The 67,002-nt window shown below is 39.0% G+C and overlaps 5 protein-coding genes across 7 annotated transcripts; 3 read left to right on the top strand and 2 right to left on the bottom strand.

Annotated features, from left to right (window-relative positions):
- The first annotated feature begins 14,976 nt into the window (after positions 1 to 14,976).
- LOC129102572 (ubiquitin-conjugating enzyme E2 G1-like) lies at positions 14,977 to 19,082 on the top strand. The gene is made up of 6 exons (XM_054612786.1): positions 14,977 to 15,189; positions 15,636 to 15,738; positions 15,829 to 15,926; positions 16,976 to 17,154; positions 17,506 to 17,615; positions 17,790 to 19,082. The coding sequence occupies exons 1-5, from the start codon at positions 15,147 to 15,149 to the stop codon at positions 17,590 to 17,592; spliced, it is 510 nt and encodes a 169-aa protein (XP_054468761.1). The 5' UTR covers positions 14,977 to 15,146; the 3' UTR covers positions 17,593 to 17,615; positions 17,790 to 19,082.
- A 129-nt stretch (positions 19,083 to 19,211) lies between these two features.
- Positions 19,212 to 22,595, bottom strand: arpc3 (actin related protein 2/3 complex, subunit 3). The gene is made up of 7 exons (XM_054612785.1): positions 22,485 to 22,595; positions 22,006 to 22,105; positions 21,362 to 21,438; positions 20,864 to 20,932; positions 20,462 to 20,588; positions 19,825 to 19,919; positions 19,212 to 19,474 (listed from the first exon to the last, which is right to left on the bottom strand). The coding sequence occupies exons 1-7, from the start codon at positions 22,488 to 22,490 to the stop codon at positions 19,412 to 19,414; spliced, it is 537 nt and encodes a 178-aa protein (XP_054468760.1). The 5' UTR covers positions 22,491 to 22,595; the 3' UTR covers positions 19,212 to 19,411.
- Positions 22,596 to 22,717: 122 nt separating this feature from the next.
- gpn3 (GPN-loop GTPase 3) lies at positions 22,718 to 26,007 on the bottom strand. The gene is made up of 8 exons (XM_054612782.1): positions 25,839 to 26,007; positions 25,581 to 25,689; positions 24,545 to 24,712; positions 24,033 to 24,157; positions 23,766 to 23,881; positions 23,390 to 23,486; positions 23,180 to 23,308; positions 22,718 to 23,050 (listed from the first exon to the last, which is right to left on the bottom strand). The coding sequence occupies exons 1-8, from the start codon at positions 25,884 to 25,886 to the stop codon at positions 22,985 to 22,987; spliced, it is 858 nt and encodes a 285-aa protein (XP_054468757.1). The 5' UTR covers positions 25,887 to 26,007; the 3' UTR covers positions 22,718 to 22,984.
- Positions 26,008 to 26,143: 136 nt separating this feature from the next.
- On the top strand, positions 26,144 to 30,443 carry rnf170 (ring finger protein 170). The gene is made up of 7 exons (XM_054612783.1): positions 26,144 to 26,390; positions 27,132 to 27,295; positions 27,680 to 27,755; positions 28,066 to 28,180; positions 28,447 to 28,520; positions 28,861 to 28,992; positions 29,351 to 30,443. The coding sequence occupies exons 2-7, from the start codon at positions 27,156 to 27,158 to the stop codon at positions 29,618 to 29,620; spliced, it is 807 nt and encodes a 268-aa protein (XP_054468758.1). The 5' UTR covers positions 26,144 to 26,390; positions 27,132 to 27,155; the 3' UTR covers positions 29,621 to 30,443.
- Positions 30,444 to 32,501: 2,058 nt separating this feature from the next.
- hook3 (hook microtubule-tethering protein 3) lies at positions 32,502 to 56,386 on the top strand. Of its 3 annotated transcripts, none has more exons than XM_054612780.1 (24): positions 32,502 to 32,603; positions 38,281 to 38,366; positions 38,641 to 38,713; positions 38,934 to 38,984; positions 39,186 to 39,318; positions 39,458 to 39,525; positions 39,741 to 39,803; positions 40,480 to 40,563; positions 43,077 to 43,240; positions 43,355 to 43,495; positions 43,686 to 43,773; positions 44,032 to 44,145; positions 44,307 to 44,417; positions 44,785 to 44,869; positions 45,009 to 45,078; positions 47,065 to 47,205; positions 47,569 to 47,656; positions 49,100 to 49,134; positions 49,284 to 49,366; positions 49,588 to 49,688; positions 49,806 to 49,910; positions 50,113 to 50,184; positions 51,193 to 51,329; positions 51,503 to 56,386. In XM_054612780.1, the coding sequence occupies exons 1-24, from the start codon at positions 32,547 to 32,549 to the stop codon at positions 51,513 to 51,515; spliced, it is 2,163 nt and encodes a 720-aa protein (XP_054468755.1). In that variant the 5' UTR covers positions 32,502 to 32,546; the 3' UTR covers positions 51,516 to 56,386. The 3 variants fall into 3 exon arrangements, with proteins under 3 accessions (XP_054468755.1, XP_054468754.1, XP_054468756.1); XM_054612779.1 differs by having other exon boundaries at positions 52,948 to 56,386; XM_054612781.1 differs by having other exon boundaries at positions 51,193 to 56,386.
- Positions 56,387 to 67,002: the final 10,616 nt, after the last annotated feature.

Genomic DNA, 67,002 nt, shown 5'->3' on the forward strand with positions numbered 1-67,002 from the left:
GAGATGAAAATCTCAGAGATAAAGAGGGTCCATAAAGCTATTAGTTTATCAAATTTGATTTTATAACGTGGCGATCCCGTTTGAGTCTGTGGCACTGAAATCCTGTTTTCAGTTCACTGAGTGGATATGATTGACTTTTGCAACTACATTATTCATAAGTGGCTGTCAGCAGAAAAGTTGCGTTGTACGGAATTCTAAAGATATCACACTGCTATGGGACAATGTGTAAAGTCCTTGAGTATATTAGAAAATGTCAAAGAATATTAATAAAAATGAAATTGTGTTTATTCAGAAGAACAGCACACGACAAGCTTTGAAGTTTCTTTAGAAGAATTTATTCACTACTGAGTTGATCATGAAATGAAAACTTTTAAGGATAAATACTTGTCTTTGAATGCATTTTGTCATCTCTTTGGATCTTAAAGTCCCAGTGTCCTTCTCAGTGGGGGAAGCTTGTGTTTGAGACTTTCAAAGAGAAACACCTGCTGTCATAACCGAGGGCAATATAGAAAAAAAAACACAAATAAAAAATTCAGGCAAATGATCTATCAAAAATAAAGGCATTCTAAAGCTTAAAATAAGCTGTACAACAGTTACAGAGATTGTAAGGTCTTCTAGCTCTTGCTCTTATAGTCTTTCTGATATTTCTAGCAGATATTTATTTTGATTTTGGATAGCATTGTAAGGTTGTTCCAGACCAAACGCAAACTACCAGTTGCTATTAAATTCAGTACTGACAGTTCATTGTTCCCAGGTGATAAATACAAATGACTTTGGTGAGTCTCTGATTTTTCCTCTACCACCATGAGCTTACCTTTTGTGATTTTTAGTGAAATTTCTCAACACATATTGGATGGACTGCAATTGATTGTTATAGACTTTCATCTATCCATCTAGCTAAATTCTAGTAACTTTGGTGATCACTTTTAACTTCAGGTCAAAATATTAAGTTGTCCAATACTTTGGTTTATGACCAAATACCTTCAAATCTATTGGCATCCCCATCAGCCCCAGTTGTGCTTTGTGTTAAGTGCTAATTAGCAAATGTTAGAACTCTATACTAAGATTGGAATCAATACATGCTCAACATCAGTATGTTATCGTTGTCATTGTGAGCAAGTTTGCAAAGTAGTCTGTAGACTCTTTGTTTTCCTATTTGTTCTCTTTCTTAACCTTTTGGAAGTTCTCTGTAATCATGAGTGGGTGAAATTATTAACATGAAATTATAAAACAACCAATGATCGATAATCATCCCAACATGGCTCCAATTAAAGTTTCTACTTCAGGAGGCAGTTGAGATGCACTGAGGATACCAGAAGTTCATTCAGTTCAGTTCATTACCAACAGTAAAAGAGGGAAAATAGGTCAGGTGAAAAAAAATGTATCAAAACATTGATAAATCTTCGATGAAAAATTTGTTGAAAAAAACAAATGAATTATCATTCTATTTCCCTGTAATTTCTCTGAAATGGAATGACAATTCATGGTTTTATTCGAATCCTCATACAGTGCAAGTTGTGAGTACCCCAACTTAAACCAGACTCTTTCATGTGGAACATGTCACTGCCTAAAATGGATGATTTCTGTCAAATACAGCTAATCCATCTCTGAACTATGGCCAAGACCCCACCCGATTTTACATGAAAGTACAGAACAAAACCCTCAAACTCCTCATCCTTCCTTTTTTTCCCCACATTGCCCCTCGCTGACTGGCTCCTGAGAGCCTTCATGTCTTAGCTGGGCTGGAGCAACCAAATCCATCATCCCTCTCCAACTCTGCAGATGCGGCTGTCTGATCAATGATACCACTAATAATAACTGCCACACTGTCACCTCTGTCTCATCATCCCAACTGGCACAGCCAGGGGCAGCTCTCTGCAGATTGCCTCCACAGATTAGGACTCCATTAGAGAAGCTATTTACTCACCTTTCCTCCCCTCGGGCTCCCCTTCACTTTGTTTGCCCACCTAAAGACCCCATGGAGGACATTATAACCTTTTTCAAAGTGAGAAATAGCTACTTTGAGTATATTGCTCCAGAGGCATCTTATAAATCTGGACTCAGGAGTTCTGTTTCAAGGTACCGCTACAGTGAGGATTGTATTAAAGAATCAACTTTGGGGCTTATGGCAGCCATTCATCATTTTGCCATCACACACCTTGGTGCCATCACCCACGCTTTCAGTTAAAGGTTAACTTGGAACAAGGCCACCCAGCTCCCATTGTCTCCGCGATAAATATGCAGAATCACACTTTGGTTTTCACAATAGAGTTACATACATAGATATATATCCTGTGTGAATGTATATTTTTTCCCAAACATTATCAAGAAAGAATTGCTGAACTCAACCCTCCAGGCTTATCCAATGCCGTGAGGACAGGAGGGAGTCCCGTAAATCACCGGCCCCGGCACCCAAGCCCATTACAGCACTCACTTAAACCAATCATTAGAAAAAGAAGACCCATTGCATCCTTGCCCTCCTCTGCCATTACCACCTCCATATTAATCATCCACTTCCCTGCAGAAGGAGCGAAGATGAACAAAGGTCCTCATTTACCCCCAAAACAACAGAACAGGCATTTTTTTGCCTTTTATCTGCATGAGTAAGCTGGTTAGAGCCGTGGAGCTGGAAAGCACTGCAGCTCTAAATGAAAACTGATGTATTATGTTACTGTGAAACAAATATAAGTGGACATATGTAACTTTGGGAACAAAGGCTCCCAATGGCTGCTTTAATTAAGCACAATGAGGCTTGTTAATCCAATATTCATCCCTTAGGGAATGGTTAGCAGAGGAATGGCTTCCATTACACAATAGAAAAATAGGTAAGTAGATACACATTATCTATTATAATAATGTTACTCCCCTGTCTCTGTTATTTCCCAAAAGGGAGTAGAAGTGTTGAATTTTCAATGCCAATCTGCCCTTACGAGCAGAGAGAAATTACGAGAGTGAATCTCGTCTCTGGCAGTCCATTATCGGACCAGCTTCTCTCCAGGTAATTTCACTGGCAAGCGACTAGTCCCGGAAGACAGAATGGAAAAGAAAAATGTCATATTTCCTCCACCACTCTTTAATTCATGAGTCCTCTGCCTTATCAGACCACTGGAGTCCTGACCTGTTTTACTTTCTGCCAGCGTCCATTGTGTGTGTGGGTGTCCTTCCCCCCGAAGACTTCCATTTTTTCCCTTCCCAAACACTGTGCAGGCCAAAGTTCCCTTGCTTCCCCCAAGGGACTGATAACACCTCAAATATACTGAGTCAAGGCGATGGGTTGGGATAAGGCTTTCAGAATTCAGAATTGGCTTTCCCCTAAATTTGATTAGCATTTCATGGTGCTTCATTTTGTCGCTGTGCACCAAGGGCAAGCGGTGGGATTATGCAGTCGGCTTCACACGTGCCAGATGTGTATAAAAATAGCATTAAGAAAAATACTTTGCATTTATTTTAAACTGCTGGGGCCCCTGTTAGGTGGTGTTATCCACACCAGACCATACAAGGAATACTAGAATACTTGAATTAAAAGGAAATTTCTGTGTATTACAAAGTCTCAATTGTGCAGCTTTGGCCATGATTTCTAGTCACCAGGTTAATTGCTGAGCTCTTGTACAGTGCAGTGCTGCATAAATGAAGTCCTGTGGGGCAAGAAACAATAGCAGTCAGACCATAATGCAGGTTTAAATGATCATGGAGAACCAAAGACCTTTGGAAAAGAAGAATGGTAAACCAAACTGGCCTTTGTAAACATCCATGCCATTGCTGTCTGACTTCTCTGTCCTACATAATGTCTCCAAGCATCAAAATAACGCTTTGTTTAACGGTTTGTGTTAATGAATCTGCATGTTAAGATAATATCCCTGTCTTTGATTGGGTTAATTGTACTGTGATCGAATTTAATCAAATTAGAGCAGTGCAGCTGGAACATAATTAAGAAGCAGATTAGATTGTGGATGGGCTTATAGTTAAACCCATAAGTCACGAAATTGATCAGGGAGGATGAGCAAAGATGCCGACTGCCAAGGAAGGGAATGACAGATCACAGGTCAGACTGATCACTCTGTGTTGCAGTCGTATTCACTTCAATGCAACCAAAACTTGTGGACTTGTCATAACTTTTGACCTGTTGGTAAATGGATCTAGTTGTCAATGTAAATCAGAAGGGGAACAGGAACCATCAATTTACTTCAGTTTAAATATAGAGGAAGCAATGTTTTGAATATAATTTATGCTATTCATTCAGACAGAAACATGCAGTCGAATTGTGCGAGTAAGACAGTCTAGATATCTCAACATTACGGATAGCTGCTTGTGTGGAATATGGCAAGAGTGGGGTATTACCTGAATACAGCTTTCCATCAATCATAGCAGGCAGACTAATGTTTAAAACTAGGGAGGCACAGCTGACAAAACTGCACCCATCTGTCTTGTCCTTCATTTTGGTCGTTCTCTATTTGCATTGATTGGATACAGAAAATGAATGTGAGCAGTGAGAGGAAAGATTTACGAAAACAAATGGTGAAAAAGAAAGAGATTGTGTGTCGGTGTGTGAGGGGGTGAAGGGGAGATGGGGGAAAGACAAAGGCAGACAGAGGTTAGAAAAACGCGAGTTCAGAGTAATAGAGGTGAAAGACAGACAGCGAAGGCATGTCAAGATTGAGAAAAAAACAAAAGACTGAGACAAAGTCAGAGTTTTTTGGAGTGAAGGAGAATCAAACACACACTTGCAGCCAGATAATGATCTGGGTTAAGCACCGGTTTGGTCCTTGTCCAGCAGCTCCTGGTCACAGGGAGGTCAAGCAGGCCACATCCATCAGCAAAGAAACGCAGGATAGACTCTTAAATGGCCTGGTTCCTCCCCTTCCAGCCACTACAGAGTGATGACGGCCTTGTCTGAGATAAAGGCCGATCCATTGGTCTGATTTGTGGCCAGTGGTGCAATTTCAATACCCGTCTTTGGCTTGATAGATGAGGCCCCTGTTTGATAAAGGGCCAATTTGCTGCGGGGCCAATAGGGATAAAATTGCAGCAGTCGCCTTTATTTTTTCCTCTCCTCAATCCACAGCAAAACAGTGCTGGAGGGAAATTACCCCATAATGCAAAGCAGGCACAGTGAAAACAGCTGGGTGGAATATTGCTCTTTAGACTAGTGGCAGAGACTGAGGCTGTATTTGATCATGAGCATGCATCCTGTTTCTTTAAACAGCAGCAGTCAGATGTCAGCGAAGAACAACTTTGGGTAAAAACCAGGCTGCTCAACAGTACACATGGAATATTAACTATCCCGATCGATAGGCCCACTTCAGCTGCAGAAAAGCACCAAAAAAAGAAAAACACAAATAAGAGCTACCTCAGCAACCTGTCGATCCTCCCTCCGGACAGAAGCTCACACAGGATAACTGTTAATGACAAGTGGGGAAAAGCGTCAAACTCAGGCTGCCAATCAGAAATCTGCAGTTTTGACGCCTAGTCCATTCTAATTGTATAGTGCATGATGGAAAGTGTACCCGCTATTACTGCTGAAGTACCTGGATCAAGCTCCTTGATTGTAAATTGTACAAAAGGCACCGGCAAACCGTCTGTAATCTCTAGAGAAATATACTCCAGAGGCTGCGTATGTATCTTTCCAATTTCAAGAAGTCAAGCACCCAAAATTGGCAACAGCTTTCGGGAGCACTATCTTCTTCTTTGTTCAGTCCCAGAACGTCTTCATAGTAATTAGGACCATATGTGCTTTAGCTGGTAGAATTGAGGACAAGGAAAACTTTGCAAACCTTAATGTAAGGCTTCCGTGAGCCGACTTTCTCTCACCTTTTGAGTTTTTTTATTTTATTTTTTATAAGGGAGGATACAACTCCACCTACGCCACGTCAAACTATGTAAATCATATCTTGGTGCATGCACTCATCTTGCCCTTGAGGGTAAAAAGATGCAGGCTGACAAAGTTTTGAAATGTGAGTTAGAGTACACATTTGATGTGTGTGACAGTGTTCATGTGGAATCTCTGTCTGCCCTAACTCCCCAGGAGTTGCATGCGTATTCTAGACCCAAGAAAATTGGTGACTTAACAGGTCGTATATGATGATTGGTTTTCATGGGAAAAATAAAAGTAAAGTTTAGTTAGTTTATTAATATTTACCGTGCATCAGGGATTCCCCCCTTTTTTTCTCCAACATCTGAGTTGGATTAATTAAAATAACTTAAGTTGCCTTTAATGGACACATTTGAAAGTGGCTATTATTTAACTATCAGTGTAATAAAAGTGTACATAATAGTGGATGTTAATATATTCTTTTCATTAAAAAAAGACTGCTGATCTGTCAATGTTTTCATTCTTACTACTACCACTTGTAGTAGCTGAAGTTGAATATTTCAACCATTTATCCATTACTTTAAGCTAAATACTTCCACTGTTTAACCATATACTTTTTAGCTACACTACCTCTAAATATTTTATCTATCTATTTTTATCATTTATCCATTACTTACACAGCTCGTTTGCTAGCTACTTGTCATGCACTCTTAGTGATGTTGTGTCCAGGTGGTATTGCCGACTTAATATGTGGATATAATGTTTTCATCAATCATAATTTTATCAAATAAATTGAGCTGCTCTACAATCTTTCCCATGTAACCCCTGGCAATCACATAAGTAGCCGCTGATTAGGGATCACTGCTGTACATAATTTGGGATTAACCACACCAAAAGATAGGAGTGCAATGATTGGATAAATTGCGGGGGAAGAAAGGCAAATGTCATGACTGTGTGTGAACAACCACACATCTTAAAATAAAGTGATGGGCGAAAGACCACAGAGATATAAAAGGCATGTGAGTAGTATCGAAAACAGTACAGGTGTCAAATGAGAATATCATTTTCTATTATACTTTCATAATAAAAAATTGTGATTTTCAAACAAACCTTGAGAATACATTGAATACAGACATATTGCAAGAGGCATAGCGCAATTACACCAACCATTGTTCTGATTGCACCACCTGTGTTCACTGCAGTCATGTCGTGGAGCAATAAATCTAAATTCTGCTCCTCAGAGAGAGCTCATCAGTAACCTTGTTTCTGCCTCTTGTGTCTCATTGTACTTGAGAGTTTCGCTTGTGTGCACCGCAAAACGTCAATGGTAAATTCATTCTCAGGAGTTGGTCAGTGAGCCTATCTGGAAACAAATAAGTATTTAGGAATAATGGCTTTTCACAAAAGAAAAATAAATACATTGAAGTGCTTCTAGCAATCATTACCCTCTGAGACAAATGTCTACTAAACATCTTAAATCATCTTCTCCGTAAACAGGAATTTGATTTAAAACACTGGAGATGGAAGCAATTGTACGTCTTCCATTTTTAATCAATGGTACTTGAATGTGCACCCTAGATCAAGAGCTTTTCTCCTCAAAACAAGACGTGATACCACATAATCACACATTTCCCCAAAGTAGATTACAGTGTAATGGGGGATATTAAAACTAATTCTACACACTCAGCTTCTCTTTCAACCTGTTTGCGTGCATGAGTGATCTCTGCTGGATGTTGCGTTATCCAGGCCAATCTTGTTTTCATCCTGTTATCTTGGTAATCAATTCTGTTTTCCTCTGTGTCATGGCTTGTTGTGTTGTCCGTGAATAAATGGGAACATTGATGAAGCCTCTTATTCATGACCACCAACTGAGAGGACAATCAGGACAGCTATTCCTGGTCATGAGCCTGAGGGGGCCCTCTGCCTATTACTTTACTAACTAGACAATGTTCAGTGATAGGGCAATTGGTTTTTATAAGCACAAAGCAGGATGTATCGTCCTAGTTTTTCACTCTATGTACTTACAGTGGCGGTTTTAAAGCATCCTGCACTGAAATGTCAACAGGCAACAAAAAAAACCCATCTGAGGTCTAATTTGCATACAAAGTGTATTCATTTGTTTTCTCCGGGTATTATGTGTCATATTTGCCTATAATCTATAATTTTTAGATAGTATTTAATCAAAAAGTCAAAAAGCAGATATGATTTGTATTTGTTTATGAGCCAGACTCAGCAGTATGTGTGTGTACAACAACCTGTTTGGCTGGTAGCATCTTAAAATAAAGCTAAGATACCATTGAATCCTACTCAGATTGGTTCAAGGGAAGAAACCAAAAGTGGTGGAGGTTAAAAGATTTTTACAAGATAAAAAAAAACTTTTTTACCCCTTTGAGTAAAAAACAATCTTCCCTCTGACAGATGCTTTTCTTTGAAGATATCTGTGAATATTGGGGAAACCATTGTACACATCTTTTATAACTCTGCCCTCATACGAACAGGCAGGGTGATATTGGAACCCTAATTGTGTTGTTTCGACTCTACAGTGACAAAATCAGATTTACTTATCAGCCATTTATTAATAATTTTGACCGGCCCACTAATTTCCGGCAGAAACCAGGGGACCCCAGTGATGTTTGTGAGGGATGAGTGCATTTAAATCAAAGCAGGATGTAATCAGCCAAGCAGGGTGTTGAGCTGTCCCCGGGGGATTTAATACGCCATTATTTAAAGCAGGGCGTATCAATGTGAAAATAAAACACACAGTGGCACGAGATGTCAAAACATTAAACTAAAATCTCGAAATTTGTGACTTCACCAATTCAGTTCACGTTAGTTGTAATTGTCTAGTTCTTTCGTCACACACTTTGCTTTGGATATTGTGCTATAGATACAATTAGAAATCAATAATTTTATCATAAAAATGATTGTCCTTTCAAACTTTTATTTTTTCTCTTCCCTGAAAATGCACCTTTAACTTACTGATCCTTGTTATAGATGCTTTTTCTAAAACTTAGATAACATAATTTACCCAGAAAACTCTACATTTTCACAGTTTCAGCCTAAAAAAAGGACGTACGCATACAAATCCGGTCAAAAGCTCTGCTGTTGTTCCCTCTAGAGTTGTCATACACATAGTGAATGATTGTTTTCTGTAGAAAGATAATGAGACTGAAAGCCCTGACCTAAGGTGAATCATCCTAATTTACAGTCTACGTTTTCAGAATAACCCAGTCTATGAGTCTAAGAGTCTATGTCCTGGAAAAGCCATTGTGCAACTGCAAGATAGCTGGTGCAGGTCCCCAGATGATCAAGAAGGATGTTGGACAGGTAGAGTGATGTTCTTATCTCACACATTTACTTTACACGAATCCCTGCTGCTCTCTGGTGTGTTTGTCTTGCAAGATTGTAGAGAAAATTGCACACTCAGCAACCTTTTCCAGATAGAAAAAAATAGATAAATAGGTAAACTGTCAAACAACACCAAAGTTGCAGGATATAATCTTAAACTTGTCCATATGTGAAGCCTTCTATTTCAAATGTGGGTCACACTGCCATCTATTGAAAGGTGACGTCTACCTACAGTGCATATGCTACACTCCTCATTCTGTAGTTCTGCAGTTCTTTAAGTATTATTTATATTCACCACTACAGATACTACAAATATGATTATAAAAAACATGACTGTTGCCTATTTCCAGACATATTTAATTTCTTTAATGTCAGTTGAGTGGTGAGGCTACATGCAATCACCTATAATGAATCCAATGATGAATTTGACATTTACAGTACGTCTTATTTCCCATAGAAAGGAAATGAAGTTCCTTAAATAAACCACTTTAGAAACAAAAAACAGCAAATGAGCCAATTTGCTGTTGTTGGAGACATGTGTTTTATTAATATTTCATGAAGATGATGGTTTTTACTTGAGCCGGTACAAAGTAGCTCAGCTTGATTAATGGCGACTATATTTGTAGCTGTGATAAAGTCTATATTGAGATTATATTATAATCAGTCTTATGGTAAAGAAGGTCTTGTGTGGACCTCTTGGGAATGAAACCTCAAATTGTCCGGTAATACTATGCTATTAATAACACTTTTTGGCAATATCATGTTCACTAGTTTTTCTAAAGATTACACGATAATACTTTTACTTGGATTGATGTAAAATTGCCTGTCCGCTGTCAGTTATCAAGCAAAATAATGAAAATTCATTAGGCTACTGTATTGATTGTAGATTATGTCAACAAAAGTGAAAGAGGAGGTAGTTAAGTCAAAGCTGCAATCTCCCTCTAGGTCTCTCTCCGTGGTGCTGAAACATTCAAACACTTCTACAGTATACATCCTTTCTGTATGCCCCGTAGTGATGCAATGTGTTACATACAAGAAGTGAGTTCTTCGGGTCCTCAGCAAAGAAAACAAGAGCAAGGGGTGAACAGAAGTTTAATTCAAATTGTCTAATGCAACCCATGGAGCGTTGAAATCATTAAATTCCACGTGAAAATGTGTTTCATAACCTCACTACTTAAAAAATCAATATATTAAAGTATTTAAAGTTCAAATTCAAACATTTGCGATCGAAACAGAGGCCATTGGTTTAATTAATTCTGATAAATTAAACTAAATTTCATGAATAATGGTAAAGTAATTAGTCTACATTGATCACCTTCTTCTAGAAATGTAGCTCTATTGGTGTCTACTGAAACATACTTTAATGTTGTTCTTATTGGCTGGCCAGAAACGGTCAAGCCGTTAATTGGGACTCCTGAGCAAAGAAACTGCAGCACTTGTGGATGTACTTAACAAACACTGCTAGAGGAAAGGTCAAAGTGTCACTAAAATCAATAGCTTTCCTCCTGCTGCTACTCAAATGCGCTCAGCAGAATTCATGGCCATAGTTCTGACAAAATGTGTGTCACGGATTGAAAACAAACAAACTGATGGAGATGAGTGTACAATCTCTGCGCCTCTGAGGTTTTAATCTATTAATTACTTCACTTGGTTTCCTAAATAATAAGGTGCACAAAGTTCAAAACCCCATTGGATTGGGGAAAAAAAACCAGGCTGCAAATTATTGTGGGCCTTTTTACAACTATCACAGTCCCAAGAGAGCCAGTAATCCCACTATAGCTCTCAGCTCAATAGTAACAACCTTTCTGCTAATTTCTTTAGCACCATGACGATAACTTTCTACCACCTTTCGATTTTGCAGTTTCATGACTAGTAGCACATATCCGCTAATATAAATCATCAAACATTATAGTATCAGACATCAAATAAACAATATGAGAGAGCTTGTAAGTCAAGTATAAACGAGTATGTGTAAATGACTACAGTGACATTTTCAGCTAATACGGGCAGAACATTTTCCAAACAAACCTCTTTTGATCAATGTAGGCTTGAACAAACCTAGAGAAACAAGCCATCTGTTGCATGTGAACAGGATTTTTTAATTAATTTCACACAAACAAAAAAAACAAAAAACCAGCACACAGTCAAATGCAGAGGTGAGACCATAGTTTGTGCACAACCTTGATAATCTAGTTAAGCTTTGAACATTTCTTCACGTTAAGTAGCGCTTGAGTCAGCAAACATTGGTCCACCTGGACTATATTTTATATACAGCAGTGCCCAAGGCAAATTCCTTGCAACATTACAGCATTACTCGCTGAGTTCAGAGAGCTCTCCATGTGCATCAGACAAACTCTTATGTTTGGACTATAGGTGAAAATAATACATTCAGATAGTACAGGTCTGGGATCATAACAACATTAAATGGTCTGTGTGATAAATCCAATCCCCAAGCAATGTTACACATGCCTGACCAAAATGTTGTGTTTTTAAGCCAGTAATGAATGACCCTAGTTCTGACAAGATCTATCTTCAACCAGGCTGAAACAAACATAAATAATTTGTTTAACTTCTCGGAACCAAGTCAAAATCTCCCACCACATCTTTTTTCTCATCAGACCTTAATGACATTTGAGAGAAAATACGATGATTATATATCTGATTTCCAGGTTTATGGCTTCTAAAGGTGCAATTCAATCACCGGTTAGTGTGCACTTTTCAAGCCACTTTTAAAGGGGTATAACCTTCCATTTCATAGTTTATTCTCAAGGAAAGAGTTGCAGGGCAGCAACTCTTTCCCTTTCTCATTTTAAAGAGTATCAATTGCATACTCCAATGTGGTTTCGACCTCAGAACGGCAATGAGACAGCTCTAATCAATGGAACAAATTACCTACTATTAGCCAGGGGCCAGGGCACTGTATCTTTTACTTCTCTGGTTTCAGTGCGTCTGTGCACACAGAGGCAAATGCATGCAGCTTTTTTAACATCAATGTGCTATATCACTGCTTCATGATTTACACAGCATTTGATAGCATCGTTGCATTATACATATGAGAATATAGTAAGTAGAGTTTTTCCGGCTTATGCAAGTGGTATTGTTAGCACTCAAAGTTCCATCCATCCATCAACTTTCTTCTGCTTCTCCAGGGTTGGGTCGTACGGTAGACAAGGTGTTCCTCTCCTCAGCAACGTTTTCCAGCTCCTCCTGGTGGATCCAGAGGCGATTCCAAGCCAGATGAGATACACGATCGTTTCCAGCATGTTTTGGGTCTACCCAAGGGTCTCCTACTAGTTGGACGTGCCTGGAAAACCTCCAAAACGAAGGGGACCAGAACTGCCCGATGCCCAAACCACCTCAATTTCCTCTGGATGTCTGAGCTCCTAACCCTATTTCCAAAGGTGAGGCCAACCACCCTACTGAAGAAACTCATTTCAGCTGCTTGTATCTGCAATCTCTTTCTTTCGGTTACTACCCAAAGCTCATGACAACCTCCCCTTCCCTCACTATCTTAATCGCTTTTTTGTCAAAGATAAATGTGTGTTTTTAATGTGTTTTCATAAGCATTTTGCTTATTGCCACCATCTGAAAAATTGTAAGAGCTTTAGTTCTGTTGACATTTTAAAGATAGGTGCAAACAGACCCAAACAATTATGAGAATATTCCAAGCCAACAAGTGTCAACTTCTGTGTATGCCTCATATTTACCAAATAGAATAATTTATACACCTACCTTTGTCCTCTTTCAAATGTTGACAGATTCCGTAGTCTGCAGGGATGCAAGATGATGGGGGCGATGTGGCAAGGATCATATGCAAAAAACCTTTTTGAAAAACATAGGGTGACAGCAGGATCTGTAGGTGTGCATGGAAATACCAGCCTCAAGAGCAAACCCAAGTAGAAACCCCCCTGATACATATTTGATTAGAAAACTGTCTTTTCTCTACATTTATCATGAGTGCCTGTGGGCAAAAAACAACGTCAGCCAGTAAAAGACCTGAGGTGACTGGAGTGCTGGTTGAGGCAACCACAAAGTACCTGGAGGAGTCAGAGATGTAGGAGAGGAGTTGCACAAATATATATGAAAGAAATACAGAGGGCTTTGTTTAGGGAACATAAGAAGACACACATGACAATGTTAGTCAGAGTACAAATGAGTTCAAGACATGCCATATATGTTGGGTATGTTGAATATATTGCTGCTAATAGGCAATAAATTCAAAGAGGTATTGCCATTTCTGAGTATAAACAGATTTTTTTTTTTACAGTTTTGTTGCACCGTGTTATGGAGGAAGTTAACTTATGATAATGTAGATGGTGAAATGAATACAGTCCAGAGAGCTCCGAGAAAATATCCAGTAGAATAAATAACGGTAAGAGGTTAAGATCAGTGGTCTGAAGACTATAGATAAATCTTCTAAACTATTTTTACAAACAGCATGGGTCAATATGAAGCTTCATCATTTAAATAAAAATGACCATAACAATGGGATGTTTGAGAGACTGGATGATGTAGTGTTCAATGTCAATACTTTTTCCATTTTAAAACCAGGAAAGTATGTCACATGAGCTGGCAACTGTTATGTTTAACATCATGAAGAGGGTATTGAATGATTACAAGCCAGGTTGGTTCAAAAAGATTATATGTGGTTTAATTTCTCTACCAGTATGTGTTGAAACATGCAGGAGACTGTACACACTATAACAGAAGACAGATATGAGCGTATAAAACACCAATATGTGACTTCTTTGCTATTCACGAAGACCATAAGCCCGATGTTACATATTTTAAATACTATTGAGGTATACGAGAACAGGTGTGAAGAGTGAAGATGTACAACATTAGCCTGAGGTTCAACCAGATAAACCAAAGTAAAGAAGAAAAGGGCAGCACTGTGAGCATGGCCTGTGAGGCAGTGGGTGTGCTGGAGTTGAGTGAGGTGAAGAAGAAAAGGCACACAGAAAGCCGGCAGGCCTTAGAACATGGCTGTTATCAAATCCTGAAAAAGGTCTATAAGTACTGGGGAAGATAAGAAAGGAAGATTGTGGAAAGCCAAAGTTTGAAGTTGAGGTTCAAAAAGCCTCAATGAGAAGGGAGAATCGCACCTGCAGATTTTCACAGTTGGAATTCTAGTACAAATGGTTATATAGGAAAGGCTGCTGCCAGAGAGGTTGCCAGTTTTCACTGGAGTAAGACAAGTAACATCATTACAGGTATTTTCTTCAGCAGATGCACTGACAGCACTGCTAGGGGATGAACTTTGGTCAAGCAACAAGGATTTGCATTCATTTGATTTATTCAGTTTACTGTATAAATCAACATTTTCTGTAAGGTTAATTTCCCAACATAATGATCCAAATGCTGTTAAAGTCTTCTTCACAATGCCAGGAATATAAGTAAGGCTGGGAAAAACTGGATTATTTCAGTGTAGTTTTCACTTTTGGCCCCTTGGGGCTGTATCTTCTACACAGGTACCTCGAGCTGCAGTATTAATTACAAACGGTTGGTGGCAGTAATGTACCAATGGCGGTATTGCCTGCTGCGAAGCAACACGAAGAAGAACATGTACCACTGGGTGGCACTTAGCCCTGGAATTTACCTGACAGGCCGCACATTTTAAGCTGTGTGAGAAAACAATTCCAACAGTTTTCCCAAATTCAACTACCGTGTATATCAACCATGGACCTTAGTGTGACATTAAATTGGGATTAATTGTAGAAGCTCATAGGGGACCGAAGAAAAGCCTGCCTGACAGGTTACACTGAGGGAAAAATTACCTCACCACCATATCTCACCATTTTTTTTTTTTTCCGTTTTTGACTCATGTTATTTATTGGTCTCGACCACAGAGGCAGACGAAAAAACGTGGACGGTGTTAGCTCCAATTCTCTGCCCAATGTTAAATTTAACAGTCTTGACAGTTTGACAGTTAGTTGGCGTTAAGTAACACAAGTAACGGAGTCGGGAAATACAACGTTATAGCGATAAAATGACGGAACGGTCCTCGTTGTTGCTACGTAAACAATTAGCAGGTAAGTTCGCTAACTGTTGCTACTGGACGTTGCTACTACGACGTTTCATTTGATTAGCTAACTCTTATGTACGGATACAGCTAGTGACAACACCGTAGAAATGCACATGCGGCGTTACATAAAGCGTAGCAGACAGCTGTTATAGAGGATATGTGACTAAGGCTAGTTGTTGCTCAATAACCACAGAAAGGGATTTCAAAATCACCACACACAGGCCAATACTGGGTATTCAGCTACCAGCTAAGAACTGCTGACTAGGTGGCTTTTCATCAGCTGACATTAGGGCTACTTTACATTCATGGTAATGTCAATACATTAGTAAGTGTATCAGCTAAATGTGATCTATTTGCTATTCATGTTGCTGTGCTTTGTGTGACCAAAAAAAACCCAAAATCCAAGCTGTTTATGATAACAGTACATAAGACTAATTGAAACTTGTATTTCAGAGCTCAACAAGAACCCAGTGGAAGGCTTTTCTGCCGGTCTGGTAGATGATGATGACATCTATCAGTGGGAAGTGGTTGTCATTGGACCCCAAGACACATTGTTGTGAGATAAATCATTTACCAGTAGCTAGACGTACTTTCACTCATAATCTCTATTGCATACAATAACAACTGTCCTCTTTGTCTTTTGCAGTGAAGGAGGTTTCTTCAAAGCCACCTTAACTTTCCCCCGTGACTATCCTTTGAGGCCTCCAAAGTTGAAGTTCGTCACGGAAATCTGGCATCCAAATGGTGGGAATTTAGGGGATTTACCAGGCTACTGTATCTGTAATTAATCCGTATCAAAGAAAGTATTTGAATGAATCATTTTGGTCTGCAGCTGGTGTGAAAACAAATATTAGTGTAGTCTATGGAAATATAGCGATAACAATCAATCCATAGCCGAGACCTATATATTCCATTGCAAAAAAGTAAACATTATTTGAAAATGTATAAAATTGGATTCTGTTATTTAGTATATGTGAAAACATTTATTGCCTGATTCCAGGGGAATGGACTCCATTTTCTCTATAGGTATATTAATATTTAAACAGAGGCCACTGGTTGCTGTGAGTATATTAGTTTGCAGCTACAGTTCTATGGTAAAGATGCCATGACAAGAGTATCTTACTCTAACTGGCCTCACAATTACATGTATTAGGCTTTTGCCGAGTGCACAGCTGCAGTATTGCACCTGATATTCTGCTTTAGTACAAATGTGTCAGGAAGGTTATGCAATATGGCCAACATCTACAATCCTGTCCTTTCATTTCTCAATAACAATATATGTCACAATATATCAGATTACTGGAAATTGAATAGGTCAATGTGAAATACCCACATGGTAAAGCCTATTTTTTATAGTCCTGTGTGATTTAAATACTCGACAAATGAAAAGTTATTTTTATTTTCAAATTTAATTTAGAACTTTAGTGCAAAGTCAGCATAACACTTACAGGTGAAATTAAAAAGAAAAAGATGATATTATAATATATAATGTGATAATATATTTACTTCTATTCACTGACTTAGTTTACATACACACACACAAAAACAGAGTAAACAGATTAAGATAATAGTTTTATTTAACTACACTGGGGTATTCCCATGAGCAGAATTCTGATCAATTCAGGCTTCCTGAAAAATTTGCTTCTTATCATCAATTTAGATGACAGAATTGTTTATCACGTTATCTCATGCATTGATTTGATCCCGATATGACTCCATTGAAAGAATATCAATTGTATTATCGCTCAACACTACGTGTCAGTAATCTCTGTGTATTCCTGTTTTTCTACCAGTGGCAAAAAATGGAGATGTCTGCATCTCCATCCTGCATGAACCCGGGGAGGACAAGTATGGATATGAGAAGCCTGAGGAGCGCTGGCTGCCAATCCACACAGTTGAGACCATCATGATCAGTGTTATCTCCATGTTGGCAGACCCCAATGGAGACTCTCCTGCCAACGTAGACGCAGCTGTAAGTGCCCACTGTCTCTAAGAACACTCTCAAGCTAGGGTCAGATTGCCGATGTTTTTTCAGTGATGCTTACGGTACTTTCGAGGCTTTAGTCGAACAGTCTGTAAAGGACAATTTTAGTCTTTGTTGGGGTTAAAAGGCATTAACCCTTTATTCAGAGGAGCTGCCTTTTAGACAGAAAACGGCAACAGATCAAACTCAAGTTTGAAAAGAAGTAAAAATTGTATGTTCATCTGTGTTGGGACCTTTTTTGTGCAAAATGTGTGGTGAAGCAGTAGGTAGAAAGAAAGGACAAGGGGAAGTAATGGTCGCATTAAGATGATTGTTGATAGTTTGTGTTCTATCCTGCAGAAAGAGTGGCGGGAGGATCCTAAAGGAGTTTTTAAGAAAAAGGTGGCACGCTGTGTGCGGAGGAGTCAAGAGATGGCTTATGACTAAGGATTACTCCAGCCATCAACACAGTAAGTACCACCACCTGTCAGGATTCATCATAGTGTGATCGCACACAGTTAGGTTACTGCTGCTGCTCATCTAGGTGATGTCCTTCCTTGTGAAACCATTTAAGCATAGTGCCGTATGTTTACACAACATTAACCGACAATGATGACCAAACCTAGATGTTCATTTTGTTTCAGATTGGAACTGCACAGGGGATTTGAAGACTGGTTACACTTAAGTCGGCTAGATGACCATGGGGCCATCAACTAGTCACCCAGACAAGAAAAAAAGGCTTGCAGGAAATGTTTAAAAACCCATATTTCACCACTAATTTGTGTCTTGCAGTTTGAGGGTTGAAATTTATGAATCATGTTGAATGGCAGAGGCATTCACGCTGCCAAAAGTTAAATTTTTCCGCCATCAATTGCACCAGACACTTTCTGGTCATGCATTCACGATACATCCCAATGTACATACTGGTCAGATTTTAGGAGCAATCCCCTTTTGTTATTTAGTTTACATTTATATTGACCTATTTATTTAGAGTGAGGCTGATTTGAGATGCATAGCATCTGTTATGGAGTTTTCTTTTTTTTTTTTTTCAACCTGCCACACTGAGCCATCCAGTCCACAGCTATTTTAATCAAATATTTTTATTTTTTTTGCAGTATTTGTAGTCACACTCACACACCTCATTTCACTGCACACCCTAAGTGTTCTGCAGAGAAAGTGGTCCTTCTCTCCCTGATGGGCAAACGTATCACCCAGCGCTGCCTTAACTTTGACTGCCAGCTAAATAAATGTATCTTCAATAAGGACTGCATCTGAAGGCCGGTTTAGAATCCAGAAAAAAACAACTTGTGGACAAACCAAAGAGAATACACCAATAAATATATATATTTTAACAAACGGGCTACATTTTGTACTCATGTAAATATAAACAGTTTGACCTTGCTTTGATAAACTGTCCATATGCTTTTAAACACTGCATGTGTACAGAGAAAATGCATTCACCTTGCCTATGGGAGAGGCGGTATGTTGATATTGTACAGTAGCACTTGAAACAGGCCTTTTTAAAGTCACATGTCACAGAAGATGCACAGGTGTATATAGTAAAATTAATAGTGGCTTAATTTCCATTAAGCTGCTCCAGTTTCAGGGTCCTGGTTCACCTCACTGTACTTTCCTTTTTTTACAGAGGTACTTGAACAGAATGTAGCCACTTTAATGTTATCAGTAACACCTTTTTTCCAATTTCAAGTAAATAAGTCGACTGCAGTATAGGCCTATACCACCAACAAAATGATCTGCTGATCAAGTGACTTAATAGAGCTAAACAGTAATAACTGCAATTTATGTGCTTAGTATGGGCATCATTTGAATAATGACACCCACTCAATGAACTTTACATTGTGAAAAAATAGTAATAAACCTTATTGTGGACATGTGAGTGAGTGAAATATTTTTACCTCTCAACTGTACAACTTTGTCTCAGTCAAATCTGTCTTTATTTTTAGAATTAACTTGACTTCATTCAGAGCTACTATTAAATCATGACTCACAAAATATGGGCATCGTTTTAAATGTGAGGTGCAATAAGAACAAAACGCAGTACATCATTTTCCAATCTCCATGACTGCTTTATTGAATTAAGCACCAGCTCAATTTGGTCAACATCCAAACAAGTGAAGACATGTCCTTAAATTCAAAGATTATAAAATCATTTTAGCAACACAGAAGCAGACCCCCCCCAACCCCCGTCCAAAAGAAAAATGCACCCATCTTCCATGTGTGGAATTGAAACAGAGTCCTGAGTCATTCACTGTCCAGGAGCTGACAGACTTTTGTTCATGAACTGCCTTTTGACAAAGCACACCCACCACTGGAAAAAAAAAAACAGAAAGAAAAAGTTATGTCTAGGAAAGTGTCTGAAGCTTCTGCACTCAAAGTACCTGGGGCAAGATTTCTAAGAAATCCATTAGTCACAAAACAAACAGGCTACAGATTGTTTTAACGCTGAAATAACTTTAGAACTCCAACATAGATCCTGTACTCAATATGTTGATACACATTATATTGATAAGAGTTGATGTGCTTTTATAATGCTCCATCAACCTAATCTGGATGTACCCATGGGCTTCTGTTGACCCTTAAGGAACAACTAAAGCGTTTCAATATTGCCCCTTCATATAACAATGTGCATATGAAGCTCTCGTGTAATATTGGACTCACCTTGCTGGGTTTGTCTGTCTGGGGATCAAACACGCGATCACATAGCCTCAAGCCGGTCTCCTGGCGGATCTGCTGGAGGTACGCTCTCATTGTCTCTGGAAAAGGTTGCGGAGCATGTGTTATCATCACATACCCTAACTACCGTTTTAGACAGTTACTATGGAGAAATGTCACACAATACCATATGCGATTTGTTACTTCTACATCAAAACTGGGAAAGATGACCGTAGGATCTAATTGTTTACCTCCCACCTTTTAATGCTTTCTTATCGTTACAGTAAAACAAGCCAGAGCTAATATTTAGGAGTAGAGAGTAACACAGTTGTGACGATGCCAAATGCAAAGCAAGCATGTATATTTTGTTGATTCTGAAAAAAATGTCAAATCTCAGCAACTACTTAACTCTAGGGATTTATAAATATTAATATGGTTGAGCGACACAACATAAGCATGAAACAGCACTTCAACCACAGCTCTCTAAAGCGGATGGGGCTCTGGTCAGCATTGCTATTTTTGGATTGATATGACTTCAGGCTGGGTATTAAATGAAATATGAGAAGGGTACAAGGATACTGTCTATACGGGAGAACAGGGAAGTTAAACAACATGAGACCGAGTTGATGGTGCTGGTTCTTACCGTCCTCTTGCTTGTTTGCAGGTTTAACATACATAGCATTGAGAGGGAAGCCAGGTTCTCCAGGAATGGGGAAGTTTGTGATGCCCAGCGTGTACATCTCCTTCTCTCCCTGGCTCCTGGAGCTGCACTGTAAACGGCAACCAAACACAAAGGGTTAGCTAGATCAGAAGTAACACCCAATTCAATAGGCAAGCACTATTCGCTACCTGTGTATGAGGAAAACAATTCATATTCTACTTGTTTATTGACTCTTTAAAATCCCAATAGTAGGTTGTTTAGCCTTTAGTTGACAACCCTGTGTAACAAAAGCCTTTAAATTGTTGCTGCTTATATTAAAAAGTCAGTGTAAAGTGTAGATTTTCATCACTATAAATTCTGTACATTAACAAATATGCAATTTACCTTCTGTAGCCTCTTCAGGCATTCGGAAATGTACAGTGTGACATAGATCAGCGTCCTGTCCGCCTCATTCTGAAAACAACAGCAGACAAACAAAATAATTAGATTTTCTGAAGCAAGAATGTTATTAAATTTAGTACAGTTCCAGCCAGGTCTGGAGAGTAAAAGGTAACAGTTTAAACCCAAAGAAAATATGCATGGCCAAGGGGACCGGGAAGTAGCGAGTTGGGGCATGTGGAAGAATTCAAATGCACAGCTGCTTCAAGACGGAGAGAGAGAGAGAGAGGGGAAGATAGTTACACAGTAACAAGCATACTAGGGAGGTACGTCAAAATGTGACAGCGTTTCCTATTTTGTTAGATTTAGCTCGGTCAAATATCTACAAGCAATAAAAAAAATTCTGTAGTTTTATGTACACAAATGTTAATGTCTAAAATCTTACGTTGCCTTAAATGAGGGATAAAAGTATGCTGCCATTACAAGTGACAGTCCATAACTTACCTTGATCTCATAGTTCTTAAAGAAAACATTGGCCTTGAAGTAGTAGATAGCCTCATCAATGATGTCTGACTCTATTCCTGAAATGGAGAAAGAGAAATCAGTGGATAAAAGGCTCCCAAGTCAAGAATTCACATTAAAACAAGTGTTCCGCGTTATCAATGCAGAGTCATTTCCTGTTTCAGGTAGCACATATCCTTTTTTTGATATGTGGTCAAGCCTTATTTAGGTCTCGATTTTGTCATATAAAGGCTGCTGGGAAACCATTTTAAGAGACCAAACAACACACTTATAATCTCCAGTTTTTGGCACTCATTATTTTTGCTGCGTTGATAAATCAAATCTTCTATGAGATATTGCATCTTTAAGATATCTTCACAGTACTGCAACATTTCTACAAAATCTGAGAGAGACACCGACTTCCAAGCTTTACAGGAATTGACAAGCTGAGAAAAAAAAAAAAAAACGGAGCGTCAGAAGACATGAATGAAGAAGTTGCATTTGAGGGAGCACTCTTCAGGCCATATAAGGAGGTGAAGCTAATCCCTGTATCAGGAAACAGGTCATAACAAGGCAAAAAAAAACCAAAAAACTGTCTGTAATCAAGGAGGAATGGCTCCAGTTTGTGCTGATTGACACGACCTTACCGTCTCCTCTGGCGGGTCCCTTGAACTGGGTTTTAAGAGGAAGCAAAGCCATGTTCCCCACCATCCTGGTGTCGGGGACCATCAGGGCGGAGTGATACGCCTTTAAAAAGAAAAGAAAGAGGGGAAAAAGTTGCTTTCACGTCTATATTTACCAGGTAGCCTTACATTTCTGGCAGATTGCATGAGTGACATTTCTGCAACAGCTCCCTCCTCTCCCACGACCATTGCTTTCACGATACCAATGCATTGTATAGATACTAAACAACAAAAAAAGGTTTTGCAGAAAACGTGCAACTCTGAATTCGTGTAAAACATCGCGAGTAAATGCTAACATAGCTAGTTAGCCAACGAGACCCGTCATCACAGCTCACGTTAACTCGGAGGCCCTTGTGCCGTCCATGTTTATATGCACTCCCTTTTTGCTCGAAACCACACAGCAGACGCTGTTAATTGTCAATAATCGTGTAGGATTTACTCACCGGCATGTTGAGTGATAAATATCAGTCCCACTGCTCAGCGAGAGGTAAGTACTAGCACGGTAGGACCCAGCTTCCGCCTTCCCACCCTTCAGCTTTACAGGAAGTGGTCACATGTCATGCAGCGTGCCGTCCACATGGGGGCGCTAGAACACCAGTTATTACTTTTTTTCAAATTAGGAAGTCAATCTGTATATTTTGTGTTATGTTTTATTTAAAAAATATAGCATTAATAAATGTATTTATTAACAACTCTTTAAAATTAAACATGACCCGAAAATAATGAAACATGAATGGGTTAAAATCTCAAATATCTTCAAAAAAAAAAAGGGACAGGAACAAAAACGTATACACATAAACGATACAAGGTGTTCATGATCTTCTGTCAGTCTTTTGTTGTTGTCCTTGCAGTCACATGCTATTCTGGTTCTGCAGGAGCCGCAAATGATTTATTGTTCAACTGTAGTCTGTTTTTTGCAGAATTCCTGGAGTCACTTTAATCCTCAGCTGTCCACTTTGTCTTGAAAAGCCTCATCATAATTTAGGTCATCAGGGTCTTCATCGGCCTCCTGTTGAAAAGAATGGGAATGACAACAAAGGAATAATAAATAAATATTACAATAATGGCGAAATGCATTGTAATTACTTTATACCACATTGCTAAATTATATGCGTTTTGTTTTTGTTCATTTATTCACCTTTGGCTCCTTAAATTCCAGGTCCTCTCCATACTGTATAGCGAAGTCGATATTTTGCAGTACTATGTTAACACCTTCCTCATCGCTGCGGTCAAAAGGCATGAATCTTACCATACTGTAGTCTTCAATCTGTAAACACAGACATAAAGAAAAAAAAATTAGATTCTGATCCAAAATTAAATGAAGTATCAAATGAAAGCCTTCCCTTACCAGACCACAGATGGCTTTAGTCAGATTCTTGAACTTTGTGCTTGTGATGTTATCCGAGTTATCTTCCATCATTGCGTACATGTCTGGGTCCAGGTATCTATTGAAAAACAAAGCAAAACACAATTGAATGCTGCTTCCACATGAACAACTTGATTAAATGATAAGCTTTTTAAGAATTAAGAAAAAAAAGGCTGACTTTTATTCTTTATTAGCTTTAGGTTTTGAAAAATTAGGTTCAGAAAATCCAGTAAAAGTAACATTTAAGTCACTATAACCCATCCTATATTTGTGTCTTAGTACCAACATTAAGGGAAATCATTAGTGAAGTTTCATGTGAACTGAAGACAGATATGTTATGTACTGCTATAGCACTTACTTCTCAATCTCCTTCTTGGCTTTGGGACTAAGCAGGTCCATTTTTGTCATGATGTTAATTTGAGGGATCTCTAATAACACCATGGCACTCAGGGCAGCCATGACTCCTGAGATGAACTGTATGTGGAGAGAAGGGAAGATGTGAGACTCCATGTTTGCTTTCATTACTGCATTAAGTGCACTGCACCCCAGTGCAGAAATAAGGTGTTTTCAGGCACAAACAGGAACCAAATAAACAGATGAAGCCACTCAAGAGATTGTCTGTTACCTTAAAAGACTCCACCATGAACTGGGAGTCTACCAGAAAGACCCCACACACCCGAAACTCCCGCTGCTGGAGCTGCTCCACCAGCTGCTTCATTACAGGGAGGTGTGTATAAAGTTCAATCTGACCTGCAAAAGAAGCCAGATGTCAAAACTGTGCTAGAGCTGTAAAAAAACATAGCTCCAAAACTGGGACAATGCTGTATCTATACAGTGCTGATATAAATACAACTGACACAGTAATTCATACTCGCATGCTGTAAAGAGAACCATGACAAATTTAATTTTAGAATATCCCATTCCCTTGTTTTCTTTTTAAACGAATTCATGCTCTTCTAACACTTTATTTTTATTGTTACTATAGTAATTACAATGTGTGTTAACAAAGCACATGTCATCCCATCTCATCACCCATTAAACCATTTACTTTCAACTCTTAACATACTGGGCCATCACAAACAAAGTGGGTAAATCCACCTTGCACTGGCTTCAGCATGCGTCTGCCAAGATGTTTACCTGGGCAGTCGAACAGTATGTAGTCATCCTCTACATGACCCAGGCTTTCATCTAGCCAGTCAAAGTTGTTGGCGAAGTACTCCATGCAGAAGACCAGTCCTCCGTTGGGGCCAAATCTGAGAGAAGGGTCCTCCATTACATCATCCACCTGGATGAGCTCACGGATATCTGCGGACACAGAAACAGTGAGATTGTTGTGTCGAACGAAATATCACTTACTGTAAGTATACTTAATGGAACAGCAAGTAACACATATTAGCATGTGATTCTGAACAAATATGTCATAACATTGTGCTGTACAGGGCAGACAGAATCACTTTCTCTTTACTACCACCACATGTAAATAAGCACACTGCCCAGGTATGGTGTACTGTTTTGTACTGTTTTTGTCTTGTGTGTGTGGTCATGGTAAACTGTGTCCTACCCACCCATCCATCCTTAATTAGCAAACTACATCTCAATGTTTCCACTGTAAAGCTTGATCCTGAAACACTATGGAAAGCCAATATATGCATGTAATAACTTAACAGAACTTCACAACTTACAGTTGTGTCTGTATGGTGTAACCCCTTTTGTTCTGGGTTATTTTGGGCTAAGATGTCTTTGTAATATAATCATTGTATAAACTAAAAACATGCTGTATTCGCTTGCCCATCTTTAGTGGACTGAAAACTGTTGCAAGAATGTACTACCCTGAGCCTTCCTCGTGGCACTTATTTGCATGGTATTAGTTGTTGCACTTACTGTATTTGAATGGTTCGTGAATTGATTTGTATTTGTTTACTGACTTATCCTATTCGTAAGTTTGTAGCACTTACTATATTCGGATTAGTCTGTTGCAATTATTGTTTTGTAATAATCAATCCTTTACTGTAATGTGCTGTAATTTATGCATTAATGCTTGTTTAAGAAAGGAGATGCACTTATGACTTCAGTTGTGACTGTAGTTCTCTTGAATACCTATGTTGAATACATTTTGGGCTAAGATGTCTTTGTAATATAATCATTGTATAAACTAAAAACATGCTGTATTCACCTGCCATGACAGGGTAGTCAAAGTGCTCAGCTGCTGGGTCCAGATTCACCACATGAGCTGAGCGGTTTAGGGACCCTAAATGCTGGACCATGGTGGAGCAGTAGGTACTCTGAAACAATAAAAAAAAAAAAAAGATACAACTTTAACTTCATATATGTGGATGTGATGATAAGACAACCTCATGCCTTAGCACATCGCCTTAGCCGCATAGCATAACAAGGCATTTCAACACGTGTGAATAAATGACCAATCACTTACCTTCCCGCTCCCCGCCGGGCCCATCACAAGCTGCGCATAACGAGGCATCCTGCCTCAATGAGGAGGTGTTGTGGTCAGTCAAATATCTTTATTCGCCGTGTGTAGCTAACTATGTTATGTTTCTGATGCCTCACTGCTTCTTCTTCTTCTTCTGCTCCTTCTTCTTCTTCTTCTTCTTGTTTCAGGGACATTCACACCCGTTGTAAGACCCACCACTGCCCCCTAGTGGCCAGTGTGTGCACTACACCTGACAGATAGACAGTACGTATAGAGGAGTTGATAAGAGCAGAAGAAGAAGAAGAAGAAGAAGAAGAAGAAGAAAAGGGCGAAGAGGAGGAGGAAGTAACAAACTGTCACAACACCAGCATGCAGGACTGCTGCAAACCTGTTACTTACATACCAACCAAAACCGCTGAAAAAACCAAACTCGTTAGCGGACCTTCTTCTTATGCACAGCCGCAAAACAACGCACTTCTCGGTCCGGTAGCTGCACGATACGAGGCTCAACAGAGTGAATGGAGTTGGCAAGTCGAGCCATAACAAGACTCATTGGTAGGTCAAAACCATGCATCGTGTAACGTCAGCTACGATTATGATTCAACTACGAGAGATAATGGCCAGGTTGAGTTTGGATTCAGAAGACCAGATATTTGTCTTTTATTTGTTGCGTAATAAAAACAACCAGCTAACGCTACTATCCAGCGCTGGATGTGCTTTCACAACGACACAACGTTGGCTCTCATCGTTGGGAGAGTTTAGAAATGAATTACAAGGTCTTATGAGCGAGTCAGGGCTACGTGCAGCCAGCAGTGTGAGGACTTAATTGTAAGCCTAAGGCAGACAGTGCTAGCTGATAATGGCAGGAAAGTAAACAACAACGGCTTCCTAAGCAGGTGCATGATGGGATATCCATATAATAACCAATGTTATAGAACTACTGCTTACAGTATTAAACATCTTAATAATTCAGTCACGTTATATTACTAATGCACAATGTTTTCTTTTACTCTTAGATAGGTTAGGATCAGAAACAGAACAATTATACATGTACATATAATGTTTCAGTTATTGTGGATTCTTTACTGTTTTTATTGCTTATTTATAATACTTGTTTTCTATTTTCTTTTATCTTGTGTCTCTTGTTTGCACTATAACTTATGCTGCTGTAATCCTGTAAATTTCCCCGCTGCGGGACTAATAAAGGATTATCTTAATTTATCTTATCTTATCTCTTCTCTTATCTTATCCAGAGAAATGCTAACCTCTTTTTGTTTTGCCTCTTTGCTTTTCTAGTGGTGTAGGCTATGAGTGTGGGTGATGGAGGACAATCAATGTGGGGACTTGGACTACCTGATCCAAGATGAGGACACCCTCATTGAAGGTGTCAGCAACCAGGTCTTATTTGTTGTGGTGCTCAGTATCACCTTCCTTGCAGGACTCCTCACTTTGCTCTGCAGGTAAATTAAAATCTAAATTCTCTTTTTTTTCAGTAAAAGGTGATTATGATATTTCTGGTGACTTAATCTAATGTGGCCAGTAAATATATTGAACCAAACACAGAAGCTTTACTGCTAGCTCAGTCGCACAAAGGAGAACTTCTCTCCACAGCTAGCTCCTTGGCACTATTATTTATTTAACTACTCTATTATGAACCTTTTTATAATTCAAATGAATGTGGCCTGTACGCCGAGCTTCGTTTTGCATTGCTTTGCCTGGCCTGTTCCATAAGCTTTCCAAATAATTTGTTCAATAAAAATTGACCCGTCAGTTTGGTTAGCTTTATGTGCGGTTCCACTCATTTGCTTCAGCTGTCAAATGTCCGCCTTATCACCTTCTTGCAGACAAGAGCAGCAGAACATTCATCCTGAGAATCAGGAGCACGTTCGAGCCGTCAGACAACAACTCCAAACCGAGCAGGTACGCGGGCAAACGAGACTCTTTCCACCCCGCCCATATATGGTTAACAAATACATGAGATACATTTCTTATACAACCATGAACAAGTTTACAATTTTCAATGACATTTTTACTCAATTTTGCAGGTAAGAAATAAGGTCATACCATGTTTTGTTTTGTAGGATTGATGATTTTTATTTTACATACATTTGTACAATGTTAAATTTTCAATCAGGAGATTCATATAAAAAATTGTGTACTCCATGATGACTCGCCTTAAAAACTGTTACATGTGTGTGTGATTTTTATGCATTTGATTTCTTTGTGTCAGGATGAAAATCCTCAGGCGGAGGCCAGGCAGCAGTATTACACAGACATGTCTTGTCCTGTGTGTCTACAGCAGGCCGTTCTGCCTGTGGAAACCAATTGTGGACACCTTTTCTGTGGTAAGAGTGGTACAGTTTCTAGTAACGTACACTGAGCAAAACCCAAACTGTTATATTAGGGAGAAAAAAAACTACAAATCGGTAATTGGTACTACTTGAGTATGTTTACTTAGCTGTATTCTGTTAGCACATGCTGACATAGCTTTAGATAAAATGCAGAAGTTGGAATGACTGTAGAATCCAGTTGCAATATTTTTTATTTTATCTTAGTTATTCAATTTGTACTGCTGTGTTCATGTTGTAATTTGACGTTGTTTTTTGCATAGGATCCTGTATTGTAGCCTACTGGAGGTATGGCACATGGCTGGGTGCTATTCACTGCCCCATCTGCAGACAAATGGTGAGACTTGTAATAAATGTTGGATGTAGAATGATTAACCTGAATTTTCATATTACAATTTTGAATACCAGTCTTACAGGTAGCTTTTAACATTGCTTGCTTCCAAATTTACCCATAGAGATAAATGCTAAATTCTCATCTATTTAGACCTGTACTCATGTTTGTCTCTAGGTTGAAATACCTTGACTTTTCAATCTAATTGCTTTTTGTTAGTTATTGTCAAAATCATAGGGTCACAGTGTTACTCTCTCCTCATTCAAATATTTCTATTCATGTAGAAATACAGCACACAATTAGTTTTCTGCATCAGTATTGCCAAGTCTTTCCCTCCGTTTCCCAGGTAACGTTGCTGTTCCCACTGTTTCATGAGCACACCACTCCTCAAAGGGACCAGGAAGGGGAGGCAGAGCCTCAGCTGATACTAACAGACATTAACGATTACAACCGCAGGTTCTCAGGCCAGCCAAGATCTGTGAGTATACCCCATCGACAATACAATACAATATTGATATTTAAATGACTTGTATATATGTCATTAACAACAATTCCTGAAATACAAACGGGTTAAAGATGCTACATGTAACATTTATGTCGCCCTGTTACAATAGTTAATAAAGTACGTTAAAGCAGTATCGGTTACTATGCTTTTGAGTGTTATAAAAACATAACAATATTGTTCCTATGAATTTTCCTCCAGACTATATAATCTGTTGCTCTGCTTGTATAAGAAACAAGTATGCATATGAGATAACAACTTGTGCCGTGCATTATAATCAGGGGAATATATTAAGAACCTCTCATAATATATTTAATCTCCTCTGTCTTCGTAGTTTATGGACAGGCTGCGAGACGTGCCCACCCTGCTTCGTCATGCCTTTCGGGAGATGTTCTCTGTGGGTGGCCTCTTCTTGATGTTCAGGGTTCGAATTCTTCTCTGCCTAGTGGGAGCGATCACCTACCTGGCCTCGCCACTCGACATCATCCCTGAGGCGCTTTTCGGTCTGCTGGGATTCATGGATGATTTCTTTGTGATCCTGCTTCTCTTTGTGTACATCTCCATCATGTACAGAGAGGTGGTTACACAGAGACTGTATGGCTAAAGGTTCTCTCATAAGAGAGGCTTGGAAAGAGTGAATGGAGCATTTGAGGCGGAAATGTAGAGACTGAATGACTGAACACTCAGTAATACTGGATCTCTCAGAGAGGTTTACTTTGAAGCCCAGGATCTTAGTTCACCACTGGAGAGGGGTCAGAGAAAGAATGAACTGTGAATGTTCACTCTGTAGATATAATTCACCTTTAATGGTTCCTAGATTGAATGACACCAAGGGGAACCACAATAAAGCTTAAGACCTATTTGACTCTGCATTAAACCAGGGAAATACTTTAGCAGCACCCCTCACTGAACACTACCAGCCAATTCTGTGTCAGCATTACCAGTTATTCGGTTAATGTGCATGAACTTGATGAAGAAAACCGTGTAACATAATGTGATCTTGAATGTATTGTATAAATGGCGGTGTCTTGATTATATGCATTTAAAGTTGGCTGTTTGCATTGAGATTAAGTGTAGAACCATCTTCCTGTGGCTATTGCAGCCTGTTTGTTCAATTAAACTGATGATGCATTTATTTAAGTAACCTGTGAATGTGCATATTTATAATGACTTCAAAAAACACACAGCTTTTCGTGCACGTGTGAAAATCACTTAGTCATTTTGTTTCCACCAGTTTACATGTACTGCTCAGATCTGACGCTGTCTGACGCCTCTGCATGTATCCACATGAACTGATGATACACAGGAAACCTGATGGTTGCATAATAACTTTATAATTTTCCGATTTCTATTCAAGAAATTAAAAAGTTATCCCTTGATCATCAAAAGAAGGCACAGCAAAAGTACCAGAGAGTAATTATAGGTCCTGTTGAATGTAAACACGCTTGAGTCATAAATGTCAACTTACATGGCCACCCACTTAAAGATAATTGTGTGTTTGAATGTCTTCTGTACAGAATTTACCGTCCTAAGGCTCAGAGTCGATGGGTGAACAACTCTGTACACCACAGAACTTTTCGGATTCATTAGTTAATGTTTTGGAAGATCAGTGTCCTATTTTGTAACCCGTTTATAAATGAAGAAGTTCATCAATATTTCAAAATGAAATTAACATGCAATATGTGAGTCAATTATTTATTTTGTAAATATTTTGCCACATGTATGGTGGACATATGCTGGCTCACAGTAAATATGTAGTTCTCTTTCTCAACCTTTTTTTTTTTTACTTGTGATACCTTAAATTAATCCTAATTTATCTTAAATGTGTAGGAAAATATATATATTTTCTGTTTCTGTGCTTGGCACCCTGAACTAAGTGCGAGTCCATGAGGGACCCTCTGAAAATGGCTGCTTCAGAATGGTAACTGAACTATCCAGGCCATTTGCCTTCTTGAGGCTTTATTTGCTGAGCAAGCACTGGCTGGCCTACATGCTCATGAATATTAGAAGAAGGTTGAGGCTAATGTGGCGAATTAACAATGTAATTTAAAAATCCATTCTGTGTGTTCGACAGCTTCAGTTCCCTCTTGGTATGTCATGTTTTAAGGTGTGGCACATGCCAAGCTTTGTCATTCCTTTTCACCGTCCTTACTGAATAGCATGTCCTCCAGTTTGGCTCTGGGGTGTTTGAGCAACCTTTTTGTTTTTCACACCCAAAGTAATGCAACATATGTTGTGAATGCCTCATCTCCAGCAGTGAACCGGTTAGGTGAGAGTCTTACCTTGGTGGGAAAATACTGTAGCTGCTGGAAGAGTCAATGCTTTGGTGCAAACTGCATCAGAATATCCCCCAAAAAGTATAATATAACACCTACACAAGTCATTTCTATCTCATACACACTATCTTCGCCTTCCTCAAGGTGCAAGGGTTTTCCACTGAAAATGATCCAAAGTGACTGAGACTACTATTGTTATTCCATAACAAAATGTCAATCAGGATACTTGCCATGACATTCATCATTTATTGAGTTTGGTGGTCATACGATGCTCCAGGTAATCCTGTCTAAGCGTAACACAGACTTGTCTCTGAGCACAATCCCCCAATCTTTTTCTTCAGAAGTGAGTCAGCTGTGCACTTTCCCAAACTTGGCTCTGACGCTGTCAATGAAGGGGATGGAAATGAGACAGCTATTAATACAATATACTTCTTCCGTTTTGGCTGTAAGTCCATGACATTATTTTAGAAATCAAAGGCGGTAAAATCATCCAGTAATTCACAAGAATAAAAACATCTTAAATGAGCTTAGATGAATGTCATTTTATGGCTTTGGTTTTGGCTTTCTGTTTTCCTATGTTGGTAATCATCTCACATCCAACACCTATTCAGCCTGCTTACCCTGGTAAGGAACCACTGCCTGAGTTTACCAGTTTTACCCACAGAATGCATTTTCTTTTGACAAGCCAGGCTTTTTCTTGGCCCACATTTGTCTGCATGGCAACTACTTTATGGTCATTAAAGAAAATTACAAATGTGTTTTGGAAATGCACCAGTAAAGCATAATAAACCGAAACAGGTAATTCCCACATTTTACCAAAAGCAAAAAGTCCTTATTTTGCTTTTTTTAAAGTGACTGTAAAGGCAACTTCAACACACAGGGTCGAAGCTTCAGATCATTGGGCTCCATGCTTTAATACCATTCCTATCCCAAAGCAAGAAAACAAATACAATTATGTTTTGTTTTTTATTGTAGTAGTTTTTTATTGTAGTAGTTTTTTATTGTAGTAGTTTTTTATTGTAGTAGTTTTTTATTGTAGTAGTTTTTTATTGTAGTAGTTTTTTATTGTAGTAGTTGTTTTTTCTTTTATATGCACTGCTGACTCCGCCCCCCCCGGCCCTCCCCCGGCAGACGCCGGACTAGCGAAGCAGCGAACCCGACGTGACTGAGAAATATCGGGAGTAACGTTACATGAAGCCGACTGTTAACTTCAGGCTCTGTACACGACGCAAAGTCGGTTTACGTTAGGTAACGATGACAACATCAGGGTCCTTGGATCGAATGGAACTCTGCGAAAGCCTCTTGACATGGGTAGGTGATCGAACGTGACGGTTGGGGGGGTTTATTTAAACTGACAGCCAGTGTTCTCCTAGCTAGCATACGAGGCTACGTCTAGCTAGCTGGGCTAGCGGGGGTAACGTTAGCAGGCTGGAGGGAAATGACACAGACTTACGCTGGTTACGTATACAGGCCAGCTGTTTGCTGATGTGGTGCTTTGCTAGCCGCCAGCAATCCTTTTACCCAACCGTGATTATAGAGCTGTGCATAGACCGGTTAGCTAGCTAGCTGTTAGCTCAGCGTCCTAATACCCGGTGGTGTGCTGTAACGGGGCTGTAACCGGGTCCATCTGACGGTGGAAACGTTGGCCTCGTTATGGTTCACAGCTCTCTGAGCCAAGTCTAGTTCCTCTGGATTGAGGATATAACGGTACAGCTCGGTGTCTGCTTTCAGTCTGAATTCCTGCCATTGTTTACCAGTGTATCATTATGTCTGAGCTCCCTTCCCCATTCCTCTTGATACAAACATGTCAAACACAGCCAAGCATCCAGGACTTGTTACCCTAAATCTTTCTATCTAAAACTTGAAAACAGATGTATAAGCAACCAAGTGGAGAAGGGGCATTAGATTATAGGATCACATGCTACGGATTGTAGCATGTTTGCATAGTTGAGAGCTTAACCTAAAGCAGAGAAATATTCCCTATTTCATAATTATAATTCTACTATAATAATTGCTGCTGTTATTATAAGTAGTCTTAATTTGTTTTCCTTTGTCACTCTGCTCACTACTGTGATTATATGAATCATTTATGTCACATATACATTGAATGTGTTGTATCTCTGCTATGCTGTTCATTCTGTACACGTGACATCTGTTGACTTCTGTCCATCCAGAGAGAAGGATCCCTCCTCTGTTGCTCTCCCATATGTTTCTTCCTGTTTTCTCCCTGTTAAAGGGTTTTTTTAGGGGAGTTTTTCCTGTGCCGATGTCGCATGTGTACAGATTGTAAAGCCCTCTGAGGCAAATTTGTAATTTGTGATTCTGGGCTATACAAAATAAACTGAATTGAATTGAATAGATGGTTAAAGTCTGAGAGTAAAACATGCTGATGTGAACATGATGCAGATAGACATTCACTGTTCATGTCACATCTGAAGAAAAGTCTAGCATCGTTTATCTGTAATGTAGACTTCAAGACAAGGCAAAGCCTTTCAGAGCTTGTGTTTATTTATTGTCAACTGTACATTCACCTCTGATGCTTCCTCCTCTTGTTGTCATAGCTTAGCTTAGGCGTAGCAACTCAGAATTGCTTTTCTTCGTGTTGGCTCCTAGTAATGATTTCGCTGGCAAACATTCCTCACATACCTGTTAACTGTGAAGTCACAGCACTGACTGTGACAGATTGTAACTAAAGCGCATCAGGCTGTACTTCTTACGAAAGAGCAGTGGCGATATCAGGGCAACTGTGTCTGCTACGGGGTTTTAGGTGGTGAGTGATGAGTGCAATAGTTTTGATTGAAGGCAAACTTAAAGATGGGAAGCTCCTGATAAGTAGTTGGTTATTTATTATACTATATTGAATAATAAATGATTTAATAACAGAAATATAAGAAGCCACAGTATTAAGTCAACATGTCTATGATTGTAATCTGTTTGGTTCAAATGCCAAAGTATTGGCTGTCTGCCACATCCACATACATAATGTGATACTCCCAGAAATACTATACTGTTTTTTTTTTAAATGATATACTGGCAAGCTGTTACTTTTAAATACTTTGTTTATTATCTTGCCATTCTCAGTTAAAATTGATTTTTTATAAGTTGTTGCAGGCAATGTGCGATGCGTATTCCATGGTACCAGTGTGGAAACTATAACCAGATGTCAGCAAAGTGACATTTTATCTTTGACTTTAGTATCTGCTGTCAGCAATGTTATGCAGCTGAACGACTCTTGTCTATTAAATAAACCAGTTTTTCTAATAAGATAATGATATTCAAGTTTTTAGCATTTCCTACAGATGTGCCCTATATCTATAGTAACCAAATACAGAATAACAGCACTGCTTAGAAAGAATGTCTGACATTTATGGTTCACTCATGCTTTACACAGACATTATGCACTGGATCACTTCAGCTGGCCCCACAAGCACGCTTGTTTACCGTCACTGTCAAAATTGTCCAAGGTTAGCATGTGTAGCGTTGGTATCTTCCATTTGGTTGCATGAAATCAAATCAAAGAGCTGACGATATGCTGTATTATCAGACCTAATGTGGACGTTATAGTTTGAGGGAAAAGTATCTGCTTCACTTTGATCACTTGCACAATGTGAAACATGTGTTTTCCACAGATAGGCTGTCTTCTTTCCAACTGTTTCCACAAACTGTTAGGTGTGGGCTTCCTTTTTTGACAGGAAAGCTGAGAGGGTATTATTGGAAATGCAGCTTTTGGTCAAGCTTTTTCTGTCTGAAAATGCTTAGGTCTCACATAGCCTCAGACATGAACTTCTTTCAGTTAAACTCAATTGAGCTCTCTTATCTACCCGTTAAGCCGATTGCTATGGATGATGTGATCAAAGCAGACTCAATGTAATCTGGGAACATGAGCAAATTTCGCTGAACCAGAACCACAAAATCCCTTGGATCACATGATGCTTTGTATCCAGATTAATTGGTTTTCAATCATCACATTGCAGCTAACACACAAAGATCGGGCATTAACAAGACCTTTAGACACAGTGCAGATAAAATAGTCCAATTTGTTATGTGGTATATGCTGCTTTACCTGTGTTGTGCTGTTTCGGTCACTGAAACATGAATCAGATGAGTATTGCTGTGAACTTTAAAGGAAACTTTTAAGCAGAAGTGGTTGTTAGTCTTAGTGGTTGGCAATAAACTGTAATTGTGTCTAAAACAGATGCCTTGTGTGCACACGGGAGTAAACACACATGCAGTGTAATTAAGTTCCAACTCTGACTGTAACATCAATATTTAAATATCACTTATGCAACACATATTTAAAATGTATTTATTTTAGGTGCACATTTTGCTGTCTGCTGTCGCTATTTTTATATGTTAAAAGTGGTTGCCAATTTCTCACAACAGTTGCCAATGGCAACCTGGCAACGGTTATGGTCCAGCCCTGCTTATACACTGTTGATGAATAACGATGTTGATTTCAACTCCTAGTTGGGCGCTAGGACATTCCCCTATGGGCGATAGATTTAGTTTCATATCAAAATGACTGTTATGGCCTTGTCTTTACATCTGATTCCTGATCAGCATTCAAGGCTTCTAAAAGCACAATTCTAAAACTTCTAAAAGCACAATTCTAAAACTTCTAAAAGCACAATTCTAAAACTTCTAAAAGCACAATTCTAAAACTTCTAAAAGCACAATTCTAAAACTTCTAAAAGCACAATTCATGTGCCATCAGTAATTGACACAGAACTGGCAGAAGGGGGCTTCTTTCACAGATATACAGTGCCTACACAATGTCCTATACAGCAGAAAGGAACACACCAGCACTGCTCCACTGTGGCTTTTCAAGAGACATCACATGGGCATACATTCTGTTTAAAGGCTTTGTAATCCAGTGGTATGTATACCACAGGTTTGTTGACCTGACGTGCAGTTGAGCATGGGGAGCTGTGGCAATGAGAACCTATTTCTGCTTGGGAACAATAGTTTAGGGCGTAAAAATAGAGCGCTGTCAAAGGGGATGCAATACTGTTGGTCAGTCAGTCAACAAAATGCAACAAATCTGGATGTGTTGGACTTCAACACATTCCTCGTTTAAATTTAATTTCACAGTGTTAGCCACTCTAGGAGAAAACTTGTTTTTTGTTCTAGTGTCCCACCCAGTGTAATGTTTATTACTGGCTTCCATAGTGCTGTTTGTTTGTATTATAGAGTTTGGACTGGTCTGAAACTAATTTGAATGCAACATGTTTGACGCCAACATCATCACCACTCCATCCGTTCTAATGTGTAATAAAACCTCACTTTCCACTATTGTGATAGTATCTAAACACAGGAAGCCAGCATGTAACCCACTCTACAAGACAACTTAGCATCACAGGAAGGGTGTTGTATAAGAGTGTGATATGTCGTATACATTTTAGATTGTAGTTTGAATGTTGCAGGGTAATTGGAGTGGGTAAGGTTTTCTCAGTCTCTCACTGGTAACCGATGTTATGTAATCAGGGGGATTGTTTTGTGTTGGCTCAGGGCCAAAGGTTGGCTTTAGCTTTAAGCTATCTACTGATACAGAGAGAAGCTATCTTATTGATGCTTGGCTACCTGAAAAAAAATGATAGCTAGTTAGTAGAAATAGGAATAATAATACAGACGTATTTAAATCAGGTCAGTCATTTGAAAGCTGTAATACATACAGTCATTCAATATAGTAAAACTTTGATTGGAGGTTCTTCAAAGTTTATCTTGACCACATTAGGATATTTAAAATGTGCTTTTTTTGTTATTGGATAGGCAGCGTTGTACACTTGATGTCCAACTGTGAATTAAAATAGCATTCTAAAACATTTTTGGAACATTAAAAAACATTTAGGCTTGTCTGAATTTATCAACTGATTGTGTGCAAATTGTTTTGAGTGTCATGTTGACCTCATGCCATGTGAAATTTGTCCTTGACTGTTTACAGTGTCGAATGTCTTCTTGTTTACCGGAATCTGTCTCTGCTAGTAAGGAATATTTTAGGGCTCTTTGAAAGGTTGCTTTATGTCCTAGATCTATGGAATTCATTTTAAAGCATCTAAATACTCACATTACTGTGACACAGTTGTCGGGGATGTTCTTGCATCATTTTATTTTCAGAAAAAATGTTCTACAGCCAGTAGTTTAATATAAGTGGAGTCATACCAAGCAAATGGCATATTATTGCCTACCCGAGCAGAATATTTCATAAGAAATTTTAAAGAGTTTGATGTCAGAAACAATAACAATCTGAAAATATTATCCGCATGCATTCATTTCCAGATTGAGTCTCGCTAAAAGTGCTCTGCTCCGTTCGTTTCAACTCAATTGCATCATGTGGAGCGCTTCTTCAGGGATTTGACTTGTTGTTGATAGGCACTCTCTCAGACGATTTGGGCAATCTGCTGAATATTTTTTGTTGTTGCCCTCTGCTCTTGTTAAATCCGTGACTAAGGGCCTGGGAGCTGCACGTGGAGCCACGTAATGAAAAGTGAGACCAAGGGAACGACGTGCAGGCAGAATTTAAACCTCTTCATTTTCTCTCTGTCAGAATTCCAACAATCCTGCTCTCAATTTCCCCTCCTTCGGCATGTGGACTTTTGGCACGTAGACAGAAGAATATTCACTTGTGTCTGGGCAACAGACTTTAAGCCTCGAGGAAATGTGGTAAAGAAGGATATGAGGGAAGGAAATGGAACAATGACTTGAAAATGAGAAAGAAAGATCTGAAAATAGAGATAGAGCTAATGAAAGAGAAACTGAGCAAGAAGGACAAGTAAAGTTGAGAGACAGTTTATTAAGTAAATGTGAGCTGCACACCTCTGACCGTACTCTGGTCTTCAGGGAGCTACTGTGGAAAAATACCATCATAATACCATTTTCATAACTTTTCGGCATGAGAAATATTGGTTGACATTTTATTCTAGGTGCACTAAACTGCCTCGCTTTATGCTGCACCCAGCACTCAACATGTGTATGTCTGTTTGCTGTTTAGATCCAGACATTTGGAGTGGAGGCTCAATGCAAGACAGTAGAGGACTTGACGAGCGGAATCGTCATGGCCCAAGCACTACAGAAAATGTAAGTCTTCATCTTCAAGCTTGGTGTAGAAGGAAGCGCCTCATTCTAAAAGTACTTCTCTTTTTCTGTGGTATTTTACATTGCTGGTTGCATTTTGTGTCATTCCTGCACAAACTGAGTTATATTTTAAAAGAAAATGTACCAAAATGAACTGTAAAAATTATTTTCACTATTAAGTAAACATATTGAAATTTTCAGTATGACTCCATCACTGATAACCTTTTTCTCATTCAGTTCCTTAAGCTCTATTTTCTTGTCTATCTGAATTTTCTAGAGATATAGTGTATTTCAATGACTCTTGGATTAGTAGAATCAAACCAGAGGTTGGGGACAACTGGAGGTTAAAGGTAAGAATACTTTATTTTTTGCTTTATTAGTAGGTGTATGTAGTTTAGGTTTTTTGATGCCAATTTCTTTTTTTTCCCACATTAGCTAATGACATAGCAGAGGTTTAAATGAATGATCTATTCATCCAGAAAAATTATGATAATTTGTTAGTAATGTATAGTTATATCGGTATTTCTAATATTCAATGTATACCTCTCCATAAATTCTCTCTTGTTTCAGATCAGCAATCTCAAGAAAGTTCTGAAAGGTGTCCTAGACTATAACCAGGAGGTAAGAAAAATCCACTGTATTCATTTTGATTTGATCATCACCCGTCATCCACATTACATAAGCCGATGTGTTGCTAGTAGGGACAAGTCGTGACCGCCGACACTACCCTAATCCCCTTTAGCACAACACGGGCCATGATAATCCAGTTTTCATATAATGATATATTTTAACATTATTTATGTGCCTTTTGTGTCTGTCTAGATCCTCGGCCAGCACATTAATGACTTCACACTACCCGATGTCAACCTTATTGGGGAACACTCGGAGCCTGCGGAACTTGGGAGGATGCTTCAACTTATACTGGGCTGTGCTGTCAACTGTGAACAGAAACAAGGTTCATTTTCCGTACTCTGCGTGTGCTTTGTCGACATGTGTGCAATATGTAACAATGTTTCTGTGATATCACATGACATTATCAATGGATTCGGAGGCTTGATTTTTTCCCCCCCCCATTATTTTGTCTACTTCCCTAGAATACATCCAGACCATAATGATGATGGAGGAGTCAGTGCAGCACGTTGTCATGACAGCCATCCAAGAGGTGAACAATCATTCTTTTTATATTAAATGAATAATGATGAGAATAAGGGGGGATTTCGGGTGGCATTGGGATGGCAGATCATACTCCTGTGGGTGTTGGCAAGTACAGGCTCTAGCTGGTTGTCGTCATTACTGAACCAAGGCGTAACAAGTTTTGGTGCCGTGTACACTTCACTTCTTCCAACCCTTAACCTGTTTACGTGTGTTTTTCTGCAGCTGATGAGTAAAGAGACTCCAGTGATGGGAGGAAATGACTCATATGTGGATCTAGACAGACAGGTATGGAGACTATAAAACCTCACTGCGCTGCTTTTTATTGCATGTCTTGTTTCCTAACAGTGCCATCAAACGGGTTTCAGTTGACACAGATTTAAAGTTTAAATGTAACTGGTCTGTATTAAATAGACTTCACTATTAAGGTAAAATATTGAACATTCACACGTCAAAGTCTTTGAACTCCCACACGGACTCCCTCCAGTATCTGGATTTTCCACTGAAACCTCAACACCATTGCTATTACACGCAGCATGCTCACTATACGACTTGACCCAGATCTCTGCCTCAACCACTGCTTTACCTTCCTCCTTTTTGGCCACAGACCTGTTAAAACAACTGGATGTTTTAAAAAAAGCTAACATCAGCAGAAGCGCTGTGTTATTGTGCAATCATTACGGTGTACAAACTGCCACGTTAGAAAAACACTATTGTTATAGTCCTTGAGTCAACATCTCCTTGAGGGTATAAATGTTTGTTTCTTTAGTCTCATCCAAGCAGACAATCACTTGTGTGTGTGTGTGTGTGTGTGTGTGTGTGTGTGTGTGTGTGTGTGTGTGTGTGTGTGTGTGTGTGTGTGTGTGTGTGTGTGTGTGTGTGTGTGTGTGTGTGTGTGTGTGTGTGTGTGTGTGTGTGTGTGTGTGTGTGCAGGGTTTTATTCTTTTTTTCTTTCATTTTTCAGCTGAAGAAGACAGCAGAGGAGCTGAATGATGCTTTATCCACCAAGGAAGAGATTGCCCAGAGGTGCCGTGAGCTTGACATGCAGGTTGGTTTCATGCACTTGTAATCCCCCATGTTTTATTGTGTTTGACTGCTGGTTTTGGCATCATCATAGCACAGTGTTTAGGTACTCCTATCATGTGTCTGAATGGCCTAACCTGAAAGTCATAAAGCCACCAGTGCGCCTGGCGGTTCTAGAGGTTTATTAGCTATCACCATGGCACACTATTAAAAAGTTATTATGTGAATAATTCACATTAATAATATTGGATAACATCATTATATGCGGCTGGTCAATATGAGAGGACTATTTGGTCTCTGTCTTCATGGAGTGACAATCCTATAATGTCCAAAGTGTTAAAAATATTGATATTGTTAGGATAATGCAGCTCTGGTTAAGTGTATAACTTTAGCTGTTGTGTGTCAGGCATAACTCATTAACCTTTAGCAATTATAATTGTGCAATGATGATGCAATTTGAGACTGAAAAGATGAATAAGCACTCATGTACAGTAACTGTATATGTTGCAGGAACATAGTCCAAGTTAACATACAAACAACATGGTATAACACGTCCACTCTTGTTTAATTAACTTTTCTTGATTTATTTTGTGACTAATTTTACTCTCTAACTGATTGTGTAATACTTCTTACAGCTATTTTTGGTTACACTTTCAAAGCAGCTCCCTTTTTTTAGCATAACAGTATAAAACAGCTGATTGGACTTTCCTATTCACACTGATAAACTGTCGCAAAAAGAAATTGACAAACTATGTATCCATCTTCATAGCAGATGGTCATAATGAACATATTTATTTACATTCAACTACTAAAGACACAGCTATTGCAGAAAAAAAATGGAGCTGTGATTTAAAGGGTTACCTGCTCTCCTGTCTTAAATCGGTTTCCTCTTATTTCCTGACTATTTCATCACTGTGTGCCTCACTTTAAAGGCCCTCCATGTCCAAGAGGAGCGTGATAGACTGAGGTTAGAGTTTAATGAGCTAGAAGAGAGGGTAATTCCAAACTTTCTTTTCTTTCCATCTCTTTTTTTTTTAATCCATGGTGTGTGTGGTGTGTCTAATAGTCCTGGGGTTTTTTTTTCAGTCTGCTTGCACCAGCATCCCCTTTGGAATCCAGATCCCCCGCCTCCTAATTATCTGTGCATGTGTGTGTACATGTTTGTGCACACGTATACACATGATCCTCATGGGGCACACCAGCCACAACTGCAGTTTGGTGTGGTTGTGTCGGTTGTCACCCCTTCACTGATTGTCCTCTGCCTTTATACCCTTGTGTGTTTCATTGCTCTCCCACAGCAATAGTAGACAGCAAGGGGGGAAACCCAGGAAGGAGTCTTTTCTTGCCAAAACTGTTGAATATATGTCTAATATTACAAATATCACACATACTGTTTATAATTATTCTGTGACGTTGCAATTTTTTACCTGAATTAAAAAAAGAACCCTTTTATCAAAATAAAAAAGGACTCTGGTCATCAAGCAGTCAGCAACAGCATTGCACGTCCTCTAACTCAATACCTGTAACTAAATTAAGTTTGTTTTTAGGAAACCGTTTCCTGTTTTCTTTTTTTACTTCTGATCACAGCTTTGATGGGATATAAGCTTGTTGCAGTGGGAGCATTTTTTACACGTGTGAAAGTTCCCCAAGAGCACTTTCACATAAGTGTTACCGACATTTAAATGGAATATATTTTACGCATGGAACACATTTTTACAAAAGCAGACATAGCTAGTATGTCAGCGGAAAGTCAGAAAAGCCTGATGGCATTTATTTTATAGTCTCAATATATATATATATATACTGGTTATTGACTTGAATCTGGCTTATTTATACAGGGTTGAGAAATCATGATATCTGGTAATTGCTTACTCATTTAATGCCAGGCAATTAGACAAATTGAAAATAACCCTGCTTACTTATCTTAACAAATATGTTTCTATTGCCTCTTAACAAAAATATTAAGATCAGCTCTTATGTTTTGAGATGCCACAGACTTAATTATGAATTCCTATCATTAGTGGAACAGAAATCTGCTTCTGCTTTGCTTTGTGTGGAGTTTGATAACCTGTCTATCACTTTGAGAAGGCAACATCAAACCATATGTAACCCTCTTTAATATGTTGGAGTTTGTTGGTTTGCCCTGTTGAAGTGTTTTTTGGTGTGTGCTTGCTTTTTTACCAGAAGCGATGCTGCAGTATAATTCCTAAGGAATTGAATGCTGTAAAGATTTATGCGTTTACATTTAAGTAGTTTGAGAGATACAATTTGAAAACTAACTTATTTCCCTTCTCTGCTTCTCTTCTCTCCATCTTTAACATTCCAAACATCTTTCCTTCTCTACACCGCCCATGCTCCCTTTTATCCCTCTATCCTCCATGCCACTCTTTTTTGGATCTTTCTTCTATTTTTCACCTTTCCTTTTATCAAAATCCCTGTCTTTCTCACCACTGAACCCCATGTCTTCCTGCCTTTTTCTGGTTCACTTTTTGCACTCCCATTCTTTGCCCTCTTTTTTTGCTCGCGTCCCTTCCACAGGTGGCAGCCTTGCAAGAGGAGAAGAGCAGTTTACTAGCAGAAAACCAGGTCCTGAACGAGAGACTTAACCAGTCCGACTCCATAGAGGATATAAACAGCCCTGCAGGACGCAGACATCTCCAGCTGCAGACACAACTGGAGCAACTACAGGAAGAAACTTTCAGGTGTGGAGTCGATAAAAGGAGACAGATTTTGTCGTACAAAAAGTGAGAGTTGAATTGACTGATACTGTTGTAAAAATATGACTTTAAAGATGATTACTGCTCATTCTGTCTCAGGTTGGAGGCATCAAAAGATGACTACCGGATCCGTTGTGAAGAGCTTGAAAAAGAACTTGTGGATGTGAAGTCACAGAATGAAGAGCTTGCGTCTCTGGCTGATGAAGCCCAGTCTCTCAAGGACGAGATGGATGTTCTCAGGTAAGAAGGGGATGCAAAATCTTGGCTCTCAACACACTGAGATTAGAAAGCAAACTAAACTCAACACTAAACAATTTAGGAAATTCCAAATGCCAAATGGAAATGGAACCACTGTCCTGTTATTTCAGATTTCTCTCCTCCTTTCTAAATGCAAGATCAAAATGAAAGTGACTGTTGTTTCCCTCCCCAGGCATTCATCAGACAAGGTGTCAAAGCTGGAGGGCACAGTGGAACACTACAAGAAGAAACTGGAGGACATGGGACTTCTCAGGAGACAGGTACACAGACGACAGACGGCAGGAATAACTTAATATATTTATTTTACGATGAGTTCTAATACATTTTCCTGACATTATATATCACTTGGTGTCCTTTTTTTTTTTAAATTTATTTTTTAAGAAATATTTAGTTTCAATCAATATCTTTTTTTTTTTTTTTTTTTTTAACAATCACACAGGTTTATTCTTATAAATGGCAGTATTTGTATGTCCAAGTTACAAACAAATAAAGTTTACATCTCTGTCGCTCTTTTGCAGAATAAGCTTATGGAGGAGAAGAACACAGTGTTAATGCAGGGCAATGTCAGTTTGGAAGAGGAGCTACGAAAGGCCAATGCTACTAAGGGCCAGCTGGAGACTTACAAGAGACAGGTACCCAACCAGTGCTATGTTGACTCACATGGAATGATCATTATTTACATGGCCTTTGGCTTGGCGATGTACCCCAACTTTTAAATTATATAATACTCACACAAATATATGTATACTTTAAGAGATAATGTATTTCCATTTTCCGCCCTTTCTCTGCACAGGTGGTTGAACTTCAGAATAGACTGTCGGAAGAGTCTAAAAAGGCCGACAAGATGGAGTTTGAGTACAAACGTGTCAAGGAGAAGGTGGACTCTCTACAAAAAGAAAAAGATGTATGTACACATCATTGTATTATGATATAGTTACTGGTACAGTATTATTCAACAGTATTCTTATTAATCTGGGAAAAAGGATGAATATACCTTTTTCCCTGAGATATCCAGCAATACGATGTCTGTCCTATTTTATAGATGGAATCAGATGTATGAAAACCAGAACAGTGTGCCTAACTTTGTAATTTATTTATCATTGTTCTACAAGTAAGAAGAAAGTGAGACCATAGGCTGTACATATCTTTCAAATGCTGCAGTTTAATATGTGCGAGCTGGATCTTCATTCATCTTCATTGCAAACCCTGCACTTTTTCTCATTGTATTTTCATAGTATAACTTCTTCATACATTTTTCTCTCCCTCTGTAGCGTATGCGTACGGAGAGAGACTCTCTGAAGGAGACTATTGAAGAGCTACATTGTGTCCAAGCCCAGGAGGGACAGCTTACATCAGGTAAAATGAAAAAAAATGTCAATTGTAGCTAAATGGAAGTAGCTGAGCTTGGCCTTTCTTAAGCAAAGTATAATCTGTTTTTCTCAAGCCTAAATATTTGGTATTACCCTGTGTTCACATTACTTTCTGATTGTTATAGGCTTGTTCCCGATGGTCAGTAACGACGGCTCGGACTCCCTGGCTGCTGAGATCACCACCCCAGAGATTCGGTAAGGCTTTTGAACCCCATGTTTTGATTCCCTTAAGTGATTTAAAATAGAGAAGGTGGTGATGTAGAAATGTCGATGGAGTACAGATATCAGATCATCTCATGCATTTATATTCAGTAGGTCACAGAGGAAGAAATGTGACATCAAAGTATTTGTATTTGCTGTTTTAAGAAATACTAAATATTGTGTTGTGTATCGTGTAGAAGAAATGTACTTGCAGAGACCTGGTTCCAAGTTTTTGGACACAGTTCATGGCACTCAAAGTTTCAATTTGCATGCTAGACAAACATCAGAAGATGGAGGATAAGATTTGTGTGTGTGTGTGTGTGTGTGTGTGTGTGTGTGTGTGTGTGTGTGTGTGTGTGTGTGTGTGTGTGTGTGTGTGTGTGTGTGTGTGTGTGTGTGTGTGTGTGTGTGTGTGTGTGTGTGTGTGTGTGTGTGTGTGTGTGTGTTTTAAGTGCCCGTCATTCTGTAGCCAGATGGTTTCTGGTCGGCTCCCTTTTGCTCTATCTGCTTTTTTAAGGTGGATGATTTTGGCTTTTAAAAAACCCGCCTCTGTAGTTATGTAATAGTTGTGTGTGAGTTACATCAGCCTGACTGCTGCTCTCCAAGAGGGCTGGGTTTTTCTGCTGGCAGAATACTGTGCCTGGATTTTTGCAACGCGCTTGAACCAAAATAAATCCTCTTAAAGCTATTGATGCGGAAATAACTTAATTTGAGTTAACCCAGTCTGGACTAATTACTACCCTCTGGAGGTAAAGTTCGATAAAACTGTTGTGGCCTGAGGTGACGTCATATCCTGCAAGCTTTTGGAGTTGAAAGTTAAATGTTGCAATAGCAGTGTTTCATGTGAGATATCTAAAGAGAATAACCGTGGGAAATACAAAATTGATGATGATTCATGCTCACTTGCGGTAGCCTTGTTCAGTATTCACACTCACTGCTGGAGGCTGAATTGACGATGCCTTTTAGACAGATTCAATCATTTTCTTTTATAAGCAGTGGCTGGGATTGATTTCTGCCAGTCAGTTTCCTCTTAACTTTAAAATAGCCAGAACAAGAGCTGGAATTTAGTAAGTCTCTCAACCTACTGCAGGGTACAAATCCTAACTGGACCAGAAGAATCCGGTCATGTCCCAGGTTTTATTTTCTCAATAAGCTGTATTGGAAGCTCTTTTCAAGTCTTCCTTTGCCTTCCCTGGCTTGGACTTTGCTAGAGAGCAGCTGTGAGTTCATCTGGAAACATTTAGTCAGTTCTCCAGTTGGAAAGGAGGAGTCAGCGGCCAAACCCTAAAATACACAGGAAGAGAGACAGACTGTGCTCAACACTATCAAAAGACAGATCATAGACCTAACAGACCTTATCTGTTTGGGGGAAAGTATTTCAAGTATCTCTACCTGATATTCCACCTCACAGTTTTGTGTTTACCTGAGTACAAAGTTTGACATCAGGAAAGAGTCAATCAGTCGAGGGCATTTCAAAGTACAGATATTTATATTCATTATATTTATATAAGAGGCATTGTTGGTCAGTCTGACGGCCCACCACTTGTAATATTACAGCAGAAGTACAGTAGTCTTGTTGCTCCAAATGTTTTAGTATTAACTTGACTTAACCAGCAGGAGTATTGCATCTTTTTGCATAAGGCGTGTATGTAGAATTGTATGTAGTTTCCCCAGTAAAAATAAATAAAATTCCAATTTTTCATGTTATACTTACTTATGCTGCACGGTTTGTGCCAAAATAGTAACGTGGGACAGATCAAATAAATATACAGAGAACAACGCATGCAAAATTGTGGTCTCAACAGGTGGTCTTTGTTTATCTTTAGCCATGATAATATAATATCAGATTTAAATGACATGAGGTAAATATTCTATAGAGAACTGTGAGTACAATATTTGTTATTTCAACTACTGTATGTGTGGTCAGTTATCAGTGATGTTTGAAATGAATACCTGTTTCTGTCCAATGTGTTTTTACAGAGAACATCTGATCCGTCTGCAGCATGAGAACAAGATGCTGAAGCTGGCCCAGGAGGGATCAGACAATGAGAAGATTGCGCTGTTGCAGAGTTTACTGGAAGATGCCAGCAGAAGAAAAAACGAACTGGAGACAGAAAACAGGTCAGCGGAGAGCACAGAAACATGCAGCCTAAGAGCATAAGCAGTGGAAGCATACAAACTGAAGGCTGAATTCTCTTTTTTGTATCTGCCTTCGAAAACACTGTTACATTTTTCTCTTCCGTGCTCAATAGCTTATTGAAATTTGATACAAATCTTTTGTTGTGTTTATGTAGTTCTGAGAGCCACAGTTTCAGTGTGGGCTGATTGTTTTGACCTTTGTTGGTTTCATTTATTTCCCCCATGGTTTTTCCTTTGTCTATACTGGAATTTCAGTCAATGACCTTTTAGTCAGCAGCCTGCCTCTCTGCTCATTGCTGTGTTAAAACGTGTTTGTCAAACTGGTCTTTTGTGCTTTTTATCTAGGTTAATCAATCAGCGCCTGATGGAGGAACAGAGTCAGGTAGAGGAGCTACAGAAGAATCTTCAAGAAGAGGGTTCCAAAGCAGATGATGTAAGTAACGACATGTTTGTTTTACCTTGTAGAGGCATAATTCTGATACCAGTTGAAATGTTCAAACAAAGATGTTTGACAAGACTGCATTACACCACTCCTCATGTAGGCTCAAGGTGTAGTTTAAAAAGTAACATGCAAAACTGAAAAGGTTAAATGAGTTAACTTATTTGAAGTTTTTTTTTTTATATTTTTTTTTAAATGAAGTACAGTTAATACAAACAAGTAAGCCATATAAAGAGAATAGAAAAAAAGTATATTTTTGCAATGCATTATCACAGAAATTGAGGAATAATCTAGCAAGACCTTTTATTTAAGTACTTTTTTTGTACAAATTTAGTCAGGCAAAGGAGCTGGTGGGTCAAACGTCGGTTGCAAATATGGGAAAGACACCCTGACAGATTATCGTGTGGTTGACTATTGCCTCTCAGTGAAATACTTGTGCATTTTCTTTTCTAATACTGCCTCCACTCACAGACTATAGTAAGTATAACTTTGTGATTCCAGACAAGCTCCCTCTCTTAGACTTTGTCCTTTCAAGGTGTTAGCTTTTTGACTTCATCAAACAAATGTGTAACAACTCACAATGTAAACTGTTTATAATGTGGAGCTGTGTTAGTATACACATTATATACATTTTGCAAGTAGAATTTCTTCATGCATTTGTTACACTGAGTTGTTGCATACCAGTAGTAGTTACTTTCTTTTCCTAGCTAGGTTTGGAGATTCTGCAGGTCTCTTCTTCCTGTTAGAAATAGAGAGGCATCTGTAAGCAGTTCTTTGGCATCTTCTCTGTGTAGATTTCTCCTCTCTCTAGAAACCCAACTTTCCTCTTCCCTTGATGCTGTTTGATTTCTTGCTTAGAGATACTCTGCAGATTTCTGCTCTCACGTGATTTTGCTGCGCACCAAATGGAGAAGGGTGACTTTTCATTGATACAGAATCAAAGAAAATAGAAAATTAACCAGAACACTCCTCAAATTGTAAATATTCTTTATGATCATCCAACCTGGGAAATCATTTCATCACCCGCCCAAAGGTTTGGTTTGAGGTCTGCATTTCTTCTCCGTTGGTTACTTCATTTACTGACATTCTGGATTCTAGATTTTTTTATACGTTGTTTAATACCACATGATATCATTACCCAAACATATTCTGTTTACACTTCCCTCTGTTGGATGAGAAGGGATATTTGCAGGGTTTTGTTATATTGTGGTGTGTTAATAATAACTTTTCATATAAGCCAGAGAACAAGCCTGGCACACAAATGTGGCTGCAGGTATAAAGATGGAGAAGACTGGAGTTTGCTACAATTCCTGCATTTATCCAACAGAGTGTCTCTTTGAATGAGTCTAGTCTTGACATTTTATGTTGTATCTGTGGATTGTGAAGGTTGGAATATAATGTTATAAAACATATCCTTTATCTTTTTCTTTTATTCAGTCTTCCATCCTGAAGAAGAAATATGAGGAGCACATGTGAGTCCCCTTCTTACAAACCAAGACATACGTTTACATATAAACAAAACAAAATTGATTTGAAGAGATTTAAAATGTTAATATGAAACATTAGACAAAACTAGGCCTGAAAAACATTTTTGATGTTGGTTCTTTGTACTCTTCATCAGGGAGAAACTACGAGAGTTGAACAATGAGCTACTGAAGAAGAACGCCTTCATCGACGAAATGGAGCCCAAATACACCACCAGCTGTGAGTTTGAATTCTGAATGTGTGAAGTGCAGTTGAAGCCTATTGACTTCCATCCTCCCTTACCACCTGTTCTTTTTAATTTAAAATGATCTAATGTATGATGTTTAGCTACAGAAACAACACTGAGACATACATCATTTTTTTCTCTCAATGCATACTCAAAGGACAAATAAAATACGCTTTAATAAAATAACTTTGACTTTGACGTTGTTGCCTTTCAGCTCAACGTGTGGAGGAGCTGGAAGACGCCTTAAAGAAGAAAGATGAAGACATGAGGCAGATGGAGGAAAGATATAAGAAATACCTGGAAAAAGCCAAGAGTGTGAGTATATTTTTAGGTGAACTATCTTTTGCACGGAGCATTATAACCATTGATGCCTGCTGTAGGTGCGGGTCAACAAGAAAGTGTATGTGATGTGGTTGAATGTGTCCTCTCCAGGTTATCCGGACCCTGGACCCCAAGCAGAACCAGGGTTCAGGTCCAGAAGTCCAGGCCCTCAAAAACCAGCTGCAGGAGAAGGACAGGATGCTGCATTCATTGGAGGTAATCAAGTATTAGAGTTGTATGTTCCAGTAAGGAAAGAGGTGGACTCTGCAGCTTTAGATCAATTGGGTTAACCAGTCACCTTCTAGATAAGCAGTGACTGGAGAAGGAGACATGTTTAAGTGTGTGAAAACATAATGGAAATAATAAAAAAGCACCTGCATTGCTTATTTTTGTGTGTTTTTATGTTTTCTCCAAACAGAAAGAGATGGACAAGACAAAAACCCAGAGAGATTACGAGGAGAAACTGATCGTGTCAGCCTGGTACAATATGGTAAGAAGGACCTTCACAGCCTGTGACACAGTTGTCCTTTTTATAAATTGTTACCAAGAAGAGTTCAAATTCCCAAGTCATAATACACCGTCCAAGTCCAGTGTTTGAGGCTCTCCCTCCCTCTGTCCTTCTCTATTTCTGTCATTAATAATGTGATTTATGTATGTGAGTAATATAGAACCTGAAGCCATTTTTATGCAAAAAAGCCACTTTTATTATAGAGAATTGAGTTTTTGACTCTTGTTCGTACAAAAACAGACATTTATAATGTCACATTGTGCCTTAGGACAGTGATGGCCATTTTTCACTGTTTTCTGATGTTTTATTTACCAAACATCTACTTGATAATACATACATACATAATACATAGCTCACCCAAGAATAGTTGTTAGCAATAAAACTGAGGCACTGATGCACTGAAAAACAGACACATTATTTCAAAAGAATTGTCCAGAAATCATTTGTGATTTTGCGTTATTCCTTTGATAGACAAAACATTATACTTTTCCCACTTTTTTTAAACTACTTTTTGCTACTTACACATAGCATTCCACCAACCTGTGTTTCTGTGTGAATTTGAATACTTTTAATGTTTTTTATAATACCCTCTGTTAGTGTGGCCCAGTATTGCATGAAATATGAAGTCATCATCATTCACAAGTCATGCAAGAAGGCATTTCAACCACCAGAGGGCAGCATATGCTCATCTATAGCCGCAGGAAACGACATTTGCTCCTTTTTAAACATTCGATCAATAGCAGGTGTTGATGTTTATGAGTTGTTAAATAGGAACTAATGTTATGTTTGAGCTCATTTGTTTTCTCATGAATCAAGATTATTGTTTGGATGGTAGCTGATTCTCTGGTGACTTACCTACTCTGTGTGTTGTGCTCCTGCTAAAGCGCTGGCTCATACGCTGCCATTGATTCTCCATCTACTCACTGTCTTGTTATACTTATAAAGACCATTAAGGGCAATATATAAGACATCCTTTGTATCTTTTCTCAGGGTATGTCTCTGCAGAAGAAGGCGGCTGAAGACAGACTTGCTAACACCGGTTCTGGTCAGTCCTTCCTGGCCCGGCAGAGACAAGCCACCAGCACACGCCGCTCCTATCCGGGTCACGTCCAGCCAGCTACCGCAAGGTAGATGGCTGCAGGGCAGAAAAATGTTGCGACAAACTACCTAACAAATCCCCTGAACTTACATACAATAGATGTGCCTTCTTTTGAGGCCCACTATTTGCATTCATTTTTAATGGACATTCTTGATTTCCTGCATTCTGCCTATTGATTTCCTTTTTTTCCTTCTTGATCAGATCCATGAGGTAGAGATGCCAGGCAAGGCTACCCAAAATCTCACACCACTTTTTGTTTCCCCCCCCCACACAAAGCATATTTTACCCTGACTCCTGTGATGACAGGCTCCAATCCTTTTACCACCCCAGTATATTTCATAGGGTCTGACTTATCACCCCAAACATCCTCTCTTCCTTCTTCTCATCCAATGACCTTCCTCAACCTGTACTTTGTGGAAAACCTTTGTCAGGCAGGTAATATGGACCCCAAAGGCAGAGAAGAATCGCATCTTCTTGTTGCGTTCGTTTCTGTTTAGAGGAACCGCTCTTGCCTGTTCCTGCAGTATTTACACACATCTCTACCTGTCATAACGTTTGAGGTTCATCTTGTTTCTCGACTGGAGTTGACAGATTCTCTGTCCTGCGTTATCTGTTTTAACTTATATGATGTAGCTTTCAGCAGGCGACAGCAACTCTCATTTACATGTGTTCAACGTTTGACTTTTGTTTTTTTTAAATGGATATAAGGTGCGGTGAATTGAAATGCAATATTGAGCAACAAATACATAGGAAGATGTATAGTCACCTCATGTAAATGTTCCATTTGCTTGCTTAATGGTCTTAATGATCTGTAATAGGAATACATGATTTGGGAAAACAGGTTACTGTCGGTTGGTAACAGTGCAGCAATAATTGTGAATGGTAATTTCCCCTGAGAAAAACGTAAAGTTACTGCTTCAGCTGTTAGAGTTTTATCAGCAGTTGCAATCCTCAGCGAGGTAGATTGTGGCAAAGAATTCTACATAAGTGTGAACTTAACTTTCTTAAGGAGCCACCGTCAAGCAACCCGGGGAATGCATCAGTTCATATAGTTTTAGCTTCACCAGCATTTACCAGGTTGTCTCAGACAACACCTCGTGTGCCATTCTGTTACATTTCAATACATGCACCGCAGTAATTGGTCGATATCCCTGCAACGCTGCAAGACGGGGTTGCACAGAAAGAAATGTGTTGAAGTAAAGTGGAGATAGTTTTAGATCCTGGGATTGGGACTTGGTTTGCAGAGTTTGCAAGTCAACAGAGGCGTTTCTAAGCTCAGTTCCTCTCCATATCATTTTAAAGTCGATTGATTGCTATCATGGTGAAAAAGGTTGTTCACAGCGTTTTGAAAAGTACACAGTGCTTCCCATGTCACTTTAAACAGACATCTTGAATAGGTATGCTTGTTGCTGCTGTTCCTGTCCTTTCTTTAACCCATTTATTGATCCACTCTGTTTACGTTGTCGTTGTTTTCAAGCCACATCATGAATGATCTCTTAATAACATGATTGACCTTTAGAAGCCCCAGAATAGACCCTGTTTGTTTGCTCGTGTATGTGTTTAGACCCAGGCCTGAACTTTAAGCTAACAAACACCCGCCGTCTGACCGCTGTCTCTCTCTCTCTCTCTCTTTCCGCCCTCAACAGCAATGTCACTGCATGACTGGCACACCAATGAACTCACCAAGCGTTGAGTGGCCCGGCCCGGCCTGTCTTTGGCCCACGCTGGCCCCCGGGATGGGCTATACTGTGGCACACGATGCATGAGCTACCTGCCTGCCTGCCTACTGTTGCATGACTTTGCATTGACTCGAGTCTGCGAATAAGCAGTACATCAGTAACAACAGCATGAGCACTAACAACCCCTCTGCAGTGTCATGCATTGTTACCCCCAGACAAGTCCAAGGAGGCCAGAAACTAAACCCCTTTCCCACCCTCCCAGCTCCTTACTCCTCATGTCCTCTTGCTCTTTCTTACCCTCTTCATTCCCCTTCTCTCCTCCCCTCCCTCCACTCACTCTTCATGGACGTGCCTGCTTGTGCTTCCACACCGCATCAAGTCTGTTACACTTCAGTTTATGTTACAAACACCAAGGACAGGCGCAGAATATAACAGCGTAGTCTGTCAATCAAGCAGTTGATCTATTACTAGGCCTTTTCTGTCATGTGTGACTTGACGATTGGCCGGCTGCCTCAGTATACCTCAATGACATATTTCAACATATCTGTTTCTTTTTACATGGGAGAGAAATATTTGAGAGGTGTTGCCTACAAATCTACATAACAAAAAACACTCCTTTTAAACTTCTAGATGTTTATTTCCTGCAATTGGTTTGCCCAGCCTCTCCTCAACATGTTGCTAGATGGCATCTTAGAAGTGGTTTTACCTCAAGTATTAGTACAACAAGGAGAGCGTACGGGGCATTACTGTGGCGCCCTGTAAGCTTTTGGACAGATTGCAGTAGGAGCATAGGATGGCAAAATAAGTGTTTTAAAATGAATAACATTGTTACAGATACGCTTCTATACGGGATAAAAGCCCCCATTAAGCCTACTTACAACTTCTCTTTTAGTGGAATTTAATGTCCGCATAGTATCTATTTCTCCATTAAACTGTACATTAGCTCATGCAGGCTAATGTACAGTGCGTTCAATTTGTTGGCTGGAAATGACTAACTATTTCATAAACGTAGAAAGGGAAACCACTGCAACAATCTCAAAGGATCCTGCTGATCACAGATCAAACCTTTATTTAGTACATTTAAGGCAATTCATAGTAATCCTGCATTCCTTCTACAGTGTTTTGTTAATGCAACTTAACAGATTTTTTTTTTGGGGGGGGGTTTAAGGAAGTTGTTGAGTGCTTGCACATGCAGTTTACAAAATGAGTTATACAAGACACACATGATAGTATCAGTAATAAGGAACCTAAACTTGGTGTTACAAGTCATACTGAACATTGTGTGTAGCTTTTTTTTTTTTTAATTATGTCTTATTTAAATTTTACTTTCAGAGCGTATTATAGGTATGTTGACAATTAGGGAGAGAGAAACTAAATAAAAGAAACACCTGGAGCTAAGGATATATGCATATTAAAGGCATAAGTGCATATATTCTTCAAAAGAGACAGATGGTTGAATCCTCCAATTTTAGTGCCTTTAAAATATGATATAAAAAAACAAGACTGGCTGGTCTTTTTATGACTAAAGACAGCAAGGCATACCACCTTTTTAAAGACCAGTTTTTAATTGTGTTATTTGAAAAAATAAAAACCAGTCTAAAATGAGATTTAATCTCATACATGATACATTTCTTGACAAAAAGCTTATAGTCAAATTAAGTAGGCTTGATGAGGACTTTTCTTCTCTGTATTTTGATCTATTTTACTCATAAATGTGTTATTGTGTAACCTTGGTTTAATTCATGCCGTGCATTTTTATCTTAATTGCTTATTTATTCTTTCGGCGCTTGTACAGCAGTATTGTTACATTTTTTAAAATATCAGTAGTATTATTACATCACAACTTGTACTGTTACAATGGAGTTGAAGTTTCCTTTCAACATCGAGATACTGTTACATACTTGTCTTATGCAACAAAAGGAGGCGATGGTTCAAAATAGTGTAGTGTTTAGTCTCCATCTAATGACAATTACACAAAGGTTATTATATTAACAGTGTCATCTGAGTGTTAGTGTTAAATGGAGAAAACTGCAAGGTTCCATTTCCCTCCAGTCTTTTTAGGAGTTTCGTAGAAAAAAATGTTTTCTCATCAACAAAAGAAAGCACATTTTTACACTTTTTATTTACCCAATTGTTGGTGAATTTATTGTGATCCTACAAATGATCATATTTCCTAGTGTTTTTAGCGACAGCAACAAAGAGGGGGGCCACGTCTGTGGGAAAAGGCTCATTAGCTGTTAGGCATGCATGTGTAATTGCATTAAAACTGAAGTTGGCTCAGATGTTTGATTAACTTATCTTGATCCAATTAGATTCTGCATTTGGCCATCAAATAAATTAGTTTTCCAGAAGTGAGCGGTGAAATAACATTTGCAGTATGAATTCAGTTGCAAAGTAAAGGCGGATTGTTTGGTCTAGTTCTTTATTTGTTTCTGTCCAAATCTGTGTTTTAGAAACCACTTGCCAGTAACATCCAGCTGTAAGTTATATTACACAGAACTCTTTTAACCGTCCATCCTCATGAGTCATTGTATTGGTAAGAAATCTGTATATAATGGAACACATCCACACTGTGGTCGACCTGTTTAAAATCATATCAGGGATGTTGAGGAAACATTTTCTGTTATTTATTGTCCCCTAAGAGAAAGCGTATGATGTTGTCTTCTTTAATCCCCCACCAAGTCAGCCACTGTAATTTGTCGTTATATGTGTCTGTGTATATACTTAATATTACTGGAAAATAATGAGATACTGGGGGAGAGATAATCACAGTAATATAACCTGAGAAAAAACAGCTAGTTTGCGCAATTCTCAGGCCGTATTAAAGGCAATTTCTTGTCAATACAGAAAGAAAAGTGACATCTTCATGTACTGTTAAATGCTATAACCCAAAATCAAATCCTAATATTCATTTTGAGGTCAAAATATTCTGCAGACTGCAGTATTCTTTAAAAAACCCAGTCATCATGTGGTGTATTATTACACGCCGAAGCTAAAAATGAGTACCCAGTTTTCCCTAGCATTACCTGACTGCTAATTGCGCTGTCAAAAGTGTATTAGAGAGATGAAACAAACAGCACAAGGCTGTCAACAGGTCAGAATCGTATCACTACGCGTGCAATGTTTGCAGTATTTTTTTACTCATTGGAAAACTTTTCTTTACATATTGAAGTAGCAAATAACCTTCCATTTGCCAAGTTTTATATTGCTTGTATACAAACACTATGTACATACTAAATGTGGCAGTGCTAGAGGAGGTGTCTGGCTGTTTGAGAGTGAGAACATAAAACTCGTGTCAAGTTAGATGGATTTCATATAGCATCTGTCTGATTAGGACCTATTGATGAAAAATGTGCTTCCTACACTGCAAAACTTGGAAAATGACATTGTAAATAAAGCTTGTATAAAACAGGCTGCTTGTCTGTTTTTTTTTCTCATTTTGACAAATCATGATGACCAGTACCATGCATCAGTTACATTCAGAGTGTTATATGTTCACATTATTTAAGGTGGACAAAAATTTGACTTTGGACATGTATGAATTCATGAACTGAAATGCCATTGTTTGCACACAAAATTGATTGATATCTGTATATTAACTATGTTTAAAATGACAATGTGGGGGCATAGTGATGAACTGACAGTGATTAAGCACCTGAATCTGCAGCTCCCCTCGTCTTTATGGAGCTTTAGCTGACCGGCCCCAAGCCCCAATATTTGCATATAATGTAGATAAGCATACATTTTGGTCTTCTAACCACTGGATGAAAAGGAATTGTCCATCCACTGAATGATAAAAAAAGAAAAATGATTCCAAAGCTTCACCAGTTTCAGAATCACTACAAAGCTGGCCAATCACCATTTACCTGAAACCAAAACAGTTTATTGTTTTAGTCCACTTTCACTGTTCTCATATTGTCATTTCCCCCAGGAAAGTGTATATTTGGACTTCCATATTCCAGGTAGATAGAGGTACGACTCAGAATGAAGGATATTTTAACCACTGAATGTTTAAATAAGCTACTGTGAACTGTAATATGTCAATGTTGTGCACCTCTGACCCCGAGTGGACCAAAAAATAAATTGAATGCAGGTATAATGCGTCAATGAGCCAGATCCAGTTCCCATGGCCTACTGATTGAGATCTAGCCACACATTCAGGAAGAGATCCGGACAAAAACGTTTGGAGCAGGTATGTCACACACACACACACACACACACACACACACACACACACACACACACACACACACACACACACACACACACACACACACACACACACTCAGGTTGCAAAGACCACAAAAAATAAAAACAGTCAAGTTTAGGCCTGTAGTGAATTTGAATTCTTCAGCTTCTTCCTTAAATGCCTTCCAGGAGTGCGTCTTTGCTTTCATTAGATCATTTGACAGATGGGACAGTATCCAAGTCAGGAATTATCTTATTCATAATGGAGAATTAAAGTTAGCCTTTAAGTTACAGTATATGGTCAATGCCAATTAGGTTTCCCCTACCATCCTATCTTTGGTCTCATTAATAGAGAACAATTGAGTTATTAGTAATAATAGTTCGGTTTGAGATTTGTACGATGGTGAACTCCTGCCTGGGAAATGAAGCCTGGATGCCCCTCGAGGCTGCGGACACAGGAACTTCCCCCTATCAGTGTCCAATTCTTCATTCCTGAGAGCTTCTTTTTCTCTCAGCCACTGGGTGCTTCCTCTTGACATTTTTGCAGGGAGAGGTCCAGAGTCAATAAAAGTGCACTCCTCTGGTTTCTCACGCACTTCCATCATGACGTGTCTGACTGAAAGGAGAGGGGAGGATGGTTACAGTCCATATCTGCATTAAGTAATGTGTGCTGATGGTTCATTTTATATAATTTAGGAGCGAAAAACAAATGACTTAAAGTTTAGACAGTAACGGATGGTTGTCACTAATTAGTCCACTGTTTACTCTGACTGTTTGTAATGTTTTCACAGAGGTGTGATATTTTTTACAGGACCATTTTCTGGATGACAATTATTAATTGCAAATCTGTTAAATCCTGCTGCAGGACATAAAGAGATGCTTGGATTACATCATGGTCATTCTGAAGGGATGTGTAGATGATTCAAGGTAAAATACAGTGGGTGTCCTGGCAAAATTATCTTCAGAAAGTGACATTTCAACAGGATATTGTTGAGTGTCCATGTAACTTTGAAATGACACGCTCCCGCCTCACATTTTGACCGGCATTTACTGTATGTTCTAGTTCCAAATTGCTCCGTTTGGTCATCAGGATTTCAGGGAATCAGAGGAGGAAAAAATGCACCAAAGTCAGACAGTGAGTCATGAACATTATGAATAAGGTGGACAACCAGCAGCAATAACACGATTCCACCCGTGTGGTTCAGACACAAGCCCCCAATTCTTCTACTGTTTGAAATATGAGTTGTCTGATTCATTTTGATTCCTTTATGGTTAGACATTCCCTCCCAATATAACAGATGTAGAGATTCATTTATCTTAAACAACCAATATTCTGTTTAGATAAAACTACATGCATGTAATATAACTTTGAGATGCACTGAATACATCCATATTTATGAGAATTTCAATTTATATGGCTTGGATATATTTTCTTTGGAAGAAAAGCTCGACACCTTTTACGCTTAGACACTAACTCAGCTAAATGGCAGTGCTGAAGGTGCAAATATTGTACAGTACCCCCATTTCACTGAACATTGTTGCTTTTACCAGCAAATGCTGCCAGAGCCAGGACATTGTTTTTAATATCCAAAGAAAAATGTTGTCATTGATCCCAGATGTTATTTTCTCTTTTTCGACTCTCAATATTGAAGTAATTACGGAGACATTCCACAGGGAGGAAAATCAGAGCAAACGAAAACTGTCATTTCCCTAATGAAAGAGCCTGTTATTATTCTTCATAACTTAACGTCTGGCTGACAATATGGGCTTTATGACACTTTCAATTTCCATTTCAATCAGACTGGTGGTGGGGGGGGAGGCCTGATAACACAAGGCTCTCATTGATTCTCACACTCCAACGCGCACACTCAATCAGACACACACAGATCAGGTGGTGTGTCAGCGCTTTGGTTCGGAGCCCGGCGGATACCTGACCTGAGGTTTTAACACGCACACACACACAACACACACACACACACACACACACACACACACACACACACACACACACACACACACACAGCACTTTCACCGTCAGCCAAGACACAGGCAACCACTCCACTTTGACATGATCTATTTTGGCACGACTTCAATGAAACGCAGGTGAGAAGTGCACTGGCGAAACTGAAACCTCATGCTCAGCCTGTTGACACAGTCAGAGAGTAAAAGGAAGGCAGAGTGCTTCTTTGGATTGTATTGACCCCTGTGAGCGAGGAGAGTTGGAGGGGAGCAGTTTGACTGACAGCTGCTGTGATATATTTTTTCGAGGCTACACAAATCCCTTTCATTTAACATGAAGATGTATTTATTCCCACCAGTTTGTTTTGCCTCCTCTCAGGCTTGTTATATTGCTAAAACGCCTCTCGTTGGAGCGATAGGTTACCGAGGTCTCAGAGCCTGAAATTTCCAGCCAGATTCTCAGGCTTGCCGCCACATTGCATTCCCTCTGATATAGCCTACTGATTCGTTCCCCATCAGAATCAGTGACATAAACATGATAGCAATAATCAGCAGTGTTCTCTTTTTTTCCACAATTGCTGAGTTCATGATTTTGCTTGTTTAGCCTAACAGTCAACCAGATTTTCTTTTTCCCTTTTGACCCTACTGTCCTCAAGACAGAAAGACCATTACGAGTTACTTAAATGAGAATTGTATTGTTTTGCTCTTGAGCAGATTTAACATTAAAATATAGCAATAACATGCATGCACACACAGTGATGAAATATAACTCAAGTGGAAGTGGTCAATTTAACAGTCCTTCATCAGGTACTGACTCCATCAAAACAAAGGCAAAACAACAACTGCAATGGCCTTTTCTGTAAATTTATTTTTAAACCAAGTGGAATCTCAAATAAATCAAGGTTGCTTCACACCACATAAATTATTCATAAGACTTTAAAGGTGGCTCCTGGTTGATTGGTTAAGAGAAACCGAGGACTTTGACTCAGGAGACAGGCATTCGTGTCTCACATAAAACCAAAACGTGTTTTTTACTGACAACTTTGTGTCACAAGATGCTACACCACTGAGTCACCTGATGGCATGTGCAAAGCTTACGTTGTGTCACAATTGTACTTATTTTAAGCCAAACCATGATGTTTTTTCTAACCCTAACCAAGTAGTTTTATTGCCTGGAACCACCGTTTCACAAAAATAACAATGTGATACAAGTCAACTACAACTGTTTCACAGCTTAACAAAGCACAGACCTCCTGCGTCAAGGTACTACGCAAAATGGCAGAGTAGAGATGTACAGGTGGTGTTGATGTGAAACGCTACAATGCCCCAGCAAAGACAGGGAAAAAGAGCAGGTAAATGTAAACAATGCAAGCATCACATTTATTAACTTTGCAAATGTTTTATAAGAAAGTAAATGCATTCAACATGTGTGTCAGGCCTCATACACACAATGGGTTTTGGTGAGGATTACTCAGTTCAAACAGAAACTTTGTTAGTTTACAAGAAAAAAACCACAGGGCACCTTTTAATCACATTTATAATTTCTTACTCATAAAAAGGTTACTCTCTCTTTCTTTCTTTCAAACACACACACACATATAAATGCACACAGAGTCCGACGGAGCAGAAAACCATGGGACCAGAGGGATGGACGTCTCCACGGTGTTGGAGCCAGAGTGAGTCACGCTGGGCGCCGTGACCACTAAATCAAAGAGGTGTTTGAACAGCTGCATTCCTTCACACCCCTTCATTCTCTCTCTCTCTCTCTCTCTCTCTCTCTCTCTCTCTCTCTCTCTCTCTCTCCCTCTCTCTCCCTCTCTCCCTCTCCCTTACTTGCTGGGCAGTGATACTAACTCTGGGTTCACTGCTTACACCGCTCCCTCTCACCAGAAATGTTCTGGTTTGCTGGAGATCAAGCTTAATGGAAAAAAAAAAGTGCAGAGTGCAGAAGTGAGGTAAGTCATCCTTTGAGTGTGGACAGGTGTCTATTAGAGGTCGAGCGTAAAGATGAGACAGAAGAAACTCTGTGAGGCCTCACAGCAGCAACTGCAGCTGATTTATGGACCCATGACAGCCCCAAGTGAGTCATTATGTAGCTTCCATTTCTTTTCACACATATAGCTGCCCTCCTCCAGAGTCACAGACTGTTTGGCCATTAGTTTTCAGTGACAGGCACGATAATTGCAATTGTATGGAAAAAAACTCGGCACTGAATTAGTTCTATTGACTGAATCCTAACATTAACAAAATTACGTGGATTCTCTGAACTATCATCATTGATTTAGTTCACTTCTGTAACAATTGTATTAGTACAGTGGACTTAATCTAAAACAATAACAATAAATATGCATCGATTTTGGTGGATGTTTTAACAGATTACCAATAAAATGAAAGCGAGGCAAGCGTGGAAACTCACAAGTCAGGATCAATATCAGTGCAGTTGACCTATTTGATTTATTTTTTTAAAAGTGGAAAGAAATGTTGCTTTTGAACTCGTTTGAGCCTCTGGCAGTGAAGGATAACTGAGGCATCAATTTAAGCATGTCATCATGAAAGCTAATGATCTGTATACACATGCACACTGCACATCAGAGAGAGAGAAAGAGAGTCTTTATGGAACGGGCTGGAAGTCGAGGGTGGAGTTGGAATGATAATAGTAGGAAAGATAATTATTATTTTTTTCTTTAGCTAACACTGGCTGGGAGCAATAAACAACTCAAGATCAACTTTTGACCTCAACTGGGGACAATCTTTGGAAAAGCAACAGGATACATTTCATTTGGATTTTGTTTTCAGTCCATCAAATAAACCAAAACTGAACATGTTTCCTGTTGGTCTGTTTGTGATTTCATTCCAAACATAACAATAAACAAAGAAATCTAACCTACATTTAAACAGAATATACACAGGTAATTTTGCACACTTTCGTCAGTCACCTGTAATCTGAAACTTATCACGATGCAGTGTGATACAAAGTTACTGAAGGGACACAAAAATATTGTTTTGGTTATTTTTTATAGTATATCCTTTGTAAGTGGGGGTTGGTAGTTAAGTACATGACAGACCTTTGGATCTAGTGCACGTGGTATGTGTGTGTCTGCCCACAGAGCCGCCAGGACACCCTGGATTCCAGTAAATGTTTTTTACCATGAACACCATTTTTGCTTTGACGCAGTGACTAAAGGCTCAGTCGCTCGACCACTTCCATCACAACTAAACACGCAGTCGTGCCTTTTCTTTCTGTGTGTCGTTTGGAGTTAATGTCCTGTTTGTTTTTGAAATATGAAACTATAGCTGTTTACAAGAAGCAGATCATTGAATGTGTTATGAATTTCAAACACAGCAATCATGTGGTTTGTATCGCTGCTAAAACTAAAAGTCAGTGTATAAAACTTACTGATGCTGAGTTATCTAGAAGGTTTGTTTGCTTGCAATGGGAAGTCACAGATCAGAATAGATGGGATTACTGTAAACGGCACAAAAACACCATTTAGATCATTAGTGCTGACAGTGCTTGTTAGTGAATGACTCTGGTGGTGATGCTGTTAAAATAACTTTTGTAAATCCAGATCAGGATTTTATAGGCCTAAGCACCACAATTTATTGGTTAAATTGAAGGAAGTCACTGTTTAGAGAGATTAAATAGATCAAGATTTGTCTGTAGGCCATAACACATTCTGTAGAAAGTAGCTTTTATGTTTCACATACACAATAAATAGCTGAGTCATTGTTTTTGTTGTGAGAGATTACCACGACGTTCCTCAGCAGGAAGCCCCCTGATAAAAGACCTTCACCACGAGACATCAGACAATGAAGTTTCTGTCCTGATCATCTGTTTAGTAATAATGTACATTGTTGGTGAGATTTTTGTAGTCCTACAATGATTAAAACAAATATAAAATAAATCATTTTAATCTTCATCAGTGAAGCAATCAATATGACGCTGAAGTCAGTAGAAACTGTCAGACAGTTACTTTTACAGTCACAATGTCTGATTGAATGCACTGAGTTGTGAGTGTCTTCCAGGTTGAGGTGGATTTAGCTTGAACCGTTGAGAGAGAGAGAGAGAGAGAGACTGTCTGAACTCTGATTCCATGGACATTAAGGGAAGCAGAAGATGTCTGAAGACACCTGTGAGATTCACAGTTTGCTTTAAACCTGTAGACACAATCCTGCAGCAAGTGTATTGAAGGTTATTCAAGTGTGGTTGGTACCTTTTATGACACAATCCCAAATTACACTTCCTGCAGGTGAGAACAAATGTACTACTCGAATGTCTGTAAATTAAATATGTATATATATATATATATATATATATATATATATATATATACAGACATCTGACGGTTAGCGTGGATAGTGTAAAGCGGAGGGAAACAAAACCTGCTATGTCCAAAGTAAAAAAAAAAAAAAATACCAGTCTACCAACACCTCTAAAGCTCACTGATTAACAAGTTATATATTTTTTGTTTAGTCTGTAGAAATCCGCTAGATAGAGCCATCTCTGCTCCTAGTCTATAAACCAAGCTAAACTAAGCTGCGCTACTGTCTGCTGGTTTTATATTAAAGCTAGCTAATACTAAGATTAGTAATAGGCTACTGAACAAATATCAATAACATTAGTATAACAATAAGTATAGCAATAGCATGACCAAGTAGAGGGCCACTCAGACAACGCAGACCTCCACTAAGGCCAAATGCCAGACAGTCATTCTGAGTGCACGCACACGCACACACACACACACACACACACACACACACACACACACACACACACACACACACACACGGACAGAGACTTGCAGATACTAGTGCCAGGTCTTTTCAGAGTTTAATGGGGTGTGAAGGAAGCAGACCATGGTCAATATGACTGATCATCTGTAAAAAGACTGAGTCATATGAGCTCAAGCTATTACTGGAAGGCTTACACTGCTTCTCCTCCTCTCTTCTAAAGTGCAACATGAATGGATGCATCTGTCCAGAAGTCTGCTAACTGACAGTCATGTCTTCTGTGGCAAATTTTCAAGATTACAAGGACATTAGGAATGTGTAAAAAAACAAGTGTTGTTAGACATACAAATACTGTAAACTATAGGAAGCTCCCGCAAGTTTGCATACACATCCATTTGCACTCTTGTCTATTGCTATTTGTGTTTCTCAGACTTTACTTTAGTCCCAACCGATCACATATCAGGGTTGTGTTATGAAAAAAAACAATTAAAAAATATCTAGTCGTTTTACTCTTCCAAAGATATGTATTCTGTATTGCTGTACATAGTAAAGTTTTCATTCCTTTTGTGTATTTCTATCTGTATATTGTTGCTATTGTGTTGTATATTGTTGCTATTGTGTTTGTTGTTCGCTGCTGCTGGCTGGCTGGCTGAGGGCTACCAAACGGAATTTCGTTGTATCACTACAATGACAATAAAAACCTCTTTATCTTTATCTTTATCTTTATTTGTCACCTGACAGGATCAAATACATCCACCTCCCGGTCCTTGTAAAATGAAACATATGTGGTCATTTCCATATTGTCAAATCCTTTTGAAGATCCGTCTAAAGAGGCAGAATCCAATGTTTGCTCGGGAACCCTCAGTAGACCCTAGCGCTGTTTGATCTTCACAAACGCAGCCACTTTAATGTGGAAATGTACAGATGTGCCGTAGTGTCAGTATTGACAGGGTTCACTGAAGTCCATAACAGGCTTCAAACAGACTCCCCTTTCATAGAATAACAGAATGAATACATTCAAATACATTAAATGTAGGCTTCTGTTGGTTACGGATCAGTCTTCATTTCAACAGTTTTATTATTTATAATGTCATTTATTTTGTTTAATATTACTGATTACACAGCATGTAAAATGTTATACAAATACTGTATTCAGTCAAAATATTAATTAATTAATTAATAATAAAACATCCAAAGCAAGAAGGGGACTTTTACAACAGTTGAATCTATTTTATAAAGCAAATATGCATTTTTTTTCAAAATAAGTTGTCAAAGCTTTAATTAAATTTCCCTTTAAAACTAAATAACTATCAATTAAAATAATATGTCTATAGCTGTCACTATAAAATAAAAAAATTAAACTAAAAGGGTATCACAAAATTAAGACAATTTTTAACTTCCAATCCCCACCATTTGTGTCGTATGGTTTTAAGTCATCAATACACTTTGCTTGGGAACCGCAGACTTCATCCCACATTTAGAGAGCTAAAATATGTGGTTTCATTTAACAGCAGTTAATAGTTAGCTCAGACATATGTAGAAGATTGCTACACAGAGCTAGAGAGGATGATGTATGTTTGATGAGTATTCATAAAGAATAACATCTGTGGGGTTTGTGCAGAATGGAAAAGAATGTGTGTGTGTGTGTGTGTGTGTGTGTGTGTGTGTGTGTGTGTGTGTGTGTGTGTGTGCGTGCCTCATGTTCTCCACCTTTTTGGACATTAAAGAGGAAGCAGCTGCAGGTGTTCCTTTTACCTTTCTACAGATGCACAACAAAGATAAGCACACACAAACACAGACACACAAACACACACACACACACACACACACACACACACACACACACACACACACACACACACACACACACACACACACACACACACATAAACAGACAGCACCTTGGACAGATTACCTAGAGACAAAATGAATTTCAAGTAGGCTGTGTATGAATGGTGGCAATTTCCTCCCTTACTCAAATAACAACATGTTTGGACTTTTCTTCAAGGACTGTCACTGGTCAAATTTTCAACTCAAAATAAGTGGAATCTGAATCTGAAAGTAATTTAGGGCATTGCAAGACCATTCTTCAATTTTAGATTTGCACGACATCTTTTAATAGTTTTTAGGATCCACACTTAAAACCTGTTGTTAGATTTTCTGAGAAAAGTGGTAAGAGGAGAGCCTGAAAAAACTTTTTCAAGGTTTTCTGCTGGCATCTCACTGTAAGAATGTCCATTTATTGTGTCCCCTGTAAGCAGGTTTTCTTTAACCCTTTCCCAGAGTGTAAATGAAATAGAATGGAGAAAAGGGTTATAAAGTTGAAATTGAATGAGACATCCAGGAAACATCTTTTGAGACCATTGTGGCTGAACCAGCCACATCCAGCAGTCTTCAGATCAGTGGATGCTGGACAGACATCACTCACAAAGTCTGTATCTGTAACTGTGTCTGCTTGCTTATCTTCTGCTTTCTTGTCTGGGTTTTGTCCTTGCATGTTCCATCCTCGCTTTCATCTTTCTGCTTCCTCTTTTGCTATCAGTTTTTCAAATTCCAACACAGCACAGAAATGTGACAGCTTTAAAGTTTAAAGACAGAGAATGAGTAGAGCAGTGGTTCTCAAATGGGGGTTCGTGTACCCCTGGGGGTACATGAAGGCACTCCAGGGGGTACTTGAGATTTTTAAAGGATATATTTAAAATTAGCATCCATTCAAAAATCCTTTCAAAATAGTTATTCGGGGCGGCTGTGGCGTAGTGGAGAGCAAGGTAGTTCTCCAATCAGAGGGTCGGTGGTTCGATACCCGGCTTCGGCAGTCGATGTGTCCTTGGGCAAGACACTTAACCCCAAGTTGCTCCCGAAGGCTTGCCATCGGTGTGGACTGGATGTTGCATGAATGTTAGTTAGAGTCTGATGGTGGCACCTTGCATGGTAGCCTGTCATCAGTGTGTGAATGGGTGAATGATATGTAATATACTACTGACTGTAAGTCGCTTTGGATAAAAGCGTCTGCTAAATGACTGTAATGTAATGTAATTTGATGATAAATATTCAATAAAATATAAGTGTAAGTTTATGAACTGAATTCAATGCCACAATGCAATCGTCAGTGTTGACAGTTTAATAAATCAGACACTGATGGCA

The sequence above is a fragment of the Anoplopoma fimbria genome, chromosome 14 (genome assembly GCF_027596085.1).
Source record: "Anoplopoma fimbria isolate UVic2021 breed Golden Eagle Sablefish chromosome 14, Afim_UVic_2022, whole genome shotgun sequence".
NCBI lineage: Eukaryota > Metazoa > Chordata > Actinopteri > Perciformes > Anoplopomatidae > Anoplopoma > Anoplopoma fimbria.

What these genes read in the sequence shown, in the direction of transcription:
- gpn3 (XM_054612782.1), bottom strand. Translation starts at nt 25,886, where the DNA reads ATGCCTCGTTATGCGCAGCTTGTGATGGGCCCGGCGGGGAGCGGGAAG. An exon ending in TGACTACCCTGTCATGGCAG is followed by an intron (nt 24,713 to 25,580) that starts GTGAATACAGCA and finishes CTGTGTCCGCAG; the next exon opens with ATATCCGTGAGCTCATCCAG. An exon ending in GCCAAGAAGGAGATTGAGAA is followed by an intron (nt 23,487 to 23,765) that starts GTAAGTGCTATA and finishes GTTTTTCAATAG; the next exon opens with ATACCTGGACCCAGACATGT.
- LOC129102572 (XM_054612786.1), top strand. Translation starts at nt 15,147, where the DNA reads ATGACGGAACGGTCCTCGTTGTTGCTACGTAAACAATTAGCAG. An exon ending in GGACCCCAAGACACATTGTT is followed by an intron (nt 15,739 to 15,828) that starts GTGAGATAAATC and finishes TGTCTTTTGCAG; the next exon opens with TGAAGGAGGTTTCTTCAAAG. An exon ending in CTGCCAACGTAGACGCAGCT is followed by an intron (nt 17,155 to 17,505) that starts GTAAGTGCCCAC and finishes TCTATCCTGCAG; the next exon opens with AAAGAGTGGCGGGAGGATCC.
- arpc3 (XM_054612785.1), bottom strand. An exon ending in GGGACCCGCCAGAGGAGACG is followed by an intron (nt 21,439 to 22,005) that starts GTAAGGTCGTGT and finishes TCTCCATTTCAG; the next exon opens with GAATAGAGTCAGACATCATT. An exon ending in TTAAGAACTATGAGATCAAG is followed by an intron (nt 20,933 to 21,361) that starts GTAAGTTATGGA and finishes TGTTGTTTTCAG; the next exon opens with AATGAGGCGGACAGGACGCT.
- hook3 (XM_054612779.1), top strand. Translation starts at nt 32,547, where the DNA reads ATGACAACATCAGGGTCCTTGGATCGAATGGAACTCTGCGAAAGCCTC. An exon ending in ACCTGGAAAAAGCCAAGAGT is followed by an intron (nt 49,689 to 49,805) that starts GTGAGTATATTT and finishes TGTCCTCTCCAG; the next exon opens with GTTATCCGGACCCTGGACCC. An exon ending in TGTCAGCCTGGTACAATATG is followed by an intron (nt 50,185 to 51,192) that starts GTAAGAAGGACC and finishes ATCTTTTCTCAG; the next exon opens with GGTATGTCTCTGCAGAAGAA.
- rnf170 (XM_054612783.1), top strand. Translation starts at nt 27,156, where the DNA reads ATGGAGGACAATCAATGTGGGGACTTGGACTACCTGATCCAAGATGAG. An exon ending in AACAACTCCAAACCGAGCAG is followed by an intron (nt 27,756 to 28,065) that starts GTACGCGGGCAA and finishes TCTTTGTGTCAG; the next exon opens with GATGAAAATCCTCAGGCGGA. An exon ending in TCTCAGGCCAGCCAAGATCT is followed by an intron (nt 28,993 to 29,350) that starts GTGAGTATACCC and finishes CTGTCTTCGTAG; the next exon opens with TTTATGGACAGGCTGCGAGA.